Source organism: Hoplias malabaricus, chromosome 11 (genome assembly GCF_029633855.1).
Source record: "Hoplias malabaricus isolate fHopMal1 chromosome 11, fHopMal1.hap1, whole genome shotgun sequence".
Classification (NCBI taxonomy): Eukaryota; Metazoa; Chordata; class Actinopteri; order Characiformes; family Erythrinidae; genus Hoplias; species Hoplias malabaricus.
Window position 1 is genome coordinate 16,883,253 of NC_089810.1, and position 72,089 is coordinate 16,955,341.

General features: G+C 38.2%; 3 protein-coding genes across 3 annotated transcripts; 2 read left to right on the forward strand and 1 right to left on the reverse strand.

Moving 5' to 3' along the window:
• The first annotated feature begins 4,940 nt into the window (after positions 1-4,940).
• taldo1 (transaldolase 1) lies at positions 4,941-11,519 on the forward strand. The gene is made up of 8 exons (XM_066685205.1): positions 4,941-5,136; positions 8,860-8,983; positions 9,079-9,186; positions 9,286-9,417; positions 9,512-9,687; positions 10,301-10,498; positions 10,585-10,730; positions 10,972-11,519. Exons 1-8 carry the CDS (start codon positions 5,040-5,042, stop codon positions 11,002-11,004), a joined length of 1,014 nt encoding a protein of 337 aa, XP_066541302.1. The 5' UTR covers positions 4,941-5,039; the 3' UTR covers positions 11,005-11,519.
• Positions 11,520-13,071: 1,552 nt separating this feature from the next.
• LOC136709214 (schlafen family member 13-like) lies at positions 13,072-18,080 on the reverse strand. The gene is made up of 5 exons (XM_066684299.1): positions 17,956-18,080; positions 16,643-17,685; positions 16,419-16,535; positions 15,605-16,313; positions 13,072-15,526 (listed from the first exon to the last, which is right to left on the reverse strand). The coding sequence occupies exons 2-5, from the start codon at positions 17,664-17,666 to the stop codon at positions 14,731-14,733; spliced, it is 2,646 nt and encodes an 881-aa protein (XP_066540396.1). The 5' UTR covers positions 17,667-17,685; positions 17,956-18,080; the 3' UTR covers positions 13,072-14,730.
• A 2,365-nt stretch (positions 18,081-20,445) lies between these two features.
• On the forward strand, positions 20,446-33,382 carry cd151l (CD151 antigen, like). The gene is made up of 8 exons (XM_066684976.1): positions 20,446-20,604; positions 23,833-23,917; positions 24,395-24,586; positions 28,017-28,091; positions 28,380-28,484; positions 28,579-28,737; positions 30,017-30,103; positions 30,410-33,382. Exons 2-8 carry the CDS (start codon positions 23,834-23,836, stop codon positions 30,467-30,469), a joined length of 762 nt encoding a protein of 253 aa, XP_066541073.1. The 5' UTR covers positions 20,446-20,604; position 23,833; the 3' UTR covers positions 30,470-33,382.
• The last annotated feature ends 38,707 nt before the right edge of the window (positions 33,383-72,089 follow it).

Sequence of the window (72,089 nt, forward strand, 5' to 3'; positions counted from 1 at the left end):
CACACCCTGGGCAGGGTGCCAGTCCATCACAGGGCATCACACATTCACACACATCTATGCACATTTCTGCAAAGCTAATCCACCTACCAACACTTGTTTTTGGACTGTGGGAGGAAACTGGAGCAGGAAACCAATGCAGATTTAGGAGAACACACAAAGCACCTCACAGGGACCTGAGGCAGGTTTGAATCCACAACCCCTGGACCTTAGGGCTGACAGCAACACCACCTGTTTGTCCACTGTGCTGCCCGCACCACGGCTAATAAACTACAACAACAATTACACTATATCAGTGTTCTGTTTATTACACTGCCTCATTTGCACTTGACAACAGCAATAGTAGCTTACAACTAACAATGGACACATTTTAGTCTTAAATAAACAAACCTTACTCACTGATGCCCCCTACACACAAACAGCACCTGTAACAGTGTTGATTATGTTGTTTGTTTGTTTTAACATGCATTGGCTAACAGTGAAATACTCATCCAGTTTTCACTCTGTTGTTGTGTTGTAAAGATACTGTGGAAGGTAAGTGAAGTGGGAAATAATTGGGGTGGGCTTAAAAAAATAAGCATAGAATTTCTGTCACATGATTACACAATAGTTGTGACAGGCCTTAAACAAAAACCTAAGGCAAAAATGTTGCAAAGTACCCAGAGGATCAGCAAGAAGAAGACTACAGCTTTTATGTTCTAAACCTTCAGGACAAGTACTTATAGTGTGCAGCACTTTTATTCCACTCTCTTTAATCATAGATTACAGCGAGCATGCAACAAACATGACTCAAGGATGTGAAAATATGACTCTACATCACATACTCAGTTCACAACATATCATGCCCAATTACATGAGGAATATAATTAGAGGAATGAAAGCCATGTTCCAGGCCAGTGAGTGGGACCAAATTGCTTTTATCTGCTTTTAAGTAAGCATAATTTTCCATAGTAGTCTTGCTAGTTTTAGCTTAGCCCGTTTAATTTAGTTTTTTTTTTCCTAGTGCAGAAAAGCTGAAGTTCACACCTGCTTAAATGAGAGTGAAGCATGCCTTCGCATTTAGCCATAGACTACTGACTAAACAGCTTTATTGGTGTCTTAACATGCTGAACACTCATCTCTGCCACATGATCACACAGTCTAGACACATCCAGCTCCACATTAGCTGCTGCAGCCTCCATTAACTTTCCGCACAATATTAGCACCTGTGCCAAATCACCACATGGAAAATGGAATCATGTGAAAGGGAGTGTGCTTCTGCAAAAGTGTTCCCATTGTAAATAGAAATTTTGTTTGTCAAGATTTTAATTAGAAGTGTCATTATCTTGACATTGCATATGTTCCTATCCTGAGATATTAGAATATTTGAAGATTTTCCAATGTGTGAATTTGCTTTCAACAAGTCAGAACCATAATCAATATTTGTTTGTACATTTGTACCTATTTTTGACATGTGAGGCTTTGTATATGCATTTGCCATGTACATGCAAATTCAAGAAGAATAGTTGCATGTGTATATATATATATATAAATGGATCGCATGCAAGCTATCACCGAGTTTTGTAATCTGTATTAATTTACACGGGTAATGTCAATAGACAGAATCATCAAACCATAAGTTAATAATGAATAACATAAACCATAGAACTGATTTCTTTATGTTTACTTTGACAAACTGCAAATGTTTTTACTCAAATAAAACTAAAACCAAGACAGTGTGCTGGCAGTAAAATCAACAAGACCATGCAGGTGCTTTTTTGTTTGTTTGTTCGTTTATGAGGGTGCAGCAGGTAGTGTCAGAATCACACAGCACCAGGGTCTCAGGGTGACTGTCTGTGAGTTTGGTGTGTTCTCCCTGTGTCTGCGTGGGTTTCCTCCAGGTGCTCCGTTTTCCTCCCGCAGTCCAAAAACACACATTGGTAGGTTGATCAAAGTTGTCCATATTTGTGAATGTGTAAGTGTGTCACCCTGTGAAGGACTGGCCCCGCCTCCAGGGTGTATTCCTGCCTTGCACCCGGTGATTCCGGGTAGGCTTCGGACCCACCGTGACCTTGAACTGGATAAGCGGTTACAGACAACGAATGAATGACTGAATTATGGTTTGTTTGTTTATGCTAAAGAACAGAAAGCACATTCTGCTCATGTTTAATATATCGAAAAGCTGTGAACACATACACACAGATTTCTGATGCTCTTATATCTCAAGAGAATTATTTAGTTATCTAAGGAAAAGATTGTTTGTAAGGTTGTGATAATAAAAACAAACCAACATCTTGAGAAAACAATATATGTAAATGCCTTTTAAGTCCTAGGTATATTTCTGATGTTTCATTTTCTTCAAAGAGCTATTGTAACACAATGAGGCAGAACTTCTTCTGTCACACCTGCTGTGAGCATCTAATCCAGACAACACTGAAGAAGTCCTGACAGCTGGGACTTGGAGAGAAAACCCCTGAAGAAAAGAACATGAAGGAGCTTCTAGCAGCTGGACTTGATGTGCTACCTAAACTCAAAACTCTCATCAAATATGAAGGCCCAGCTGTCAGTGGAGACACAAAAGGCTTTTATCCATTTTAAAAACATACTGACATTTCTGTCTTCCACAGCCTTCATCAGAGACAGGTTCTGGCATCAGAAGGCGGAAGCATCAGCATAATTTTAAGAAAAAAAAGTTGAAAAGTTTGGAATGAGTCAGGCATCATCCTGTGTTTGGAGAGGTTGTGATGGACACACCTAGACATTAGTAGAACTAGCCTTTGATGGACTGGGGTTTCACCAGGCAACCAGTGCCCAAATATAACTGTGTAGTGTTTTTCTATCCTACGCACATTTATTTTGGCCAGCTAGCCACTCGTCACTCTGTGGCTTAAACTCAGGGAGGGACTGCCAATAGGAATCTCTGGAATGTTGAAATGGTATTCTCCTTTGAGAGTTTATTTACATATTCCATCAGGACGTAGAAGAAGTGTTCTATTTCACTCACGGCACCGTATAACTCTGTATCTCTATTTCTCAGAAGGTCAAGTATAGAGTCAAGCACACTTGTCAGGGAAGAGAGGAGAAACAGTCGGCTCTCATTTAGAGCCAATTTCAGGACGTACATTATATAACATGTACAATCATAATAATCATGTAATAATCATATAATAATCTATTCTTTCTTGAGCCATTACACACCACACCAACCAGTAACTGCCTACATTGATGAGCCTAATGCCATGCCATAAATAATGTCAATTGCAGACTTGAGGAGTGTAAAGCCCCACCAGCACTGGGCTGAGGAGCAGTAATGTTGTATTCTCTAGATTAATAGAACTTCATTCAGTACTTCTGGAATTGGTTACAGTGACATTTGGGATCTAGAACTAATCCTCCAACATCAGTACCTGACCTCGGTGATTCTTTCATGGCTAAATGCCATCACATCCATACAGAAATGTTCACTTTTTCTCACTGTGAGTCTTACACCACCAGCTGTGAGCTGAGACAATCTCTCTCTCTCTCTCTCTCTCTCTCTCTCTAACACGTGCGCGCGTACATACACCAGTAAATCACGGTTCATTTTTGTATTAAATTTCCACATGTTCCACTCAGAAGCTAGAGGCAATATAAGTATTTACAGTAAATAAAAAACGCAAGAAATATGCACTTACCTACACTCTGCTCTTTAGCAAAACACTGTGCCCTGTGTTATTCTACCAACTCCTCCAAATGTGCTTTAAAAGAGGCGGAGAGCGAAAAACTTGTAAAAACTCTCTCTATCGCTCTCTGTGTCTCGCTTGCCCTCTCTCCTTTCCTCTCACAGTTTATATCATTTCACTCTTTTTAGAAAAAAACAGACTTCAGTGTTAGGGGTATGAAATCAGACGCAACACTCCCCTCTAGTGCTGAAATGGAAGAAAATCATATCATGATATCTCAACATTATTAAATCTATAAACGCTTACAAATATAAAGATCTTATTTATGACATTTTTAGATATCTTAAAGATCAGAATATTACACGGTCATACGTTTTTACATTTTATTCACGTATTCACATTGTTATAAAAGTCAAAAGCACATTACCACAAAAACGTATGCTCCCTACATTAATTCAGCTAAAATACATAGTAAAACATATTGATATAGAACTAAATTAACCTGGCAAACGAAACAACCTATTGAGTAAAGCGATGAATAATCCATTCAAACTTGAGGAGAATGGAGTTACTGTCTGGACAAGTCCCTCCTTCTCGGTTCTATTGGTGTGACTGCGGAGCGGGAGCGGAGGGTGTGATCCAGACTCGATTCTCCATTGGTCAAAACGACAACATCCTTCAGCTCGACAGACTTCAGCGGGGTTCGATTCTCTTTACCGAACCGATTCTTTCGAGTTTCTAGTCAATGACTCGTTGTTTAATGAATCAAGTAAACTATCCTCCGTAAAGAAGAGGACTCGGTTTAGCGTATGATTCGGTGTCGCTTCTTTGACACAGTCCAATCATATGTCTATTGAGGAATAAAAACGCAAGCAAATTTAAATATGTTTATATGTTTTATTAAGATTAATATGTGACTGCGACACTACCTGCTGCGCCACCGTACCGCCCAATTAATTTACATATTCTTGCTTAAAATATAATACTGGGATCATGGGTGGAGTCAAGGAAAAATTACAAAAACGTTTACATTTAAAATATTACTTGAATTATAACCTATAATACTGCGTATAGGAAATTACGTTATATCTAAATAAATGTATTAAACGCATTAATTTCAAGTAGTTCATGCTGGAAATTTATTTTAAACGTTTTATGGGGAGCCTTCGCTCTTCCGCTATGGTCCATGCGCGCTGTTTGCTATTAACATACTGCGCATACACCAGAGTTCGCTTCAGTTTGGATTGTTGAGAATCGGTTCTTCTGATTCATACAATTGAATCAGTTCAAAAGAACGGTTCATTGACGACTCGTTCGTCGCCACGAGCCAAACTCGCTCTCTCTCCCCGAGCTCACGCGCTTCGGTGGCGGTATAAAAGCCTCATTGTCCCCCGCACCGCTATGTCTGCGTCACCGGACAAACGGAGGAAGATGGAGTCTGCGTTGGAGCAGCTCAAAAAATACACCGTGGTAGTTGCAGATACCGGAGACTTCAACGGTAACTTCAGCCTCTTTTCCGTGTCCCAGTTTGATGTCGTTAACCTTAGCTATTGTAATTAACGTAAACCTTATAAACATGGCATGTTATTTTATAGAGTGATTATTTTATTCTAAATTGTTTCAGCTCGCTTACTTCTAATGGCCCAAACTAAAGCCAGACAAACTTAGTCTCTGTTCCACCTTAAACTACCTCAAATGAATTAGACGAGGCTCAAGCTGAATTCGTGTTCGCCAACTTCATATTGGAATCCTTAAATTATCTAGTAAAAAGTGGGTGATGGTCTTATTAAAATCAATGTTACTGTTCCACATTAAATCGGTTTAGTTATATTTAAGGTGGAACTGGAAATTCGCATGAGAAGCTTCGCCTTTTAAGCTAACTTGGCTAATAGAGTTTCTAACTACTTCATAATACAAGTATTTGAAATATAGCCCGTTTTAAACGGAATAGTTTGATGGTGTCTTGTGAACGTATCGTTAAGGTATTGATAAATGTATCTGCGTTAATCACCCAGCTCAGCAGCCTTGTTCCAGAGGGGTTTGGTCAGGGCTGAAGGTTCGTTAGCACTCAGCATGTTTCAGACGAGTGCGGATTGTGAGGGAGTCTACTCGTGGGTTCAGACGTGCGGTCCAACCCCAAACTGAACTTTCACGTGAACTCAATGCACAAGTAGAGCCGCAAATGCAAAAGGCACTTTTTGAGGAATGTTTATTCCTGAGAATTGACTGTCTGTTATTATCCACCAAATAGTAGTCAGTTTTCCACGGCCTTTACATTTCCCTTTCGGTTTCAGTGACCTGTTTGGACACGTTTAATTGTGCACCTCGCTTGAAAATGAATTGGGACGCTCTGGAGCTGCTGTCACAAACAGGGCTAAGTGTGAACTATCGGGGCATAGATCACCCCCAGCTTAGGCCTGAGGAGGAGTAGAACAGTGATGGAGCGCCATCCAGTGTGTTTGGTATTGGTTGGAGTAGATGGTGGTCCACAACTCCCTGTCATTACCCATGCTCTTAATCCTAGCTGAGATGTTCCAACATTTTGCCAGTTTGCCTTGCACAAGGGCACTTTAGCCATGAATCCTTTTTTTTTTTCTTGTTGATCCCGGGAATTGAACTCCTGCCTCATATTCGTTCTCAAACCTCAAGGCCATGGCTGCTCCTTTCTAGTTCTAAAACTCCAAAGGGAATAGAGGCGATTTCTTCAGCAAGAAGAAGCATGGCTACCACCTACTTAATCCCCTTATATGCAGAGGAACTGTTAGCAGAACTGATGTCCACAGATGTATAATAACCATAATAGTGATATGATCGTTTTCAGCTTAGGCAGACACACACAACCTCAGTAGGGTATTTTAGGGAATCATGTCGCATTAAAACATTGTATGCTCTACCTTTTGTAGAGGCCACTTTTTAAAAAAAAAAAAAAATTAACAACTGTGTATTAGAATTTGCAGTTGTGTTCTCAGCAGAGGATATTTATTTTGTCACCAAGGGGAGTCGTTTGTTAGGTTTTGGGAAACCATAGTTATTTATTTGAATGTGTTGTAGCTTATGTTCCTAGTATATGGGTGGATTTAACTGAAGCGTGACAGTGTTTATTTAGTACAGCAAAACAGTTTTGATTTCTTTTCACAAAGAAAGTAAAATCTGGTTTTCAATGCTTTGGGTGCTTTAAGGCAGGCTGCTTGTTCTGTGGCTAAATGGATTAAGACAGAAGCTGGGTGTGTGCTCACAGCAAACAAAATTATCAGTGATTGATGACATTGCAATCCAGAACAGGCAGCATAGCTACATTGATTTAAAAAACAAACAACAAAAAAAGCATAAATATAATCTCTTTCTATAAGTAGCTTACTAACAAGTCCTATATTAATGTTTTATTTAAAATGTAAAGCATTTATATAATAATAATCTGTTATTCCAGTGTTAGTTTCTTACTCTCTATACCTCTTCTTTATAGTAATTTGGTAATTGTCAAAGTGTGGTAATTTGCTGTGGGGTTCTCATAATATTTTAGGATTTATTAAAGTAACACTAAAGCCATGTGTTGGGTAATGACTTTGACAACATCTGCCCCACGTCTTTATTATTTAACAAGGAAATAACAAGGCAACGATTTGTTCACTCTCTGTCGCAAGGCAAACATTTCCTCATGCTTGCGAAGTCACTATGACAAAACAGAAAAGAGCCAGACTGTAGGTGGAGAAGAGTGTGAATCCAATTGTGTTAAAGCGTCTCAGGTCACATCTGACTACGATCCCTCAAGATCAAGTGACCTGTTCTTTTACCTCAGCCCAAACATCGGAGTACATACATTTTTGTACAGATTAGAAGTTAATGATTAATCTTTTGCTATCTACATTTAAAATTCTTACTATATTCTAATGTTTTCATTCTTAAATACTCTAACAGTCAAGTCTTTACTCTGAATCCTCTGCAAACCTGTTCCTCCTTTATAGAAATTTCAACAGTTTGACTTCTCTGTGGCGTTTTTTTTTTTTTTTTTTTTTTTTTTTTTTTTTTGAAGTTCCCAAAATTATTATTTTTTTCTTTGTTGTCGTTGTCAACAAAACAGTCCTGGGATTAAAATGGATTAAACACAAAATATACAAAATGATGATAGTTTCTTTTAAATGAGTATTAATTATTTGTAATTTTATTTATTTATAAGCTTGTAAAACCATGATTTCCATGAATCACTAGCCATTCCTTTTGATCGTACCTTTTATGTAGAAATGGTTTGTTTAAACTTCTGATCTTCGTAGTGTTATGTGAACTGAGGGCAGCATTGATTTATGCAAACTGACTAGTAGGCAGTGCGTGTTTGCACATTCATTTAATTTTGTGAGTATATTTTAAGTGTAATGAGTTTTTGAATGTCTGCAGTGTAATGCTTACAAAACTGAGCCGGAAGACTGGAATAGTTTAATGTAAGAGATTATGTAAACGCGAGGTCATCAGTAACATTTGCAAACAGCAGATGTAGGATGACTTTTCAAAATGAAATCATTGTTTAAGATATATAAAAAAAGTATAGCTCATGCTTTGCTTCGTCATGTTTATGCATGACTTCATATTTCAATGCTGTGGTAACTAATTCCAATTTTTTTTTTTTTTTTTTTTACACATTGTATTGTTTTACAAAACAGGGTGACCTCTTGAGAAAAAATTAAAAGCTTAATCTGTATGAAATCCTTTGATGTAATCATGGGGTGGGATGGTGGTCACACAGCTCCAGGGACCTGGAGGTTGTGGGTTCAAGTCCTGCTCCAGGTCACTGTGCTCACCCCGTGTCCGGGTGGGTTTCCTCCGGGTGCTCCGGTTTCCTCCCACAGTCCAAAAATACATGTTTGTAGGTGGATTGGCGACTCGTGTGTCCCTAGGTGTGAGTGAATGTTGCCCTGTGAAGGACTGGGGCCCCTCCAGGGTGTATTCCCGCCTTGCGCCCAATGATTCCAGGAGGGCTCTGGACCCACCGCGACCCTGAACTGGATAAGCGGTTACAGATAATGAATGAATGATGTAATCATAGCTCAGTGTAATGAGTGACTATGATAAGGGTATTTAATCGATCTTGTTACTCAGACATAAACTCGCATGAAATAGTATGGCGACTAACGCATTGTATTACCAGGTCTTAATATGAATATTAAATATGGCATTCACACCACACAATACAATACAATTAAATGTAACTTGGTTTGCTTAATGTCCACAGCCATTGAAGAATACAAGCCCCAGGATGCTACAACAAACCCATCCCTTATACTGGCAGCAGCTAAAATGCCAGCCTATCAGCAGCTGGTGGACCAGGCAATTAAATTTGGTATCGCCAATGGCGGGTAAGGGATCTACCATGTACAGATGGAATCCATCTCAGTTGAACATCAGTGTTTGTTTCTATCTTGTCAATTTTTAATAACGTTTACATTTATAGGACTGAAGATGAACAAGTGACCAACACAATGGATAAGTTATTTGTGAACTTTGGGCTGGAGATTCTGAAGAAGATTCCTGGTAGGGTATCCACAGAGGTTGATGCAAGGTAAAGCATGATACTCGTGTTTCATCTGACCCTGAATATTATTAACATTTACATTTCAGTTTACATAAATTGTACATGTCTACTCCCTCTTTCCTTTAGGCTGTCGTTTGATAAAGATGCCATGGTGTCTCGTGCCCGAAGGCTCATCTCCCTGTATGAAGAGGCTGGCGTGAGTAAGGATCGTGTGCTTATCAAGCTTTCCTCAACATGGGAGGGGATTCAGGCTGGCAGGTACAATTTAAATATTTCAACTGAATCATAACCATGTTGCTCTTTATGTAGTGACCGATCATCAGCTTTGTTCATGTATTTATGCCTACCACAGGGAGCTGGAGGAGAAGTATGGGATCCACTGCAACATGACCCTGCTGTTCTCTTTTGCTCAGGCAGTGGCTTGTGCTGAGGCAAAGGTCACACTCATCTCACCCTTCGTAGGGCGTATCCTGGACTGGTACAAAGAGAACACTGATCGGAAGAGTTATGAGCCGCATGAAGACCCAGGTATTTGGATAGATTCTGGAGATGCCCCAATATTGAAATTCCCACTGATGTTCATTTTTCTGAGAAAATGGAAATTCATTGGAATAGAATATTTTGTTATACATTTATTTGTCATGTGTTTATTCTGTAGGATGCACTGCCATGCCAGAAGCAATGGGATTGCATTAAATGTATTGTAAAGTAGCTTTATATCATGGGATGGCTTGATGAAATCATTAAGCACTAATGGGTGGCTACTGCCCTCCCCACTGTGGGTGGTAATGCCAATGCCTTCTATGACTTACACTCCCTGTACATGCACGAATAAGGAATTTTGAATGCCCACACAACTTCAGAAATAGAATGTCCTATCTGTCTGGCACCCACGGTCAGGTTAGAACTCTGATAATTCACATCCCTTAGCTATGAGCATGCTGTAAAAAGATGAACCTTACTCACAAGACAACACATTGCAACAAGGTGGGCATTTTGAAAGACATCCTCAGCACCACTTCATAAACAATTAACTGCTGTGACTTGTGGCATGTCAAGGTACATTGTAAGTGCAGTTGCATGACCAATTCTAGATATTGCAGTGTGTCTGTTAAATTTTCACCTTTTTCCCCCTATACAGGTGTGCTGAGTGTGACAAAAATCTACAACTACTATAAGAAGTTTGGATACAGCACGGTGGTGATGGGTGCATCCTTCAGGAATATTGGAGAGGTGAAGGCTCTGGCTGGTTGTGATCTGCTCACAATCTCTCCAGGGCTACTGGGAGAGCTCAGCCAGGATCACAGTTCAGTGGCCTGCACTCTCACTCCACAGGGAGGTTGGTACCAGCACATCCACATCAGGTTTCTCACGTTACATTATATTAGGCCATATTTTGTGAAACTCTGTCTTTGTTCTGTAAAGCAAAGGATTGTGATCTGGAGAAGCTGCACCTGGATGAAAAGGCATTCCGCTGGCTTCACAACGAGGACCGCATGGCTGTGGAGAAGCTCTCTGATGGAATCCGTAAATTTGCTGCAGATGCTGTAAAACTTGAGGCCATGATCAAGGTGCAAATTATGTAGACAAATGCATACACTACATCAATACATTTGTTCTTTGCTCATTTTCCTTGGATATCTCTAGTCAATATGTAAATTGATTAAATAGGATTACTTTTATAGATTTGTTCAAAGTTAATTCAGTTTATATATTGTGCTGGTGAAAACCTCATGTAGTATTGTATATAAATGTCTTCATTTGACTACTAGTGTCTTATTAAATAGTTTACTGTGTCTTTCTTTTCCTCAGGAGAAAATGTTTAACGAGAAGAATGGACAATAGTTGTGAAGAAACGAGGGTCCTGGTGTTCTAGCAGAAGGATCAGACTCCTGATACCCTGCTCCTGATTGGCCCATTGAGCTGCACTGTGCCATTTCTGGCAGAAGTTGTGACTGACTGCTGATTGATTGTGATGTTGAACATTCCCTAGTCTTACATTTGTGACCAAAACCGAATACTCTGCACTAAATATGAACTTTGGTAGCTTTTCATCGATAAAGTGGCCCATTAATTTTCTATGATCATGAATAGCTCTTAAAAGCCATAATGTTTTAATAGAAAGATCTTAGGTCATCCATTACAGGTACCTGCTTCTCTTGTCCAAGATGTGGTTGGTAAGAGGGTAGGCTTGGCTAGCTGTGCAGCTAGACTGTGGACCAGAGGCCTTCAAAAGGTTGAGGATAATGACCTTTATAAGTCAGCTCTCCATTATATATTTCCAATAAGCCCTTAGAGGGAACCACCCAAATGTTTCAAAAAGATAACATAACGAGGTAAAATCCAATTAAAGATGTTTTTCCTCAGCACTGTTTGTCTTTGATTTTATTTAAAAATCTTACACAATATTTTACTGTTACAAATATCTTCTAAATTAACCATGTTCGATGCTATCCTAACTCCAGTGAGACTGTGATGCACCTTTCCCAAATAAGATGAGGCTCTCAAGTTAAAACCTAAGTATGGAAAATTAATGCTGAATATTTAGTTATCTGGTTTTAATAAATGGTAGATCAAATTGATGTAAAACCTATAACAGCTGTAAAGTCTGAACTGTAGTGTTATATCTCTTTCTCATATACAGTGGAACCTCTACTTACGAACGCCTATACTAACAAACTTTCCAAGATACGAACCGGGCATTTGAATATTTTTTGCCTCCACCAACAAACCATGACTCTAGAAACGAACCTGAGCCTCCGCCGAGCTGGCGGCTGGAAATGACCACTGACCCCAATCGGCCAAGTCTCCCAGCGCGCCCAGACTTGAGTCATTGACCCATTTTCTCTCGTTCGCTCGAGCTTTTAAGATTTGCAGATTGTAGTTTTAGCAATTTAGCATTAGTGTAAGTAGACAGACATCGAAATTTGTGCTAAGTTAAGCCGTATCTACGCTTTGTCTCCCCACATTCACCCGCCTACTTGCCGTTATTCCACCCACCCCCGTCATACAGCCAGTGCCAGTGTTACTCCTCCAGCCGTCGTCATGTCTTCAAGGTAGCGATATGTAACCACTTAAAACTCACAGCACGGATCAAGTTCGTAAGTAGAGGTATGAAATCACTGGGTGCAAGGCAGGAACATACTTTGCAAAGGAATCTAGGGAAACACATTCACACCTATGGACGCTTGAATAACCAATCCCCATTTCAGCATGTGGGAAGACACCTAAGACACACAAACTCAGAACACACCAAACTTCTCAGTGACTGGAGGTTGACTCCACAGCCACAAGACCCAAGAGATGTGTAACAGCAACACTAATTGTGACACCATGTGGCGCAGTGTCATGTGAACAAGCTTAAAAACCTGATTTTCACTGGAGGGGATTTTAAACGTTCTATCAATACAGATTCATAATATAATATACTATCATTGGATAAAGGGGCGTTCTTTCAGGTTTTCTGATAGTCAGTTTTTATCTTGAGTGGAGATTTGTCATTAGTTCCCTTGGCATTTTGGTTTTATATTACCATCCAAAGGGCAAAATGGCCAGGCTTAGGTGTGGGTCTAGTCATCACTCCAGTCATCCTTCAAACAGTTAAATATAGGAACATATTTTGAAGTCATACAATCTCTGTTGCTTGTTGATCCAGGAACATGGAGAGTGAGTTTTTATTGCTTAAGGCGTGATCTGTACTTTTATATTTGGTAACGTTTGTGATAGCACACTGACACCTTGTGGTTGAACGCTAACACTGATTTAGTGTTTTTTTTTTTTAATGGGTCATTATCAGAATACTGTACCTTTGGGCTCTCATTACTTTCAAAAACAGTTCAACAGTTCAAAGTGTTTTATTCTTTTGACAATCATCATATTTATAACATAATTATAATTAGAATTACACAGAAAACATGCTGGTCAAGCTTAATCACTTTTGACTTTACAACGACAACCCAAAATTATCTCTGTCATGGACAAACACATTATAAGCAAATGTGTCTAAGGCACTGTAGAAACTATAACATCGTTTTTAGAGAGAGATACTGTGTCCCCTTTTTATGACCTGTCTACATTTTTGTGTGTATTTTGTAAAATTAATGCATTTTGTTTTCACCATATTTCCCCCCTCAAATAGTAAAATGTATCTGACCCATTGTTAGATACAAAATCAATATAAAATAACATTAATATATAAACCTCCATATCTTATTTACTTTTGCACATTTTATTCTGTTCATGTAATTTGTGATGTTGGAGTATTCAATCTGCACATCTCATTGCACTGATAAAATATTTGTATAATCAAAAAAGATGGCTTCTTCCAGTTTCTGTACCCAATTCATTAGATCGCTGTGGCCCTACCCAAATCAACTGGCATAAGGCAGGTACAGGCCTTGGACAGAGCCAGTGTCCATTGGAGGGCAAAACACATTCATTTGTAAATTAAATTAACAGATGTCTAAACAACTGAATTGAATTTTAATTTTGAGGTCAAACGTACGTGAATAGAACATTTAAGTTCATTAATGTGAATTTAAGTCCACATTTCCATATCGCATTAAATTTTCATTTCAATTTTGGTACCGATGCTGAATCCATTAAAATAAAACTTACACTACATAACATTAAACCAAATTCTATTCCTGCTCTTTCTCTTTCATCACATCTGTTTACACCGTATGAAAATTCTATAATGAAGAGACCGACAGAAATGACTCAAAATTGACTACACCAAATGATTTCAGAGACAGAAATCTAAAAAGAAATCTCAACATTATGACCATTGTTATTGATATATTGAGAATTTTTAAAAGCCATACAGTACATCATAAAATATTTTAGATATATTTGTATTTGATCAAGGATGTTGAAGTAATCATCTTTTAATTTCATAAAGGCAGTTATTACCATACATATTAAGTGTTCATTCATTATCTGTAACTGCTTATCCACCTTTCAGTATTGGATTTTTTTATTTTTTTTATATTTATTATTTTTTTTATTGCAACTGATCATCTCAGAAAATCCACAATTTTTTTTTATACCCGGAACCACTGGACGCAAGGCGGGAACACACTTCGGAGAGGGTGCCAGTCCTTCACAGGGCAACACAAACACTCACTCCTATGGATACTTTTTTGAGTCGCCAATCCACCTACCAATATGTGTTTTTGGACCGCGGGAGGAAACCCACGCAGACACAGGGAGAACACACTACACTCCTCACAGACTTGAACCCACAACCTCCAGGTCACTGGAGCTGTGTGACTGCAACACTACCTGCTGCACCACTGTTTTAAGACCCTTTGATCACAAAAAAAAAGTGTACGTGTAATTTTTTACCAGAATTCTGCTGAACTACAGCGGGTTTTTCAGCAGAACTGATGAGCTTTCTCAGGCCTCACAGAGCACACAGGCCAACTCAGAGAGAATCAGCTTCACAATTTCATCATTAGTATATTATTTTGCGCATTTCCAAATCTAATAATTAAGTCAATATTTTAGCCATTTTCCAATATCACAACAAACAAGTAATTACAAGAAACAATTTATGCCTCTTGTAACAGATTATCTGAACATATTTCGAACTGATGAATGGGTCTCAGTCTTTAACACATATAATCTGATCCTTGCTCTAGAGAAAGCAGAGAGAAGAACGTTGTCTTGAATCTTACTCTGAAATGGATGGACAACGGGGTCAACCACAATTACAATGTTCCTCTCTAGACCAGAGAATCTGCGGATGGTGTCTAGCACAACCTTGTCCTGATCTACTTCCTCTACCCTGCCAAACATGAAAGTGAGACTTTCTTTTTGAAGACTTGGCAGTCTTTCCTGAAGTTGTTCTGTTGTTGAATAAAGAACAGCAATGTCCCCGGCAGAGTGCCCTGTTCGCAGAAGTGTGTTAACAAGTTTAACAACCCTTGGCTCTACTGGTGTGATGTAATCCTTAATTTCAAGTTTTCCCTCAATAGAGTGGCTCAGCTTCATGTTTTTTCTCATATATTGGAGATGCGTTGCTTCTTTAAATTTTGAATTGTCTGCAATTTTGTCAATGTACTGTGACATGAAACGAAACACATTTTTGGAATTTCTAACAACCTCAGAAAGGTAAGCCTTTTCTTGAGATTCAAGACATGGCAGACCACACTCAACTGTGTGAGTTCTCTGTAAATAGTCTGCAAAGATCCAGAAAACACCATGCTTTCCCTGCATTATGTGTGTGGCCTTCTTGTACCAGTCACCATCCTCCACTCGAAAGTTCTGCCCTTCATCCACAATTATGTGTTTAATGCTGTCATTACTGTCTGCAGTCGTCTTCATGAAGCTGGCTCTTGTCTCACACAGGCAAATTCTTTGCTTCCTGTGAAAATAAAACTTGTATTAAAATTTAGTCAGCATTTGTCAAAATGAGTGGTAACTAATTTCCATCACAATGTACCTCATAGTCTCTCTCAATCCAGCATTTTCACAAAGATAGAGGATCTCTCTAGGCTCACAGCAATAAGTATTTTTGATCCTCTGAATTTTTTCCATGGCAATCAGGGTCTTTCCTGAACCAGGAGGCCCATGGATGAACAGATGTTTGATGCCTGTATACCCATTTAGGATGGAATGCTGCTTCTCTGTTAACAAATTGAAAAATTCACAGCCAAGAGTGTCACTCAGAGGTGAGGTGAAACTCAGAGCAACTATGGTTAAAGACTGCAGTAAGGCCTTTACATCCTCCACATGATCTAAAATGTAGCTGTCTGGATATGGAGGAGCATCAGCATCATTCAGTATAAGATTTCCTGTCTGGCAGTCCACCAAAGAGGGGATCACACAGAGTGCTCCTCTATATCCTCCAAGATTCACCAACTTTTGTTTGAGATTAAATGCAGTTTTGCTAACACTTTGCCAAACTTCAGGACTTCCTCTTTCAACCCATGCGTACAGAGTTGGGTAACAGCCAATTGTTATCAACAGGGCTTCACAGATGACATCCTTGCTTCGTGGCAAATTAATATCAACTGCCCAGCTTGTAGACATGACCATAACTCCAGGGCCTTCTTGTGACCGAACAAAATGAAGGTTTAACAAGTTTGAGTGCTCCACCAGTAGCTCCTGTGGTATGGAGTCACTGATTATGTTTATATTTTCCCCAGGAACTAAATAAAAAAAATATGCAAAAAATGTATTAATTAATTTATGTAAATAGAAAAATTCATCTATCAAGCGTAGACATAAAATGCATGTCATATAAAATGACTTACCAGAGAATATTCTCTCCTGGAGTTTTGCGATGTTCTGAGTGCTATAGACAGGTCTGCATTGTGGGGGTGAGTCTTTTAGGCTTAAAACCTTCTTAAAACGTTCAATAAACTCATGATCTGTAAAAGACCAATAAGATTAAAACTATATAACCAAGTAATACAGCTACTATAACAATGTAGGAAATATACAACTGCATCATAACTGTTACTGAAAAATAAATTACCTGGATCAGAAAACTGCATTTTCTCCAACCAAACGCTTGCTTTTAGTCGTGCAACTCTGTCACCATCAACATGCCAACATTTTGGATCATCCTCAAACACAGCACAGCAGAAGGGTTGAATTTTGAATGCAAGAACATATCTAGGCCTCTCACTACTGCTGTCCTTAACGTTGAAATATTTTGGTTCCACCAACAAGTTCATTTTTTTAGTACAGTTTAAGAGATGAACAGCCTGAGTCTTTGCTCTTTTACAGAGGTCCTGCATCATCTGTTCTATCATGGGGGCACTCATCCCCTCACCACATCCAACAACTTTCTTGGTTTTGTCGTCAACTCCAATGAACAATATTCCTCCTTTAGTGTTTGCAAAAGCTGAAATATATTTGGGAAGGGTCTCTTTCAGCCTCTTTTCCAGATTATTTTGACTCTCAAAGCTCTTGAACTCCACATTTACATTTTCACCAAAATCTAAACTTTGATTAAGGCAGGCCTCCCCTTCGTCAAAAAACATTTGAGCACTGTCTATTCTTTTAGATCTCTTTGCAAGAGGCTGCCTTAAAGGAAATTGGTGTTTTTTCTTGATGAAGTCTAGAACGGCATTAGGGTTAACGTAGGGAGTGCATGATCCTGATCTCTCCCTAAGACCACTGTCTATGCTACATAGTCTTGGTCCTCCATCTTTTTGGCACCATGACTTTACAAAAACGTGCAATGTGTTTCCATCTTGTACAAACTCAATGAAATCTTCAATACGAAAAACATCTAATAATTTGGTCAAGGACTCTTCTAAATCTGCACCGAGACCCGATATAGTGTAGATGTAGTCCGTATTTTCAATCTCTGCAGAAATAACTCCTCCTCCAGAGTTCAACAGAGCGCACACACAATGCAAAATCTCATCTCTCTGTTGCTCCTTCTTAATTTTGTCCATGACTTTTCTGGGCAGCTCACCAAACTTGCATTTCCGAATGCTAAAGTGTTGATCATGTATCAGGCCTCCTGTCGATGATTTTGATAGAGCCATTGCCTTGACTGTTGCTGACCTTTGGAACAAAAAATTAAACGTTGCAAATTTTTATATATATTTTATACTTCAACTACATTGAGTTTTAATTGATAAAATACACTGTAAAACACAGGCTGTATTATAAAGTGTACTCAAGAAATTTCTCTACAATAAATAATTTAATATGAAATCACACTGAATGTTTTGGAATACTGCATCCAAATAAAGTGCTAAAAGTCTAATGTTTGTTGGGCACAGACGAACAGAAGAGAGTTTAAACGAACGAGAAGCATAAAAAACGTCTTACCAGTGTTTATTCGGCAGCGTTGTGGCAGATAACTATGGATTTGTCGGGATTTTTACTGTAAACTAAGCAGCAAGCAACAGTTTCAGAGCAATAGTGTTTTCATATTTCCCGCCAGGTTTTCCCCTCTGCTTCTTCTTCTGCCTCTTTATGAATCTTCAACACACACAGCGCTCTCTAGCGCCTCGGTGGAAAATGTACAGCGGTTTGTTATTATTAAAATTGAGACACAGACATACTGCAAAATAAGTGACATGTATTAAGTGCCCTAACAAGAGTATTAATGCAGAAAAGTAGCAGGTGAACCGTGTAGTAGCTTGGTGTATCTTCAGACTGTCAAAGCCCATCCATCATCACACAATCCGCCCTGATGTTGGAAACACACAGCAATCTCAACTCATCCAATCAATGCAAATAAACCTCTAAACAATCCCCAAAACAGTGAACAGGAGGAGAGAGCAAACTGACAGCTTTCCACGATGGGTCCCCAGCCCTGCCAGTCGTGCCACAGTTCACCTCAATAGTTTAACATCCTCCTTAGCACCAAATCCTCTCAGTCCCTCTGTCTGTTTGCAGATTGAGAAGTGTGCTGTGGCAGTGGCCCTGAGTGACACAGAACTGGAGGACCCAGTGGAGTTTAGCTGAGGGCTCAGGACACCCATGGAGCTGATCTTCAGGCCCAAGCCTGACAGAGTTCATCCCCGGAGCAGAGCTTATTGAATTGCTTTGCTAGCAGCCCCACACTGGGCAACAACCTATCAAATGGAACTAGCAGGATGCCTGCGCACATCAGCAGTGAGCCTGGGACATACGCAGCCACTGGGAGAAGCTGCAATTGATGTGGTTCTACAACACCCCTAAGAAAAACGGACGCTGTATAAATATCCATAATTAGATAAATAGTCATAATTAGAGGGCCACCATGAGATGCTGGAGGGGATTGGATAGGTCATGTAATGAGTGTGGAGGGGGCAACAGACCCACTTGCTTCATAGCAGCCCCAGGCACCGGGGGAACGGTTCTCACCAGACTGTTCCTCACTGAAATTTGCTTCCTGTGGGGGAGAGGCCAAGTTTACCTGTTGCATCCAGACCTCAGTGTGACCTGGCTCACAGGGGAGTTCCCAGCATGTACAGCATGATCCCTCTAGTTGTTGCTTGAGGTTTAATGTTGTTATTGTGGGTTGTTTGGGTGGGGGATCTTTGTTCATTGTTCATTTGTTGTTTGTGTATGTCATTATGCTTGTTGTGTAGCAAAATGTGTGTTTTGGGGGGCTCACTGGCAGGCGTGTGGTTCCCCTGATTGTCACTACATAGCAAGCCCAAATACTGCCTGCTCACTTGTGCCCCTTTAAGTGTAGTGTTGCTATCTGGCAGTATGGCTGTGTCTCAATACCCACTTCTGTGCATTCTGTGCACTACTATATGCATTTCGAGCTGAATTATGCATTTTCCTATTAGTAATTATGCATTTAAATTATGGATGCAGAGCTGGATTCTGGAGCTGAATCCTGTCAAGAACCCTGTACAAGAATCCTAAACCCTGTGCTGAATGGTCCTAGAGCTCACTCACCATTCAGCAGCTCTACAGCTCAGACCACCAATGCTGATCAAATTCCACTTCCACAAACTATCAAACAAATCTCGTATCTGATTAATTAAAACAGATTAATTTGCTACCACGCTATAAGAGGACACACTCACCCTGTATCTTTTCTCTGTCAGAGATACTCAGCAGATGCACACACACTTACCAAGTACAGACTGTTTGACCACAGCCTACAGCCCACAGTGAGGCCGGGGGAAGTAGAGACGGTAATGTACTTTCTCCTTCACTGTGAAAAGTACTGACATATTTAAAAGAAATACTTTCCCAAATTCAGAGGTGAGTTATCAGAGTTCACGGAATTCCCTGACCCAGAGAAACTGAGAGTAGTGTTGGGAAGGGATGCCAGGGCAGGGAGATATGTTCAGAAGTGCCACAGTCTGAGGGAGAGTGGTTAGCACAGCAAACATGCAAAAAAATAACACAGTAGTGACACACTCACCACAAACAAACACACACACACACACAGTGTAAATACAATGTGCATAGCTGATCAAATAATCACATTACAGCATTTATTTGATGTTTAAAAGTACCTTAGTGAACTGAGTGTTTGTGTGCTTGTTGTTATATACGATTGTTATAATAATATTATAACATTGTAATTTACATTGACAATGCGGGGAGTGTGTGAGAGAGAGAGAGAGAGAGAGAGAGAGAGAGAGAGAGAGAGCGAGCGCTTTTAGGTTATACATTGATAATAATTATAATAAGACATGTTTTAGGTTTACTAGGATCACTTCACTCGCCTAGATGAAAGGCGAAAGCTATGATGTGTTTGTTTTTTGTTTGACCCTTGCCTCCTGGGTGTGGCTGAGCTCTGCCTGACCACCTGGAGTTACGAGAGCGTGAGAGAGAGAGAGAGAGAGAGAGAGAGAGAGAGAGAGACAGAGAGAGAGTGAGAGAGAGAGAGAGAGAGAGAGTCCCGACAACTGATTTTACATCCTCGGTCTGTTCTGGGTTTTTCGAGGAGACGAAAGTACGAAGAATATCTATAAGAAGAGATATAAGCGAGAATTTCTTACAAGCTCCAGCTGCGGCGACCAGGTAAAGTTGAGGTGTACGACGAGAGTGGGATACTTGCTAAGCTAAAAATAGTTATTGAATTGAAAGTGGTAATGTTACCAGTTTTGCGGTCTTAATAACGTCTTGGACTAGAGAACATACAACTCATAGTTTGCTGTCACCTAGTGAGGTGCTGTTGGTGTTAATTTAATAGCATTAGTTTGTTGAGGAACTGAGGTGATTTAACGCGTTGCGTTAGCTGTTGACTAGCACTAGCTGAATAAGTTAGTAACAATAGTAGGATATAGCTACACAACGGACAGTTCCTCGGAGACACGGTTCTCACATTTAATAGGTTATCATTCTTCGAAGAAAACGACATGTAAATATGAAATAGCTGATTAAACGGATTTTTTATGTGTCTAGGAGTGCAGTACTCAGGCTCCAAACTCCACATATAGTGTACATTACAAGTCATACAAAATAATAACCTAAATGTGAGACATGGAGTCACACTGTTTAGGCTGATATAAAAGTGACCTTCTGTCCAGCCCATAATGCTCAATTTGGGCGCAGAAGCCGTTACTTCGTGACCTAGGTAGGTACAAGGTGCACTAGGTAGGGAGTATGGAGTCGATTGAGACAGACTTTGTTTCATTGTCTTGTATGAATTTCAGGTCCTGGCAGCAGTTTTTTAAGGAGCTAAAAATATTCATCCCCTTGTGTATTTCATGTGTTTATTTATTTATTTATTTACAGCCAGCTCCTAGTATTACTTATCTTTATTTGCTGAGAGAGGAGTTTTCCTAACCCAGAGCGTGCATGAGTAGAGACAAGTCAGAGATTACTCATATTACACTTTCTGCTCTCTCAGGCAGGGATGTTATTCATGTCTGTGAATGTCTACCAATATCTAATATCTTTCTCTAGCAAAACTAGTCAGTACTGATGGATTGTAGTTTTACATTTGACACAATACGACTTTAAATGTAACACATTTTCTTTCAATATACAAAGATAGATGCTAAGTTAAATAATTAAACGTAAATTATAAAGGTTTAGTGATCTTAAACAAAACACTAATATGACAAACTTTTTTTTTAAATACAGGCTTTTGAGAGAGATTGCAGCAATGCAATTTTGTTGCATTCGATAGAAATATTACTTTTGTGGATTATTCCTCCATCTGTCTCTATCAAACAAACAAATAAACCAAGCAGGATCCCTAGCACATGATCTAGACGAATAGATTACCTGAACATTCCCCTATGGTGATTAAACGCTGCCCATCCCTGTTGCTTAACCACAGTCAGGGGTGTCTGCTTGTTTTGTTGGTGGTTTCTGTGAAGGACTCCTGAGTTATTAAATGAACAAAGACCCTTTTCTCCCACTTTATTCCATAATAAGATATAGTGCAGCCTGAACTTTGATGACTGTTCATACTATAGTGACCATATCACAAATATTTTGAAAAACTAATTATTGGGACTCCTGGATTCAGTCTTTCTTGTGTCTGTAAATGTTTGTTTAGGAGACAAAATTACCTAATTTCACAGATTAAATACTAAAACTGTTGTGATTTACCTCTACTGAGATCTTTGTGTATGATCTTGAACTGCAGTAGTTTAAAGATGTGTGAAGAACTTTGTTTAATTTGACAGGCACACTAAAAGGGCTTGTCTTTACTCTGACACGCAGGTGATGATACGCAAACATGGAGAGGTTCTTACATTAACACTGTCTAATTAATCATTGTGCTTTGCAAATTCACCATATATTTGCCAGATAGAAAATCATATCATTAGTACATTGTTTTAATGTTCTTCTTATAGCCTGCTTATATACTGCTGAGCTGTACATGATATTTCAGATCAAATCCTAATAATATCTTGGTATAAGTGCATTTCCATGCTTTCAAAACTTGACATAACTAATGACATTTAATACCATGTGCTATATTTTGATGGTTATAACCTGGATTATGTGCTCAGTTAGAATTTTGTTCACTTCTTTTGTTTTGTGGAATGAAAATTAGTTACACAGAAGGAACTGCCCCAAAACATTGATGATAAGCTCTTTTATAGACTGTAAGGGGTGGGAAACAACGGATGAGGTTAAGAGGATTTGAAAAGGGCATACTCTGTCTATAGCGTGTCTGGACTTGTGTTGGTGGGAAAGGTGTACGTGGACCAGGCGTCAAAGTTTTAAGATTTTGAAAATTCTACTGATGATTTTTTTTGTGTGTGCCTACCTATTTATGTTTTGTTGGCCAAATAAATGAAATAAAAAGGGTTAAAAAAGTATTATTTGCTCTCATAGCACTTTCATATAATTGCTTCCTGTGATGTACAGATGTTTGGTTCCTACCACCACTGCAATGAATTGACTCGGTAAATCAGTCTCTATTTAAGCTTTCTATATCACATCGCTCTGAATGACTTTATTTAAACCTAAAGAATGAACTATGCCAACATTGAATTTTCTCTTGATATTCTGCACTCTTTATTCTGGTACTTGAAACAGAGGCCATGAGAGCTGACTTCTGCAGTGATCCTCTCTTGGTGCTTGAGGTCTGATGGTGGTCTCTTTGTAGAGGAAGGGCTGGTTAACAAACGCTTCTGCTAAACTTTATAATTGAGCTTTAATTTACTCACGCCTACATTTTGTGTAAGAACTTTATTCTGTTGAGGCCTGTGGTGAGTCTGAAACTTTCCCTGAATCATTTGGCACAAAGCAGGAACACACCTTTTACCGGGCATTACACACTCACACATTCACTTTCGCACACTAACACCTGTGGACACTTTCTGGACAAAGGGAGGGTAACTGGAGCACCCAGAGGAATGAAGTAACATCTTTTTCCAAAGACGTCTATGGAACTTAATAAATATGACTTATTCATAGCCCTCATTGATGAAGAATTAATATTTCTTTAGTGAAGTCACCACGTGACGTAGTTTTGGGAGCTAGACCATGCCCCAATTACCTCTCCACAGCTCTATTTATACCCCTTCACTCTCACTCCATCCCCGTGTCAAACAACATCGCACCCACCACCACCCCATCTCCCCCCTTTTTCATTCTGACCACTTTAAGCCCTGGGGGGGGCACGGCTTTTACGCACACGCCTCCGAGCCACCTCGAACTCCAGCCAAAACCCTCTGAGTTTGCCCCCCTCTCTGATGCTTCTCTGGGCGTGGTCTATGCTAGTAAATAAGTAATTTGCCTAGTATTCAGTAATTGTAATCTAACACATTCCTTCTGTTTCAGGATGGGGGCAAATGATGAGAAGAAAAAGACTTGTGGGACTGTTTGCCTGAAGTACCTTCTGTTCACTTTTAACTTCCTGTTCTGGGTAAGTCTATTTAACTTGATTCTAGCCCTGGGTGTGCTACTTTATATTGAGGCTATTTAAATGAACATAAAATCGGTTTAGTGTTTTTAAAAGTATGATAATTTAGAGAATATATTAATATAAATGTGATCCTGATAACGATGTCTAGTCTTCAATGGCTAGTGTCTTGGAAAATAAAATGTGTATTTATATATACTTACTTTACCACATCACCTGTCTCTCCACTCTGAAGTTATAAGGAGTAGTTCAGCATTGGAGGTGGCTTTTGGAGGTGAATGAGACACAATAATTTTTACATAGTAGTTTTTTCTCAGTTACTCAAAGCACAGTGTCACAGATGTGCTATTTAAGTCCAAGAGACCAAAAGGGTCATGAAAATATGACTAAATAACGCATGTGGATTTAAATGACAAAAATGCAACCCACATGCACAATGTGCGCTCTTTTACACGTATTACATTTTTTCAATGTTCTCAGCTGGCAGGGGGTGCTGTGATGGCTGTAGGAGTATGGACAATAGCAGCGAAAAGTGACTACATCAGCCTGCTGTCCTCCAGGATCTATGCTGTTTCTGCCTATATCCTGATTCTGGCAGGTGCCATTGTCATGGTGACTGGAGTTCTAGGTTGCTGTGCCACCGTCAAAGAGCAGAGACGATTGCTAAGAGTGGTGAGATGAAGAAATACATATGTTCTTGTACATACAATTGACCATCAGTGCACTTACATGTGATTTAAAAGGAAGATGTGTATCAGTGTTTTTTAAGGCGACATTCATGATTTGAACCAAAATACACTTTTTATAAAAACCTTAGAATCTTCCCCTTTGCTAGCTCTCGGGTTGTTTTGCATGCTTGAAACCAGCTAATGTCTTTACAAAATTCCAGTGTCTGTAAATGGCTAGAGGAAAAAACAAGGGTCTCATTATGCTTGGCTTTCTCTCTCTGCTCACGGCAGAAAACTGGCATTTGGAGGTTTTTAGACAGTGAAGAGACCTCCAAACTTTGTAAGACATGAATCAAAATGCGGATATCCTGCTCCGTAGATGGGTAATATTTACCTATTTTTGATGTAGTTATAATCCAATTTCAGGAAAGTGGAAACTGCATGAAAGTAAACATAAACTGAAAATGCTACAAACCTTAACAACTTGAGTAACATGAGTTTGTGTGGTAATTCTAACAGTGAATAAAAACTTACTTAAAGTTAAACTTCAGCCACATAGTTGTTTTTTTGTCCTTGTTCCACCTTAAGTAGCACTAGCTAGAACGTAAACAAAAGAGAGAAAGGCATTTACCCATAATCGTAGACGTTGCCTTTAAAGTAGAGTGGTAGCATGTGTGAGAGTGTGAGAGCTTACAGTGAAAAGACAAAATGCTGTTTGAGGTGTAATGATATTATTAAGTTGGTACCTCAGAATGAGGCATTGCAAAATACATTTTGAACTTGGAAATAATATTCGAAAACCCAGAGGGTTATATATTTTTTCCCTGGCTGAGATCTTTTGAAAGGACATCTCTCGCCTACCTGCATGAGGTCCCATATAAAACCCCCTAATTTACAATCCTGCTCTGCTAACAAAAGGTAGAAAGCAGGTATGCGTTCACTGCTGGTTAACAGTGAAATGAATCCAGACCACATCACAAAGGTTCTTTGTTTTTGTGCAGACACTGCAGCATATTTGTATGTCATGGTGAAATATTAGACTTGAAGAGGGTAGATATTGGGAGAAATGGGAGAAGAATGAGAGAGTACGTGGAGGTCATATCCTGAGTGAAATATTGTATGTAGCTTTTGTTTTTACCTGTACATTTACAAACCCATATTTCCAAAAAAAGTTATCAAAATTTTAAATGCTGCATCTGGGAAATATTTTTTGGTTTTTGAAATATATTTGCCTGTTATGGATTTGACGCAAGCAGCAGATTCCAGAAATTTGGCACGGGAGCAGTGATTACCCCTGTGTTGCATTACATTATAAGAACATCTTGTTAAAGTTTGGGAACTGAGAAAAACAATTGCTTAAGTTTTGAAAGTGAAATATTTTCCCATTCATTTTTGTAGGATTTCAGGTTCTCAACAGAACCTTTTCTTTTGTGAGAGACTTAATTCACTTTTACACACAGTACAGATCAGATACAATCTCATCTCTGTGTGTTCACACTTTATAAATATTTAGGCCTTAAAAGTGTTGACGAAATATATATCGTGTTTTGCATGTCCTTTTCTGCAAGTAAGAAGACAGCACAGATGTGAGTATATAGGTGTACCTTCCTCCAGCATTTAAGCAGGGCAAGATGTGGAGGAGAGCATGTCCAGGCAGGTTCAAATATGCACTGCTTTATCCCTGCAGAGAGGACTCACTTTGCTCTGACATACCTGCTCGCTGTTCAGACAGAGAGCGGGAAAGACATCTGTGCACTTCATTATCTTATGGTTTAGAGCGGTGAAGAAATTAAATAGCTTTTATTAAACAGAAAGTTTTATTCCAGTGCTCAGTAAGATGTTAGCTTTGTTGATGTTAGCAATACTGAAAACATTTAGTATATTTAGTATACATTTAGTATATAGTCACAGCCTGGAAAAACATACCCATTTTTAGTTTACTGCATCATTTGAACACAGCAGCTATCCATCACATTGTGTAAAATGTTCATGATGAATGGACCAATAGAAATGTGGCAGAATTACTTGGAATAAAATTGTATTCATTGATAGATAAGACTACTTTTTTGAAAAATGAATTAATATACTTTTAGGGTGATAGAAATATTTCTGTGCTGGTAGAAACCTGGTAAATACATTAAGTTCCCTTTGTGGGAAAAGAAACTCAACCGTCTAATTAAAAAATAGGCTTAAATTCTGAATTAAATTGTAAAATAATTCAAAAATTATTTTCAAATCCCTAATATTCTAAGAAAATTTTCACCGTTTTCACAACTTGGTATTGTACATTTAGCATGCCCCTGTTTTCAAGCACACACAAGAAATGGTCAGTTTACTTTTCACAGTTTGAGGAAGTTATTTGCTTTACTGTTTGTGCATGTGTGTAGCAGCAAATTAAAGCCAACCAAAGAAAGAGAAAAGAGAAATACGTATATAAATAAAATAGCTATATACATTAAAACATAAGATTAATCTGTGTTAATTTTGTTCTTTTATTATTTTTTAAACACATTAATCATTTTACCAAATTTGACTGCCAGTTCCTCTCATAAATTAACTCTTTCACAGAGCCTAGTGACATATCAGCAGTTTTACTTAACGATGTAAACACATACTGATTTGTTCAGAATGTAGATTACATTTTTTTAATGCCGAAATGTTTATTTAACCTCATAGCTAACTCTCACTCACTTACCCTTCCCTGTCCTCCTTGTTTTCTCACTCTCTCTCTCACACACACACACACACACACACGTGTGTGGGAGTTGCTGCTCCTGTGGAGAGGTTTGGCACATTTTCTCTCCAACCTCGCTTATTCAATCTGTTTTCTCTTAAAAAATTGTCAAAGCTGGAATATAGAGGAGTTTTATTGTTTGAGCCACCAGCTGCACTGCAGTTGTGTTACGTTCTCCATTAAATCTTCTGTGTCTGAGCTTCGTTGTGTTCAATGCTAAAGCTCTCCATGAAACTTTTACTAAGCAAAGTAAATTATTCTAATTTAAAAATAATCAAAACAAAAAATAAATAAATATATAGTTTCCTCTAGCCAGTTTTTTATTCATAACACACTACTCATTTATCTCAAAAGGAAGTACTAGTGTTTTACCTTGTGATGTTACATTAAATATCCATTATTAAAAGCTTCAAACCTAACAAGGGAAAAATGGAGGTAATCAAGAATCACAGCAATGGTATGATTTATTGATCAACAGCCTTTACATTTATATAATGGTCTAGAACATGCATCAAGTCTAAACCACAAAAGTTGTAACTATAAAAACTAAATGATGAGAAAGATCTATACATTTATGGTTGTTCTGCTTATTTTTTTAATGAGGCCCGACATAAATCTCAGTAACCCTTGAAAACTATCATTTGTTTTGGTGTTTTTTTTTCTGCCTCTTTAACTCTGTATTGTTTTTGAATTCTTTCAGTATTTTGTTTTACTGCTGTGCATTTTCCTTCTGGAGATCCTGGCTGGGATATTGGCCTATATCTATTATCAACAGGTAAAATCTTCTCTACCTGAAGCAACATGTTCTTGCTTTTATTCCTGTGAATTATTTATGTATGTCATTAATTAATTAATTAATTATGTGCTCTAAGATCTTTATTTTAACCTTATATTTGCTGATAAAATGAAAATAAACTGCTTTTTCCCCCCTGAAATGTATTAAGCATACTGAATAATGTCCAAAGCTGTTAATTAATTTTTTAATTAATTTATATTGGTTACCTACTTGTTAAGTCTCCTGTAGCTTCTGCCTAATAGTAAACAATATAATAATCTGTCCTAGCTGAATGATGAGCTGAAGACTAATCTGAAAGAAATTATGGTGCAGAAGTATCATCAGGCTGACCAGGATCATGTCACCCAGGCCGTAGATAAACTACAGCAAGAGGTAAACATTTATTTTTGTAGCATGTTATTTGTGAGAGTGCATCCTACAATGCGAGTTCTATTGAGATTTGTCCCAATTTATTTCTCGCTCATAGTTTAAGTGCTGTGGCAGTACAAACTCGTCAGACTGGGCAGAAAACGCTTGGATTAATTCCACTGGATCCAATAAAAGGAAGGTTCCAGACAGCTGCTGTAAGAGTCCATCCGATTTCTGTGGTAAGAGGGACCACGCCTCAAACATTTACAAAGTAGAGGTGAGCTCCTTTCATTGTCTGCATGACATTTTGTTGAAGGCCTTATCATTGTGTTGTGAAGCAGTAGTGTGATGAAGAGTAGATTCCATTGACATCATCCCATATTTGTGTTTGTAGTGTATGGTGTATATACACCGTGAGTGTGTATGTATGTGAGAGAGTTGCCTTTCTAAAATGTGTAAACTTAAGAACTATTTATGAACCTGTATTAAAAAAGGTTTATTGCCAAAGTTATCACACATTGTTTGCAGTATTTTTTTTCTAGTTTGTCCAGCAGGGGTCAGCAGCAGACCTCACCTCATTTCAGGAACTCTCAAGCTTCAATGTCTTCAGCCAATTGAACCAGCTTGTCCTGGGTGATCCCAAGGCATTCCAAGCTGGCTGGGGATATAATCCCAGTGGCTCCTGTGTCTATCTCAGGGCTTTGAAGTAGTGTTGAGACAATCCTCTTGTCTACCAGGACAAACTTTGAATGTGTGATCACCTGCAGGGCATTTCCTGAGTAGGAAAGTGACCTACCACTATAGAGTTTGGTATCAGAGCCCACACTGTAGCAGTGTGCCCAACTAGACCTAGTTGGTATCTCTCAACCTCCTGCACCAGCTTTGGCTAGTAACACCTCCATTCCCAGATTATATTCCACCTGCCACCCAATGTCATAGGACCTTGCCTTTAGCCTGAAACCTGTGGGCGTTGCTCTGGATTGATACCAGTCGAGTAAATACATTTTTTTTTCAAAATGTTTGGCCCTTATCCGCGAGCCATAAGTAACATTTCGTAGGTGGATGTTCATTGGAGAATGAAAATGTGCTTATTTGATGTTTTTGTAATTCAGTAGTCTGTATGTCTGCTTACAGATTGAATCTTGGGTGGCATAAGATGTTGCTTACGGGTGTTGCTGACAAACAGCTCAAGGGTTTTTGTTGTTCTGGGTTCAAACCCTGCCTTATGTCACTCTCTGTGAAGAGTTTGGGGTGTTTCCCCTGGGTGCTCCCTGCGTTTCCCCCGAATGCTCGGGTTTCCTTCCACTGCGCAAATACACATATAGGTAGGAGAATTGGCTGTTCAAAATTGTCCATTGTTCTGAATGTCTGAGTGAGTGCGCCCTGTGATTGACTGGGCTCAGCACCCACCTTCACTCTGAACAGGATAAAGTGTTTACAGAAATTAATGAATGAAGGAAGATTGCAACTCTCTTGGGAGTCTTTTTTTAATTGTATATGTTTGTTGATTGTGCTGTTTGAAATTCCCATTTTGTTACTTTCTTTTGCATTATTAGGGTGGCTGCATCACTAAGCTGGAGAACTTCATTCAGGACCATCTTAAAATCATTGGTGCTGTGGGTGTGGGCATTGCCTCAGTGCAGGTGAGAATTTTTCTGTCTTAGGACACTAACGTTAATACTCTGAAATGAATAATTTAATAATAAGAAAAATGGATCACTTTGCATTTATTTAATTTTCACACCAATTGACAAACCAGCCATATGAAATTACAGGAGAAAAATGTACACAAAGATCTGATGCCACCTATTTATTTCTTACTTAAATATTATACGTACAATTGTGATTAGTTAAGAAACATTAATGAAAGCAGGTCTCAAATAGAATGGAGGCTGTAATACAGGTTAATGATGAACACTAAATACTGATACATTTCATTCTCTTTTCAGATCATTGGTATGATTTTTACATGCTGCCTGTACAGGAGTTTGAAATCAGAACCATACTGAATTATCAGCGGTCAGTTGGAGTATTACAGGACACGAAACAAACATTTACTTCAAGTACATACAAGAAGGGTACTCTTAGGAGATTATGGTGAGGTTCAAGGCTGGTATTAATGATGATAAGTGTCTGTGTTGTTATACGTGTTGAATTGCGTTGGAACATATGTGCCTATTATGAAGTGATTTGCTACAAACTATGAACCTTTTGGTGTAGAGCATCAATGCACTTGAAATTGTTTTTAAATAGCAGCCTCAGTGGTTCTTTTACTGACCAGTCATGTTTAATCCAGAATGTAATATGCATAGTGTAGCTTTAATTTCTTTAAACTGATCTTTTTTTAATTAAGCCATTTCTTTTAAAACTTCTTAAACTCAGAACTGGGGGGTTATGACTGATTTTTATATTTATATATGATACCATCCTTTTGTTGTTTTCTATATTTTTAAGTACTGTTTTTGCTTACATTTCTAGACAGATTTTATATAATCCTCCTTTAGTGTTAATGTCAGTGTAGTGTAATGTATTCCAAGATCAAACTTATATAGTGTTAAGACCCCCCCGTAAACTTAGTATTAAAATGTAGAAACCTTAAAATAATATTCAATTAGCCTCAAATCAAACTGACTGCACTGTTTTATTGTAACTGTTTGAAAATTTACATTCACAGTAACAGTAATATACAGAAATGCAAAGTAATTTTTTGTATTAAAAGTCAGTATTTTTAAACCATAACTTGTTTTTTTAAAACACACATTGCTGCTCTCATATGACATACATTTCATTTCTATAACTTTAACATGGCAGCTACTGAAGTACAAAGTACCTAAAACTTAAAGACCCTTCAACCGTAAGAACCACTTTTAAAATATGTGTATGTTTGTGTGCGTTTGTTGGAGGGAGAAGGAACGAGAGAGTGACTACAGTGAACTTGTTAGTTATTGAACTACAAGGTACATGGTGGATGATGACGAAAAAAACTACCCAATAGTTTTTATATACACACATTATATACATATTTATTAAAAATATATAAATATATATTTGTTGTAACAGTGCTTCTTGGCAACTTTTAAATGATGCCACATTTGTAAGGAACATGCATTTGTGCTAATATATGTTTTCTTCAAACTTCAATGATCCAGTCCGCCAAACACTAGAGTAAATGGCAAAATATGCTGTTTGGCATTGGCAGAGACTAGTAAATCAATATTATAATCTCATGGAGGTCTGGATTTGGAATCATATTCAAAATAAAAGTGGAAAATCAAATTACAGGCTGATTCAAGTTCAGTTGAATGTCCTCAAGACAAGTTAAAATGAGGATCAGTAGTGTGTGTGGCCTCCACGTGCCGTATGACCTCCCTACAACAGCTGGGCATGCTCCTGATGAGGTGGCGGATGTTCTCCTGAGGGATCTCCTCACAGACCTGGATTAAAGCATCAGTCAACTCCTGGACAGTCTGTGGTGCAACGTGCCTTTGGTGGATGGAATGGGACATGATGTCCCAGATGTGCTCGATTGGATTCAGGATTCAGGGGCAGGCTAGTCCATAGCATGAACTGCTCACACACTTCAGCCACATGAGGCCTAGCATTGTCATGCATCAAAAGGAACCCAGGGTCCACTGCACCAGCATATGGTCTCACAATGGGTCTGAGAATCTCATCCCGGTACCTAATGACAGTCAGGGTACATGGCTTTTGCATGGAAGAGCTGTGCAGCCCTCCAAAGTAATGCCTCCCCACACCATTACTGACCCACTGCCAAACCAGGGTTGTAGACACCACCTCATGCTACCTCTAGGGGTGAGAGTGCTGACAAAAAGCAAGTGACTAAAACATCAGCCAGAAAGGATGAGAACAGAGAAATGGTCTGTGATCACCACCTGCAGTACCACTGCTTTATAGGGGTTGTCTTGCTAATTGCCTCTCATTTCTACCTGTTGTCTGTTCCATTTGCACACAGCAAGTGAAATTGATTCACAGTCAGTGTTGCTTCCACCTGGACAGGTTGATTTCACAGAAGCGTGATTGACCTGGAGTTACATTGTGTTGTTTAAGTGTTCTCACTGATGCTGACCTAGGTGAGGATGAGTGCTTTCCAGTTAAAACATTTTCTGCACTGCTGTTAATGAGGGCATGGTTAAAAATATCCTAAAATTGGCTCAAACTTTAAAATAAGAAAGATATTGCTTTTAAGTCTCATGATTAAGTCAATATAATCTGTCAAATATAATTTTATTTTTTAAAATATACAAACTCTATGCATGCTTTCATATGTCTTGCACTGAGGAGAGGCTTCTGTCAAGCTTCAGTGATAGTTGACTTTGTTGAACTTTCTCCCATCTCTGTATGGTTGTATGGGTTTATATGTTTGTGTGTATGTACGTTTTTAAGTCTTTTCTCCATTGTTTTATTGTGTTATTGTTTTTTCCCACTTCTTGTCCAATGCTTAAGATTGTGTGCTGCTGTAACAAGTAAATTTCCCCGATGTGGGATAAATAAAGTCAAGTCAAGTCATCTCCCTACTGAATCTCTGGACCTCAGTCACAGTGATCTTTGGATTTCTCTTTACCTTTCTCACCAAGACTCTTCTCCCACAATTGCTCAGTTTTGCTGGACAGCCAGGTCTAGGAAGAGTTCTGGTCATCCCAAATTTCCTCCATTTAAGGATTATGGAGGCCACTGTGCTCTTAGGAACCTTGAATGCTGCAAAAATTATTTTGTAACCATGGCCAAATCTGTGCCTTGCCACAATTCTGAGCTCCTTGGGCAGTTCCTTTGACCTCATGGTGCTCATTTGTTCTGACATGAACTGTAAGGTCTCATATAGACAGGTGTGTGCCTTTCCTAATCAAGTCCAATCAGTTTAATTAAACACAGCTGAACTCCAATGAAGGAGTAGAACCATCTCAAGGAGGATCAGAAGAAATGGACAGCATGTGGGTTAAATGAGTGTCACAGCAAAGGGTCTGAATACTTATGATCATGTGAAATTTCAGTTTTTCTTTTTTAATAAATTTGCAAAACATTCTACATTTCTGTTTTTTTCCTGTCAAGATGGGGTGATTATTTTTTATTTTAGCAAATGCCTGCAATGAAACAGAGTCAAATATTTAAAGGGGTATTTGAATACTTATATATATATATATATATATATATATATATATATATATATATATATATATATATATATAAGAGAGAGAGAGAGAGAGAGAGAGAGAGAGAGAGAGAATACCAGTCAAATGTTTACGTTATAGCAATGTAAAAGTACTAAAATGCTGATATTAACAAGCAGTCTTTTGTATAACTGTAAAATTGCTTTTAAAGTCCCACAGCTCCTGCAGATCATTTCTTTGCCATTGCTTTAACATGCATTTATTTCCACCCTTGTTTTTGCATGTGTTTTAAATGAGTTCACATTGAGCCGGACCATAAATGCTGTGAGCAGACTTGCAAGGAGACCTAAGTAAATATTTGCAGGGCTTAGGCACATCACTGCAAAGATGAAGACATCTCTTATTATTTTTCCTCTAGTCATCCTTTTTGGGATTACAGCTGCTGTTGTAAGAGAACATGTTTTCTTAAACGTAAAAATGAACTGGTTCGATGCACAAAATTATTGCAGAAAAAACTACAGAGATCTTTCAACTATCACCAGTGACGGAGAGAATGCGATGGTAATAAACACTGCAGGACAAAACTTCCAGAACGGCTGGATTGGACTGTACCGAAGTGCTACAGACCCAAACTGGATGTGGTCTGATGAAGAACACAATACATTCTTAAAATTTGGTCATGGAGAACCTAATGGTAATGCACAGCAATGTGTCAACTTAAGGCCGGAAGGGTGGACTGATGACTTATGTTTGATACCAAGTCCTTTCTTTTGTGAGAGGAACTTGGTTTTGGTGAAGCAGAATATGTCATGGGGGGAAGCCCTTGAGTACTGCAGGGCTCAGTACACAGACCTGGGCTACCTGGCCTCTGATACTCAGCTGGATCTGATTAAAATAGAGACCATTAATGCTCAAACAGACAGTGTGTGGACTGGCCTGCGTTTTTTGGCTGGAGAGTGGTTCTGGGTGAGCAGGGATCCACTGGGGAGCCTGGCCTCACTGCCCTCTTGCCCAGCTGAAAAGTACCGCTGTGGAGCCCATAATGTAAAGATGAATGTCTGGGAGAACAGAGATTGTGAGGAGAAGCTTAATTTCCTCTGCAACTAAAGGTGAGTGATACACATATAGAATTACATACCAGTTCTCCAGAGATCTATTAATAAAATTGTTTACATATATGAAAATAAATGAGTTAAAATTGTAAAGAGGAAGATTAGAATAGTAGGATTTTTATTATTTTTGATTAATAATTCATTAAATATATCTTGGTTATACACCTCTGTCAAAATTGTCTTTAATGAACAGCAAAACGTTAAAGAAATAATTGGGTTGGTATAGTGGCATACAAACTTTTCTTCTCTTATGAACAGATGTGGTTCCAAAAGCACGAACATCTCCAGTCAATGACAGCAGAAGAGATGAAGCTTGGAGGTTTTTGGTTTGTAGATTTCATAGTATAATAGATATAGAAATTAGGTATATTTTACTTTCATGATAAATACTGCAAGTATATTTTGATTTATTCTTTGTAACATCAGTGCTGTATCATTGTTAATGATCATTGTCTAACTCATAAAATGTATCATTTTCTAACTCCAGGCAAGTGTTTTATGACACTGTGTAGAAATATGTACAAAACATTGTGAACACCTGCTGATCCATTTAGTTGGAAATACGTGGTATTAATCATATTTTTCTGTGAAGATATAACTCTTTTATAACATCTAGTGTAATTAAAAAACTTTCTCCTCCAGACTCTCCCACTGCCACCTGCTTCCATAAACAATATATTATTCAATGTGCAAATTATGTACAATGTGCCGTGTATGAATTTAAAAATCGGGTCTAATTTATCTATTATAAGCTGGCTAAATTAAATAAAGAATAAGACATGACAAGACTGTGTCGTCTTTTCTGCACACAGAATCGTAACACACAAACCTGCTCTGAGGCACTTACTGTCCTCATCTAGGGGTCCATAATCAATCTAAATTCCAAAGTCGCTCAATTTCTCACAATAGATACAATTTTGACTATTGTTTTTAAAAAAAAATAAAATCAACATTACTATATCTGTTAAAAAAATTGTCTGAATATAAAGTTGGAATTCTTTTTTCAGTCTCATTTCACTTGCACCCCACATGCAATTCTTGCAAGCGACTGGCTGCTTTCGGCCTGAGGTTGAGTACAGATGTTGGACGATTAGTTCAAGATCACAAACGTAACCCTAGTTTGACCCAGAGTTGCTAAATAATGTTGTTATTCAAGATATTTCACTGTGTTGCAGTGCTCCACAGCTCAATGCTGTGGTGCTTTATGCCCTTTTATATGTGATTTGGCATTGGGTATGGAAACTTCATTCATATCATTGTTGGCTCTTTTGACTTTTCAGTTTGAGTTCTTTTGCAAACAAAGACTAAGACTGATATTTGGAGTAGTGGACAAGAGCCTTCATGTTTTTGACACTGAAATCAAGTGCCTTATAAAGAGTGGAAGCCGTGGTTGTTCTTATATTTAATTGTTGAAAGGGGCAACTGACTTAAGCTCATTGTATCTGTGAAACCTTAAATGCCACATTAAACTTAGTGCTACCCAGTCCCACCATGTAAATCCCTTTTAGTTATTTTACATTGTTGTACTTGTTTTTCTTTGTTTTGCATGTGTTTTAAATTCACATTCGGACTGGACTGCAAAAGCGGAGAGCTGACTTTGTGGGAGACCTGTGTGAAGATTCACAAGCTCAGGCATAGCAGTGGCAAAAATGAAAGCTCTTCTTTGTATTGCTGTCTTTGTTTTCCTTTGTGGATGTGCTGTAGGGTTGGTGAGGGAATATATTTTTGTGAACAAACCAATGAACTGGACAGATGCTCAGCAGCACTGCAGACAATGCTGCAAAGATCTTTGCACGATTACTACTGACCAAGAGAACAACATGGTAATAAAAGCTGCAGGAAGCAGCACCCCTGACAGCTGGATTGGACTGTACAGAGACTCAATAAATGCACCAAATTATAAATGGTCTGATGGAGAAGAAAGTCTTTACCGGAAATGGCATGATCACGAGCCTCAATATGACTGTGCACAGATAAAAGATGATGACTGGCATAGCGATAACTGTGGCAAGAACAAGCCATTTTATTGTGAGAGGATCTGGGTTTTGGTGAAGCAGAATAAGACATGGGAGGAAGCTCTTGAGTACTGCAGGGCTCAGTACACAGACCTGGCCTTCCTGGCTGCTTCTACTCAGCTGTGTGCAGCTAAAACAGAGACCGCTGATGCTCAGACAGACAGAGTGTGGACGGGCCTGCGTTTCCTGGCTGGAGAGTGGCTCTGGGTGAGTGGGGATCCATTGGGGAGCTTGGTCTCACTGCCCTCATGTCCAGCCCCGCAATACCGCTGTGGAACTCTCAACTTGAAAATGAATGTCTTGGAGAACAGAGACTGTGAGGAGAATCTTAATTTTCTTTGCAACTGAAGGTGAGTGATAGATATTCAGGAAACTCCCATAAGTTGATTTTTATTACTGTCATTTTAGGTACAAATTTCACTGCACCATGTTGCCAAATGATATTTTCTTTTAGAACTTCAGAATATAAGTATCATTTTAAAAGTATTACTGATTGATAAATGTTAATGTAACAGGATATTTGATGAATACTTTACTGATCTGATTTAACATAGTCACTTTAATTGTGAAATGGGTGAATGTTCAGACAGCATTCAAGATGCAAATTCTTAGAACATCAGTCCAGTTGTTACGAGTCTAGAATATGTAATACATTATCACACTCTCCAGCCATGGGCTCCTGTAAGTGTTTACCTCAGGATCTGAACATAAGGGTAACTTATGTATAACGAAGCACGGAAATTCTAGGTTAAAAAAATAAATAAATAATTGCCTCCAACTTGTAATTTTCACTGTAGAAATAGAATTAAAAATAGATGGGAACCTATGGAGCACTTAACTGCTTGAGTCCTGGAGTTATGTACTACTTCATGTTATTCCAAAATTCTGGAGGGGTGAGCTTTTGTAGGAGCTAACTATCCAGCCATAGGGAAAATGGTCAGTATACTGAAGTGAAGAAATAATTATATATTAACAAAAATGCCTCATAGAAATTCTTTCTTTCTGAATAGATGCTGTGTGACAAAATGAAGCCTCTCCTGGAAGAATATTGACAGTGTGTTTTGTAATATCCTTAAGAATACAGTGCAAATAGGATAACAATGAAGTAAATTTCTAAAGCTGATGGATTTTAAAAGTGATGATCACATCTTAAAACCAATAAGAAACATTGTTGTTGCATATATGTCCAATTATTAAATACAGTAGCCATGATTTTTGTCTTGTGTCATTTTCTTATTTATTAAAAACATACAGAACATATATAATTCAGTCAATGTGTCTTATAGCTTGAACTACATATGAAGTTAAAGTCAAACCAAAAGGCGGCACGGTGGCACAGCAGGGACCTGGAGGTTGTGGGTTCGATTCCCGCTCTGGGCGACTGTCTGTGAGGAGTTAGTGTGTTCTCCATGTGTCCACGTGTGTTTCCTCCAGGTGCTCCGATTTCCTCCCACAGTCCAAAAAAAAAAACCACGTTGGTAGGTGGATTGGTGACTCAAAAGTGTCCATAGGTGTGAGTGTGTGAGTGAATGTGTGAGTGTGTGTGTTGCCCTGTGAAGGACTGGCGCCCCCTCCAGGGTGTACTCCCACCACGACCCTGAACTAGATAAGCGCTTACAGATAATGAATGAATGAAAGTGAAACCATCATGGAAGCTGATATTAATGGGTTAACGCTGCACTGGAAAACAAAGAATCTGGTGTAAGTTATTTATTAAGCAATTTTCTCCAACAATTTTAATATGAACATTGGTAAACTTGACTAGGGAAATTTTAAACCCACTACAGTACAAACTTTGCACAAACTGAGTGCTTTATTGCTCATAGGCTCAGCTTTAAAAACTGAAATTACAAAAGCAACATGTCTCTAAGCTCAGCTGAATTCAGATGGACTCACTTGGTGAAAAAATGTTCAGTGATTGATTGTGGAAACAGTAGAATCATCAAATGTATGCATTTGTAAAGTTCTAAAAGGCTATTAATTTAGACACACACTAAAAAAAATATTCTGTAGGTAACACTTTAAAATTACAGCCCGCTAATTACTGGGTAAGTACAGAATTTGCACCTGTTAAGTAAGTCGTAAGAAAAAATAATGTGTAAGTAAAATGGCATGATACTAGAAATGTGGTTATTACTGGGTATCTTACAATTCATTTCCTCAGTCAGCTATGTACATATACTGCCTCAGTACATATAGGCTAAACAGTGCAAAATATCTCTGAAGTATGTGATGATTATTTTGGTAAATCCTGAACCTAATGAGTACAAAGTGGTGCCTGTAATCAAACTAGCTGACCATGTCTTTCACTATAGGTGCATTGTAAACAATTTGAAAGGATCTATAATTACATTCAGAACTGGACTCAATTCAAAATAATAGCTGCATTCCTTATTTATAAAAGAAATTACAGTAAATGTCACTTGCATAAACTGTCCTACTTTTAATTCAATTGTTATCTATAATTATGCTGAGAAATACAATGGATTCAGAACATAGCCTTATTTGTAAAGTGTTTGTAAGATATACCAAGTAATAACCACATATTTCTAGCATCATACCCTTTACTTACTCAGTACTTTTTTTTAATCTTACAGCTTACTTAACAGGTACATACTTTGTATTTATCCAGTAATTAGCGGAATGTAATTTAAAGTGTTACCATTCTGTAATATTTGAGACTATATATTTCCATACCACCAGACGTTGGCTTCGCATAATCCACTCGATTCAAATCAAATCATGTTACTAAAGATAGATTGCTTCAAGAAAAAAATTCGTTAGTGTTATGATTTGCCTATTATCAGATATGTCAGTAGTCATTAGTTTCAGTTCTTCAGCTTTCTCCCCAACACAAACTGAATTTGGAGTGTAATTTATAAATCTTCTATACACTTCCCATAGGGTGACCAGACGTCCTTTTACCCGGACATGTCCTCGTTTTTAGACTCAAAAAAATGTCCAGGCGGAATTTCACAAACGTCCGGGATTTTGTTTTTCTAGAGCTTACATAGAACTTCAAGAAGCGTTTCGTTCACAAACTAGTCCCGCCCTCCCCTACTCCGATTGGTTCCCTTGAGTGAGAAGGGGGCGTGGTGAAGCCTAAAATCTTCTGATTGGACGGTCTGACTGTAGAGCTACCGTTATTGGTCGATAACCTTCTCTGTAAACATTTAATTGGTCAGTCTGCACGTCAGTAGTCCTTGTTTACGTCAGGCAAAGCTCATGTACCTACCCTCATCTCGAGCAGCTATGCTGAAACGTAAATGTAAGTTCTCGGATGAATTAAAAAAGAAATTCCCATGTTTTGTGTAGCAAATAAAGGTGTAAAAGACCACATAGGTTCAGATAAGTATACAACGGCAGCGAGGGGCGAGAGCTCATCACTCCACCCCCCCGCACCCCGAAGACGTCCTCTTTTTTACCATCTCAGATCTGGTCACTCTAACTTCCCATTCTCTCAGCTCCACTGTCCACCAGAGCATTTTATAATTCTACAGTTCACCACCACAGATTTGGTTGATGGTTCATTCTTAGCATCGTAGTGACACTGACGTTATGGTGGTGTGCTAGTTTGTGTTGCGCTGATCAGAGTGGATCAGACACAGAAGTGCTTGAAGAATCTTTTAAAACCCCTCAGTGTCACTGATGGACTTTTTCTTCTGTGTATATTTGCATATTATCAACCATTAATTGCAGTTGGTGAGAGTGTTACGTCAGCATAGTTGGATAAATTCCTTACAACACACCAGCTGAAACCTTTTCATAAACTCATGAAGTTAAATGTAGTTTATGTACAACACAACTATGTGCATGAAATATGTTTTAGAATTTCATCATCATAAAAGCTATGAATCAAATTTTGCTGCATACTCGCCACTTCACGTTTTTGGAATCTGTTTATTTTCACCTCTCTAAGTCTTCTATACCCTTTGTGAATGTGACAGAACTGGCATAACTAAAAAAAATAATAATAAAAAAATAGGATTTTAAAAAGTATCACAAAATCATCAAAATGCCAGCAGACTATGCACAAATATCACTGGAGAGTTCTAAACTAGCAAAAGAAAGTGATTCAAATAATTCACAATAAAATAATATCTGTATTTGAGGGACTATGATGTGTATTCCAAAATACCAAACCGCAAGTTAAAAATTCTCAAGTACAAGAAGAATCCTGGACAAGGTCTTGGTCTACTGTTGAGTAGACTGAGTGTACAATGTACAATATTAACTAAATAAATACACATGCTTATCAGCGTCTTTTGTCTACAACATTTGCCTAATCTGTCTCCTGCTTCTCCTTGTTTGTGTCCTTGGAACGAGAACTTTCTGTTTCAGTCCTATTTTGGCATTTTCTCAGTCAACTGGATCTGATTTCTTGGACACAATGCTGGTCACATATAATGACCTATTACATTTGAATTATTCATGCATTCATTGTCTGTAACTGCTGATCCAGTTCAGGGTCTGAGACTACCCGAAATCACTGGGCAAAAGGCAGGAACACACCCTGAAGGGGGCACCAGTCCTTCACAGGGCAACACATACACACCTATAGACACTTGAGTTGCCAATCCACCCACCAACCTGTGTTTTTGGACCATGGGAGGTAACCAGAGCACCCAGAGAAAACCCACACAGAGAGAACACACCAAACTCCTCACAGCACCTGGAATGGAGCTTGAATTCACAACCCCAGGATCCTGGAGCTGTGTGATTGCGACATTAACTGTTGCCTCAGGCAACAGTGTGCCCTTACAATTCAATTATAAAACAAATATTATTATTCAAATATGTGGGATGTAGGAGGACAACTCTCTGTTCTAGACCTAAGTGTGGAGTATATTTGTTATATGGTTCAACAGATTATAGTATTCTTAAGGGGACTCAATTGGAGCCACTAAGGCTCTGCTCTACTGTACAAAATATGGGAGGGCCTGGTGGGGTTCAACGGCCTTTCAGTCCCATTGAAAACCAGGATATTGTCATCATAGAAGACATTTTCCTAAATGGCTGCACCAAACCGATCATCAGGTTGGCTAACAAAATCACCCTAGACCCCACACATATCCTAAAGGAATACCAACTTCTGCCCTCTGAGGGATGTTAAAGAACATTGTCCATCTGTCGAATTGTTTCTCGTGGTCTGCAGATGTCATTGTTGTTATTTGTGTGTGCTTCATGTGTGCTCTGTTATGTATGTGCTGAATATTATATACTTGATGAAAATAAAAGACCAATATATTGACTGATGCTGGAGCTGTAAAAATACTTGACTGAGGTTTGGAAATACCTAAGAACAATCACAACAATAAAGTCAATACGTATTGTGTTAATGTTATTAATAAATTCATTTGTTTTCTGCAACTGATTCATCCTGATAAGGGTCACAGTGGGGCTGCAAGGCAGGCCATCACACACCCCAAAATTAAATTCACACGTGTGCTTAAACTTGTAATATGTATTGTGGTAGTGTCTTTATCTGGCCACTTTGGGGCAGTGCTGCATTTTTTTTAATCTGAATTGAATGAGAGTAGAGTGCCGTGTAGAAGAATAAACTCAAATTTGTTGTGTGAGTTACTGAAAATGTAATGATTGATTGTGTATTCATAATTCATTCTTTAAACCAAAATATTTATATTTCTTAGGTTTAAGTTAACGTAAGGGCTTTTTTGAAGCTTAAAATCTTGCAAATGTCAATCTTAATTTCCCTCAAAATAAAAGTGTTTTTAAAAAATGTAACTAAAGCATCACCCCCAAATATAAAAAAACCCAACCAACCAAGGAACCTACCAACAATTATCACTGAGGAACTATTAAACAATGGCTTTATCATTGAGGAACTATGCCTTTTGTGTTCCTTATTGACTTATCCCCACTTTCTGTTGACCTGAACCCAATTGACCCATAATTTAGTTTCCAGTTCTGGTGTTTGTGTTCACTGACTAGAACATTTGTTAATGTAACTAGAGTTTTTGATAAAATCATTGTAACAAATATAGAATGAATGAGACATTACAAAAATCCCTTCATGTTATATGTTCACTGTGCTTCAATATGAAATATCCCCAATTTAAACAAAATTACCAATTTACCATTTAACCCTGTTATGGCCATGATGTCATAAATATGCCTTTTTTTGTCACTACTAGTGTATTTTGTTTTTCTTTCAGGGTGTTGGTGTTTTGTCTTGTTTTTGCATGTGTTTTAAATGAGTTCACAGTTGCTGAAGTGTGAAGACTGTGTGTGGCTTGGCTTGAGACTTATGTAAAGACTCACAGTGGTCAGGCACATCATGGTGAAGAGGAAAATGTTTTTTTTTATTTTAATCTTTGTTGTTTCTTGCCTGTTTACAGAAGGTGTGTTAAGGGAACATATTTTCTTAAGCAGTGAAATGAACTGGACAAATGCTCAGCAGTACTGCCGACAACACTACAGAGATCTTTCCACCATTGCTAGCCAAATGGACAGACAGATAATCAGAAAAACCACAGTAGAAAACCAGGCTGACAGCTGGATTGGACTGTACAGAAATTTGCAAAACTCTAATACCTGGACATGGTCTGATGGCGAGCCGAATATGATTTTAGACTGGAAGACGGACCAGCCAAACAATTATAACAAAAGTCAGAATTGTGTTAAGGTACAGAAAGAAGGGTGGAATGATTATTACTGTTGGGAAAGGCAGTCTTTTTTCTGTGAGAGGATCTTGGTCTTGGTGAAGGAGAATAAAACATGGGAGGAAGCTCTTAAGTACTGCAGAGATCACTACAAAGACCTGGCCTTGCTGGCCTCTGATACTCAGCTGGATTTGGCCAAAATAGAGACAAATGAAAGCCAAACAAGCAGTGTGTGGACAGGTCTGCGTTTCCTGGCTGGACAGTGGCTCTGGGTGAGTGGGGATTTGCTGGGAAGCCTGGTCTCACTGCCGTCTTGCCCAGCCGAACGATATCGCTGTGGATCTCGCAACTTCAAGGTGGGCATCTGGGAGAACAGAAACTGTGAGGAAAAGCTTAATTTCCTCTGCAACTGAAGGTGAGTAATAGAGTTTTGTAATAAAATGTTAGCATTCTGAAAGCTGCAGTGATTTTATAAAAAAGGTACATTATGCGGCCAGAAGAGCTTGAACACCTTTTTACCCAGTGTTCCTTCTGATTTATTCATCCATTCATTGTCTGTAAACGCTTATCCAGTTCAATGCCTACCTGGAATCATTTGGCGCAAGGCAGGAACACACCCTGCAGAGGGTCCCAGTGCTTCTGAGGGCAACACACACACAGGTCACCAATCCACCTAACAAGGTGTTTTTTGGAACGTGGGCAGAAAATGCTTTTATGTGGATATTGTAAATGTGGGTTTAACTACAGAAAGTTAGATTCCTATACACCACCTCCTGATTTTAATGATCTTTTCCACCTAAAATAATGCTGGAGTTCTAATGCCTTACAACTATTATGCAAATGTACATCCCTTTTTAATAATACACAAACCCAACAGTTGTCTTTCAAATGGTGTGAAAGTTTCATGACGAATGAACCAGTAGGAAAGCTCCAAAATGACTTGGAATTTACAGACTTCCATTGAAAATTAAGGTTTTTTCCCCTTCTTCTGTAAAAGTTTGGGAGATACATGTTTTTCATTGGGTAGTGACAATATACAATAATTTATCTTGAGCTCTCTCTCACTGAACAGGACCCTGAATCTATGCTGAAGCAGAAGAGTCTCCCTAAAGAAGAAATAAGCAGAGGTTACTTGCTTATGCAGATGTGCTTTTTCCCCCCCATAATCACACATGTCGGATGTAGCTGCAGATAGGTTGAAATGTTTAATATTAGATGTGTATTAGAAGACAGTCACTTCATACTAAGGACACTCAAGCAAGCAGGTGACTTTGCATTTGCACCCTCATTTTAATATGGAAACGGGTTTGCAAAATTACTTTTCAAATGTGATAAAATTTGACTAGTGTGCTTTGAATGACACCAGGTTTTTGATTTCCAAATGTTTTGTATTCTAAATTGCATGTGGGACTGATAATAAATACCTGTAATAACTAGGATTTAACTATTTTATGTTGACTTTTGTTATTTGCTATATGAAACCCTCCAAGCTGACCACTGGGAGGCAGTGTGAAGCTTTAAATCAGTTTAACAACTTTATATTTGTAAGGTGCACTAAGTGGTGCATATTGATTACATCCAAAACAGTAGAAGTAAGTCAGATACTTCAAAATGTAAAGATTGAATTACCTCATTATAATGTTACATAGGCCAATACATACACCATACTGTGCAATTCCAGTACATAACTAGAACCCAAGTAGGTTAAATAGTGAACTGAATATCCCAAATCAGTAAGTCTATCCTCGTATATCATCATCTCTATTAGAAAGTATTCCAGTTCAGCGGGATGGTTTTCTAAGGAAAATGCAAGTAATAAAATGGGACAAACAAATGCAGAATATCACCACAAACAAATATCACACTTATCTAAAAAATTCAAGCAGCACTGCTGTGTTTGAGCCACCAACACCAGCACACTTGTATCAATGTCACTGCAGTGCTGAGAATTATCCACCACTCACATTACATAGTATCATTAAATAATGCCTGCTCTGGTGGTGATCCTGCAGGGGTTCTGACCATAGAAGAAAAACATAATAGGAAGCAATGAGTGTAGAACCAGTGGCTGATATAGCATGTGTTTTCCTGGGTGTATATCCATATATTAGATCTGAGATATGAATATTCTATAAATCCACATTCAGATTTTACCAATATATGATCACATGAAAAATGTCCTAATCATTGACGTATTAAACAACCCCCTCCCCCCCAGCACAAATGTTTTGAGGCCGTAAAGCCTTGGTTTGAAAAGAAGTTAATGATACATACAGCTTTTATTAATAAATTAAAACTATTCATGTTCAAGTGCTCACTGTTTCTTCTGACTCTCTTGCACCAGAAGCAGTGACTGCATTGACCTGCGAACATTTTGAAAGCAGAGAGTAAGACGTAGGAGGGAATATTGAGGATGCTGCTTGCTTTTGTGAAAGATTAAGGGTCAAAGCAGAAAGTGATGGAACAGAACATCTCCCAGCTATTTTTATAGTAAAATGTTCACTGTAAATTTGGGTCTGACCATGATGTGCACGTTATTATACATAGTTTATGGAAAGTAAACAATTCTGTTAAATTGACAATGATTTTTCAAAGCTTTCTTGTACTTGTATGCTTGTGTACACCAGTAGCAGGATTGATACTCATGCAATGCTGTCTGATGCCTTGAAGGTCACACATCCACAGCTGTAGACAATTAACAGACCGTTATCCTAAATTTTCCAGAAACAGAATTAGCTGTATATAACCTATAGGTCACAAGGTGGGGCCTCCATGGTTCTGGCTTCTACCTAATAATGAATGTTTATGTAGTCGATACATGCTGTACATTCACATGAAAGCCACCCTCTCTCATCACAAGTTGGCTCTTGTCAAATTGGCTCAGGTGTTTACTCTGGATCAAGAACTGACTGTTCATCTGCTGCTTTAATATATCCCACCCCTTAAAAAATAGTGTGCTGACACTTAGATTGTTTGTCTTTTGTTCTGTTCATTTCTGTCCACAATAATATGTATCACAACACATGAAGCATTTGATTAATTAATTTCAAGAAGTTATGCATCTACCAGGACAATAGCAAAAGCAGCTGCTGTAATAAGCCAAAATGGGTGATGAAAACAATTTTTCTACTTAGCTGGCTGAACATTTCATGGCCGGTGTCAAAAACTAATAATTTCAAAGCAGCTCTTTGACCAAAACATGAGTAGAACCTGGCAAAAGATGACCCAGCTGATTTGGTCTTTCCAGGTGTTTATGCAACAGCCAAAAGGAAGTTTGTTAGCTGCCAGCCAGATCATTAATATTTATTGTAACGGCTGGAGAGGCAGAGTTTCTGGCTCATATGAATAGATGCCAAGCAAATCCAGAGAGGATTCACAAATGCATTCTTAGTTACCAAAATAAATGAGTGTACCTAGGATAGAGATAAACAAGGAGGAATAGCAAGCCAAAATAGAAGAAAATTCATGACCGCTAAATTGTTTCCAGTACCTTGAGCATACACTCTCCCTGCTGACTGTCCTCTGTACTGGAAAAGATGGCCCCCAGGTGGGTCCATGGGACCCGCTCCACATAATCCCACTGGATTTTAGTCTCACCCTGTTACCATTAGTAGAGGGCATGGGATGTTGGTTTCTATCGCTATTTTAGTGAGTGCGCTAAAGCTTCTAGCATCCCGATGTCATTATATAAATCTCTCATGTTCTGTATATGGGTCAAATAAGAATGATCAGAAATAAATATAGAGGTAAACAGTCTGAGATATCACAAACCTAGTAGAAGCCTAAAGACGACAACATTCTGTCCATATGGCTAGAGTAATTGCATTTCTCATTTTACTTAATTTTGCTCTATTATTTACTGACTTCTATGTTTTGTCACTCATTTCTTCTCTGCTCGATTTTCATTTCTGGCGGCAACTACTGCTGTGTGCTATGAACTCTTAAAAATTGGGGTCCTGGGGTGACGGCTCGAGGTGGGCAGAGGGGTAATTACAATGAGGTCTATGGCCCAGATATTTGCACAGTTTTACAATGCTTCAGAAAAAAGGTCCAAGATTCTTAATGTTGTACTTCACCAGCTAGCTTCTGTCAACACAACACAACACATTACCAAATAATGAATTCGAGGGAGCTGCATTGGAGGACATGGACCAGTACTACAACACCTGTATAGACACTGAAGATGGAAACAAACATGGAAAAACAAGGATTGTTTTTTGGAAGATCTGTGAGATCAGAAATAAATTTCAACCTTGAGTTGATATGCTAAAATATGTAAAATATCAGGTCATAACTGAGCAAACACTAATCAAAATGAGATGGAAAAATATGCAGAGAAACAATGTTAACAAAGACATGTGTTTTTCACTACTACACAAGAAACTTCAGGTCTAAAAGATGAATTCAGACCCTGAGATCACCTCTAATAAGCAAAGCCACAAGAACCAATGACATCGCAATAGAAATATTCCAAGATTCTGAAGGAGATTCCATTAAAGTGCAAACTTAATGGTGACAAAACCCCCACAATGGCTGATAGATTGGAAGTAGAAAATTTATGTCCTTGTACCAATGAAAGGAGTCAAGAGGGAGTGTGCAAACTACCAAAACAAACTACCACATGCCAGTAAAGTTATACTGAAGATCATTCAGTGTATTGTAGAGCCTTACATTGAAAGAAAGCTTCCAGATGTGCAAGCAGGACTCAGGAAGGCAGATGAAAAATCACAGATGTACTTTGGATTAAGGGAAAGGCCAAATAACTCAAGATAGAAGTCAACATGTGCTTCACAGACTACAGCAAAACCTTTGAATATGTTGAGAGATCAGAACCGTCCAAACTATAGTCTTTTCTGAAATTGCTTCTAAAAAGTAAGTAAATAGCAAGGGAACACTTCAAACACTTCCAAATAAATAAATAAAAAAAAAATCTCTGTTTAGCAACAATAATCAGCAGAATATCACTCATGGAAACGCAATAAAATTACTTGGGATAGAATTGATAGTTCATTCCCCAGAAGGAGTCAAACTTACACAAAAACTGAAAACGTTGCATAGGGAAGTGTTAAAATAAATAAAATAAATATAAATACACCCCTTCACAAAATTTGGTTTCAGCTGCCCTGACATCTGAGACTGGTTTGAAGTCAGGCAATTGGAATAAAATCCTAGGAAGTGTTTTTACTTTTGAGATCTATAACAGGGCAGCTATACAGAAAGAGTAACCCTGGATAGCAGCACTGTGGATTCTTTTTTCCTGGTAACACTAACAAGTCAGTGGGATATGAGCTCAGGCCACAGAAATGAAAGGGACGTGTATACCAGTGTACTACACTGGAAGTAGTAGTGTTTGTGATTGAAGGGGTACTTCCCCCAAAGAAAAAAATCCCCAAAAATTCCAAAAACAGAATCAGGAACTGACCAACCTGCGCCACCAGGGAACCACAGCTCACATCATAGGGGTAAATAAACGAGAGCTCAAAAAGGCAGGAAAATAAACTATAAAGTAGTAGGAGAAAATGAAATGTTTGTTTTTTTGGAAAAGAGAAAAAGGAGAAGTTAAGTCAGTGGGACAAAAAATCCCAACAGAGAAATACTCTCCAGATAAAGTTTAAATCGCAACAGAAGGCCAGAATAGATCTTTTGAGAAGAATACCAAAGTACCAGCAGAGTCTGGTTCTGGGAAGGTAGAAGCAGAGTCTTTATAAAGGGTCAGCACCAGCTGTTTTCACTTAGGCTGATTACTAGGTGACCTGGAGCATGGTCGCCCCCGGTGGTCGGATGACCACAGTGCATACGGTCCCTTAGAAGATCTCTGTGTAGTTCATGTACAGCATCTGTATTGTAACTGTTATTGCACCAGACAATGCATTTAATTCTATTTTGTGAAACTGAAGGTAATTGGTGGAAATGTACTTGATATGGCTTGCAGTGTTGTTTATAGTGCTTGCACTGAATAGTTTATGCTTGTTTAATAACTTGGATCACTCATTTATTTCTTTAGGGACAATCCATTTATATTTGATAAGCTTAGTTTATGGGAAGAGCATGTTTGTAGGCTGGGAAGCCAGCAGTGTGGGCTAGTGTGCTTTGAGTGGAACAGTGTGGGCCAAAAGACTATGTTTGCAATTAAGGGTTGTTCATAATGCATATTGGCTCGGAGTGGGGACTGGGCACTTGCTGCTGAGGGAAAATCATTAAGGCCATGGTTACAGACAGGGCGCCATAAACTGCAGCACACTTCCGCTATCACTCTATCCTCATCTCTTCTCCAAATGGATGTGCTGAGATTTGTCCCCATCTAAGGCAAACATATGAATTTTTCATTTGAAATGAATTTGCACAAATGAGTCTGACACGCAGTTTTGCATAAGTTATATTTGGACTGAAGGCTTTTTGTCCTTGGCAAACTCCATATGAATCTGACAGGCCTAATCTATCTGATGGTCATGAGAAAACACAATAGGTCATCGCTTTTAAGGCGACATGATACTGACCTTTCATGACATAAACCTACATGAACATGAAACCCTATGAAAGTTTGCTCCAGCAAGTGTCAGTAGCTTCAATTTACTGGGGAATGTGCAATCATTTTACCAAATTTGGCCATGACATCTTCCTATAATTCACTCATATTACAGAACATTAGCAGCTTTATTAGGCAGTGTAAACACAAAGACGCTGTGGAAGTTATAATACATTATTTTTATGCTGAAATATGGATTAAATCTCATAACTTTCTCTCTCTCTCTGATCACTTTTATTCATATCTGGCTTAATCAACACATTTATCTCTTACATATAAAATTTGAGGGTTTTTCTTTCTTTTTTTTTGTGTGTGTCTGAGTTGTGAAGCTATACCTGAAACTATAACTCACCAAATTATAATATTCTAACTTAAATATCATGAAAACTACTCTGAAATGTTTCCTTTAACCATATTTTCATGCACAGCACCCTACACATTTATTTTATCTGCCTTCAAAAAACCTCCAAAACAAATAATTAATAATGATTAATCACAGAATGTCCATGTGATTAACTTGAGTATATTTTTTTAATCGATTGACAACACTATTTTATTCATGATTGATGAGCAGAACTACAGAATGCTCCGGGAGACTGTCTGTGAGAAGTTTGGTGTGTTCTCCTTTTCCTCCAGATGCACTGGTTTCCTCCCACTGGCTAAAAAACGCACATTGGTAGGTGTATTGGAAACTCAAAAGTGTTCATAGGTGTGAATGTGTTGCCCTGTGAAGGACTGGTGCCCCCTCCAGGGTGTATTCCTGCATTGTGCCCAATGATTCCAGGTAGGCTCCAGATCCACCGTGACCCTGAACTGGATAAGTGGTTACAGATAATGAATGAATGAACAGGACATGCTAGAAAATTTTACTATAGGCACTACATTTCCCATAATGCCCCAGCCTATCTTTCCAATAGTTTCAGCAGCTGAATTTTTCTCTAGGGGCAGGTTTAGTTCGTTTTTTTTTTGCACAGAGTAATGGACAAATGCAAATATTAAATATAAAGTCAACTGCACAACAGATGAGGTAATTATTGCTGATAGCGATATAATTTGGTAAAATAATCAAACAAAAATATATACACAACCAAATTAAACCGTCAGATATTCCCTGCCCCAGAACATAAATGTAAGAGCATGTGACATCCCCAACAAAAACTCCTCATGAGCATACTAAGGACGGCCATTCATGAACTGATCATTTATACGCAATGTGCAAAACTGAGCAGATTTATGTATTAATTTTTTAGGGTTAAATTGCTTAACCATGGCAGAGTGACGCCAACTTTAGTGTTAAATCACTCTAGGCACATTTGTGTGAGCAGAGGTGTGCATCTGTGCTCCTCTAAATTCTGTGTTTGCCCCAGTGCAATGATTAATCTAGAAACAGATCAGTTATCAGAACAACTGAGAGACTGACTAAAATGCTTTATGTCAACAAACACTGGTTGCAAGATCTTGTCTTTAACTGCTTACCCAGTTCAGGGTCGCAGTGGGTCTGGGGCCTACCTGGAATAACTGGTAGGCCTCACACCCTGGAGGGGGCAGGAATCATGTACTCTTAACCAAATAACAATACTTTAATTCAGCATGGATATAAGCATTTCTATCAAACTGTGCCAGACTTGGCCATCTTGAATATTTAGTCTTTTAATCTAATTAAACTGGTTTATTTATTTTACTTTAGTAGGCTTATTATTTCACAGTTACAGTTTTAAAATAATCTACTGTATATCAACTCTATTTGTGTACAGAATCTGAAGGGAGAGCATCTTCTTTTTATCAGCAGTGGTTTAGGGTTTACTGAGGTGTGCTGAATGAGGTGTGATTGATAAGGGGAGTCATGTGGTGGGACAGAGGAGTGTGTCTCTTCCCAGTGACATGCTCCATCTCTAATGGCCGCAGCAGGTTCCCACAAGAGGAAAATATCACTGAGCACGCATCCACACACATACACACACACACATTCTCATCACCGTCCCCAGGAGGACCCCGCTTAGCACACTGTGAAATTAGCAAACAGAAATTACACAGCACACACCACAACACAATCGATATTGTGCAATGTAATATTAGTTTGCTTGTGTGATATAGTTTTGTATATAAAAAAAAGGACAAAACAAGAAACAATTACATCTGAGCCTAAGGTGGATGAATGAGTTTTCATATGCTGCATGGCTAGTTTTAATTTAAAATGCAGAAGGATATTGTCTGGCCTCCTACATATTCAAATAGCATTTTGTCTAACAAAAAGCAAATCCAATAAATTAAATATTTATCCATTTAATAAACTGACTAACCCAGGCAGAAAGGGGTTTGACAGTAGAGTGAATTTATTATTAGAAAGTAGATGGAAGCTAGAATAATGAAAACTCAGGGCACAGTAAACCTAAAGAGATAAAATTGTGAGGGATTCTGTTCTGAGAACAAGGCGCATGTAAACATATATTATAATGAATTAGAAAACAGGTTTTCCCAATGGTACGATGGCATCAGATTGGTTGAGTAATGAGCCCCTTGCAATGGAGAACTATATGTAAGCCATTTCAATTTTTAGCAGCACTGCTTGCTTGTGCAGTCTTTGCAGTGTAGGTAGCCAGTTTTTTTTAGTGTTAGCATGTGTTTTACTAGAACAAATGCAGGCTAATATAGAAAGTTTTAGTGTCTGATTTATTTTAAATAGAGAGGATCAAACAATGTCATTCCAGGCTAAAGAGGTGTTTCAAAAACATTGCACATAATAAGAATTATAATAAAAAGTTTCTAATTTAGATTCTACTTGTCATCAGCACATACAGTTCACAGCTGTTTTGAGGGTGGACTGAACAGTTTCATATAAATAAAATGGGGGAGCAAGTTTCTCTGGATGTTTACTACTTGCCAGACAAGGAATATGAAAGAAAACATTTTAATGCTTTAAATAATATTCCATGAATGAAGAAAGATTCATATTTATATATCAAAATGAAAAATAATATTAATAAAAAAGATTAAACACATTTTTGGGCCTCTGTTTTCACTAACGTTTTCATTGCTATATAAAATATTCACAAGGTTACTTCTATTGTTAAATGCAAGTGTTTATCGATTTGTTTAGTCAAAACAACAATAAACCGTGACTCAAAAATGAATCCCATTACATTTTCTTGACTGAATGTAGTGGAACAAACATAATAAAAGCCCATGTTTATTATCTAGTGAAGTGTAATATACCAAGAGATGTGTTCAGAGTCAATAGATTTTTTTTTCTTTGTTTGAGGAATATATTCACATTTACATTTGTGGTCATTGGCCTTATGTTAGACCCTGAAAAAATGTTAAGGTAAGTCATACTCCACAGCACAAGCCTCACAGACCCATATATGAATGTTAGACATGCTGATGTGAAACTGAGAGAACAGGGAAGGTGTTAAAATACCAGACATAAATGATAGTGGAATAAAGATTAAATCACTGAAAGAAAATGAATGATTTAATTACATTTGTGAAAATTCTGCTGATACTGTGAATATTGACGCAGACCTCTGGAACTGAGAGTGACAGGTGACACATGAACACTCTCTGTGTGTCTTTTTTTGGCTGAAAGAAAAATGTTTAAACTTAGAAATAAAAGAAAGTCTTGAAACAACTAAAAATAGTTTAGTGGGCCCCATGTGGCTTTTGCACTTTTCCGCTGACAGTTAAATATCGACGCAGAATAATTTCTCCTCTAATTATTTCAGCTGAATTAATAAGGATCCTAATTAGCTCTCTATTTCTTTGGCCAAGGAGTTTTTGATCTCTACCATATGCCTGCTTCACAGGAGGAGCTCCACTTCGGAATTGTGCGAATGAAAACCGTAAGCTCAGTCATTTCAACACTCTGCTGCTCCCTCACCTATGCATCTCACCTCTCTCTCTCACCTCTCTCTCTCTCTCTCTCTCTCTCTCTCTCTCTCTGTCTGTCTCTTTCTCTCTCTGTCTCTTTTTCTCTCTCTCTCTCTCTCTCTCTCTCTCTCACACACACACACACACACCTTATTTTAAAGAGATTTTCTGGCTATACATTTAAAAGGTAACATTTGCTATATATCTACTGTAAATGTACATAATATACAGTGGTAAAATAAACTTCTGAGGACAGAAGGTAGGAGGAAACTTGATATCTGCCCATTTAACTACTTTACTTTTCTTCTACTCTGTATATATAAATTCTGTGTACCTGCTTTTGATCTGTATATATCCTTGTTTCTACACTCACCGTCCATTCTCTCAGCTGCACTGACCTCACAGTTTGTAGTTGTACAAATACAGACTGTTGTCCATCCATTGTTCTGCATATTTTGTTTGCCTACTTTGACTCTGTTTTTTAATGTTTAGGAACCCCACAGGACCACCACAGAGCAGGAATAATTTTGGTGGCGGCTCATTCTCAGCACTGCAGTGACACTGACGTGTTAGTGTGTGTTGCATTTGTACAAGTGGATCAGACACAGCAGTACTGCTTAGAACTTCAAACACTGTCATATTTAAAAATCTTATGCCTAATAGTTCAAGAATTGCATTTTAAAGTCATCAGGTAACAAGTACATTTCTTTCATAAAGATGGCGACATGCTTTCTTCCTTGTTTTTTTTTTTTTAGATATATGTGCTGCTGAGTTTTGTACTGTTTTTTAAGTTGGAGAAGAAAAAGAGCTTTCCCAGGAAGCCCAGGATATCATGGTAATCAATATTGTATGTAACAACTTTATGGATAAGTTCTCTGCATTGCTCTGGGAATACTTTACCATCATTTCTCAAATGATGACTGAGCTTGCACGAGGGACGAACGAGAACTAAAATTACATCCTGGTTTTGTATTTCAGTTATGGTGTAGGAAGCAAAGGCCTTGATTCTCACAAAAGGCTTTCTGTGAATATGCTGAAACATCCACACAGAAATGTCTCAGTAGTAGCTGGAAAGCCAGCAGAGATTTGATTGGCTATCTTTTTTCTTTTTTAAAACATTTTATCAAATTTCCATTAAAACAATGCCCCTGACAGCTCAACATGCTTTGAAGAGAAAATTAGAACTCTCCAATTCTGTTACGTTAGCTAAGAGACACCGCTGTCTGTTGAAAATGTGTAATTCTCAGCCCTGCAGTGACACTGATGTGGTGGTGCTGTGTTAGTATGTATTGTGCCTGTACAGGTGGATAAGGCACAGCAGTGCTGCTGTAATTTTAAACACTTTACTGTCCACTTACTGTCCACCCTCTTAGACATACCTACTTTGTTGGTCCACCTTGCTACACATGCTGGTCCATCTGTTTCGGCACTGTTTTGATCATGCTCTAGTCCTTCATCAGGAAGCTTCCCACAGAACACCGTTGGGTGGATATTTTAGTCCAGCTGGTGTCAAAAAACTCCAGCAACACTGCCGTGTCTGATCCACATGTACTAGCACAACTAACACTAACACACCATAACCATCTCAGTGTCACTGTTGTGCTAAGGATGATCCACCACCTAAATCATACCTACATTGTGAAGGTCCCATGGGGTCCATCACAAAGCAAGTTATGCAGAGCAACAGCCGAACTACAGTGTGTAACTACAGATCTATGAAGTGCCCTTGTATGGGCAGTGGAGCTGAGAGAATGGACAGAGAGTGTAGAAACAAAGGTGGTTGTAATGTTGTGGCTGATTGGTGTATATAATCACAGTTATACTAACAAAATTTATACTAAAAATTAATTTGTCTGAATTTTCTACAGACTGTTTACACAGACATCACTGAAGCATGGTTTCCAACCACACTCTGTTTTCAAAACACTAAAAAAAAAGTGAAAAATGACAGTGATGTTCTATTATTGTGACCCTGGCCATGTTTACATGGAGCTCAGCCCAAAACTCATCAGGTCACAGATTGAAAGTAATTAATTTATAGCAGTAAATATTACTGCAGTGTGTAGAAATGATCTCATCAGAGCGAATGAGAAGCCTGTTATAGGAATATTCCATATGTCCTTTTATGAGTGGGTGATAAAGTCTCAGGGAGCTGAATTTAGATTTGATTGATGCTCTCATCAAACAACAGTGTGGTGCTGTCACAGACTCAAACACGAACTCAGGGCAGCCCTTTGGAAAAGACTGATAAGATCAGCAATAACATGGGAGAATTTTTGTTTTTATTTTAGGCTGCTTGAGATTAGGATCTTTTTCTTTTTTTAGCTATAGTTTGGTAACACATTTTTCTTTTTTATGATGGTCAAATAAAGTTGAAATTATTGTATGTAAATTCCACCAAACAACTTTGTTTTTTATCAGTTTAATCTCTTTGTATGATCTTCTGGTGAAAGGGTGTGCAAATGTGAGCATAATGTTGTCAACAGCATTAAAGGTTTATACATGAGCCTATGGTCAGCAGGTCCAATGGCAAGTGTGGGTTGAGGAGAATGGAGCTCACCATGTGGAGCTGTGAAAAAGTAGAACTATATTCTCTGGGCTTGTGTGCAAACACGCTACTTATAATGGTTCTGGAAGCAGCACAGCCTTTGAGCCAGAACTAATGTTATTGGTTAGCAGTCAAGATTGGTTAGCACACATTATGTGGAGATTTTCTAATAGCATGCCAAAAACTGGTAAAGCCCTTCCTAGTCCTAGACCTCTGTGGTTTGTCTCTGGAAGAAAGAAAAGTGCAATAATATGTTTTTTTTTTTGTTGTTGTTTTTTGTTACTGTAGACTTAATTCTGTTTCATAATTTGTTTGAAGTGCTGCAAAAAATCTCAGTATTTTAGTATTTCTTAGTATTTCCTGCTCATTTGTGTTATAACTGCCGGCTGTGAAGGAGCTACAGATTGTTATACAATAATGCTTTGCTTCCTCAGAATCAGCAATCATGTGCTGTTCAACTTTGCCTTAGCCTCTGCCTCAGAGGAAGCAGAGTATTATTGTATAACAGCCTCTAACTCCTTCAGAGGCAGGAGTCATAACTCAAATGTGCAGAAAAGTACTTCCTCAGAATCTGCCTCAGAGGCAACAGAGCACTATAACATTCTTGAGCTTTCCCAGGGACAGTTACATTATCCTCCATTCAAGCTAAAAGTAAACAACAAGAGCAACTAGAAACAAGGCAAGCCTAGTTTAGCAGGAATGCCATTAACCATATAGCCATTGTCACAGAGTTTTAGGAATTTCAAAAACAGGAAAGCCCAAAATACATAACCTTGTCATTGGAAGGTCTGGAGAAGTTTTGGTGGTTCTTATCAGTGTCTTTATTACAATAATAAAAATAGTTTATCTTGTCAGTTGCTGACAGTGTCTATGATCATGGAAAGCCTGTTATTTTCTGTTCATACAAAGCTACAAAACTGAAGCACTTTGTTGAGATGACATTAAAGCAACTTGTTTACCAGAAAGCAATAAGATAACATTTACATTTTGGAACATTTCTAAAACCTAGCACCTTAACATTTTACCAACCAATTAATCTATACTTGAAAAGGGAACAGGGCATAGCTGGGAACTAGATATTTATGTAGCTACTGACTTCCATTTCTATATGGGTTCGTTTATTTACCTCACTCTGGTGTTCTGGTTTTAATAATCTGGAGATTTTGCCCGTTTTTGTGTAAAGTTAAACAAAAAGAAAGTCAGTAACGGTGAGATGTGTCTGTGCATTGGTGTTTTGTTTTGGGACAGACAAGATGGCTTTCTGTTTGTTAAATATACAGTAGAAGACAAAAGGCTGGGTTACAGAAACATTCTCCAAACATAAAGAAGAGATGATAAATATTACCTCAACAACGTTCAACACATTTCTGTTTGAGGCTCCAGTAAAACATGGTGGACCTACAGCGCTGAAGCTTATTTTTAACAATGAAGGTCCAAAGTCCTTAGACAAGCTTCACAGACAACTCTCTGCAGAGTTTTTGAATTTGGACTGAACATTTGACTTATTTTCTCAGTGGAACTCTCATTTCATTTCACTACTGGTGTCCACTTCATACCTAATAAAGGTGCTTTTTCCTTGCAGCATTTCTGTTTGTCTGGATATGTTAGTGATACAGCTTTCAAATTTCTAGTACTCCTCTATAAAACTGTAACTACATCACATTTGCAGAGAGCAGGCTTTTCAGAATGGGATTTTTAGCAATGCCTGGAATTAGGTTTTCCATTAATGAATTTAGGTGCCTGGGACAGTACTCAGAACCAAGAAAGATTTATAGCAATGTTAATTATTGAAAAAAATGCTGATCAATTTCTAACAAGTGCCTGGATTTAAGGAGAAAACAACACAATGTCCTACCAGCACTGAAAATAAAATCATTATTTTGATGATAATAATACAGAATTCTTTGTTTTCAGAAATAAAATTAAAACTTAAAATATTATTATTATTATTATTATTATTATTATTATTATTATTTAATATTTGTGTATTATAGATTTATTATGTTTTTAAATGAGCTCTGGTCCACTGGTGTGAGTCTTTTCCTAAATCTACACAAACTCTGTAATGAACCCAAAGAGAAACTACAAAAAGAGTGCTGTCAACTTTAGCCAAAGAACATTAGACAGGACATAGTGCTGACACTGGTATTGTAAAATGCTGATAAACCTGATAAACATCCATAACTGACAAACTATATTTCCCACATATTGTACAAATCGTGGTCTTTATTCAGACATGTATAAACTCACCTTGATTCCAGGCTACACACACACACACACACACACACACACACACACACAAACAAACTTATTCTGTCAATAAACATTTAAGCAGCTGTTCTTGTTACTATATGTGAAACAGCATGTGGGCCTAAGGCTTCAGAATAAATGAGGAATCATAATAAAATTGCTCCTCTACTACAGTAATAAAAAGTAATTCCATTCATTTTGATAATTAATAGCTGAAGTTTTGTGTATTTTTACACGTTTGACACAAACTTTTGGACACCTGCTTATTAAGTGAAGAAGACATACTTGTGTAATGTATTATAATTTCTATATGGGTTCAGATTTCAGACACAGTTATTTGTGCAGTAAAAAGTAGTATTGCATATTCGAGCTTGTTTGGACCTGAGCATGCTTCATCTAACAGTGGCAGAACACTATTGTAGCATCTACCACTTCTTTAAAATACCAGAAAATGCTTTGCCTCACAGAAAGCTTTTTATTATGACACAATACACAATTTCAGTTATTGATGCCCATGTTATTGTGTCCTATTTACTCTTTTGTAAGGCTGAACTAACAGTTATCAAGCTTCTCAAAATTATAAAAGACAAAATAAATGTAGTTTATATTAATGACTAAATGGATGCTTCTAAGAGAGTGAGTTATACATCTTTCAACATTTTTTCCACATTTTTATTATTTTATGATTTCAGGTTGTAATGAGTGAAACATGCTTGCAGAATACATGAGTAGAGTTTATTGTGGCTTTCATACACTTATGGTCAGAAAAGGCAGTGGTTAAAAAATCCAGTGCAACAGTGCTAACTAGGCTTGTTCATATGTAAAAAAATAAAGCAACTGTCTTCAACAGAATAACTGCAAGACAAGATCTAAGAGGCAAGACAAAACAATGTCACAACCTCAGTATAACTGAGGGGATGTAAGTATGAGTGACATAATTAGTCCATAATAAAGTACAAGTAGGTTAGGGCATGATTAATGAAATCATGTAGTTTTACGATGGACAAAACATCACACTGAGTCTTTGTTTAAAGAGCTTTGTGAAGTGTTGGCATAAATGTCCTTGGGCACACAAAGTTCACTTATGTGAAGGCTAGTATGTCTGGTCCTTTGCCACAGAAGAGCTCCTGCTGCACACACAGCTAAAAAAAGGTAATACTGGTTATAAAAGAAAGATTTCTGAACACACGATGCATTGAAGCTTGGTGCATATGAAGCTGCCCTTACTGAACCCTGTCCACTGCCAACACTAGGCATCTGCGTATCAGAACCCAAGCAATGGAGCAATGGAAGAAGTATCTTTTTTTAATTTATGTCATGTGGCTGGCAAAATCTGTCCATTTTCTGTTCTACAAAATGCTGCTTTTTTCATAATATCAATTTTAGCTAGTGCATATTCAAAAGCTGATAAATTTGATAAAACCTATGAATTTCTCATTGTTTCCTAGGCATCCTGCAGTGGGAAGTGCCAAGTTGTGCTGCATCTGCTTCACTATTCACAACTGCACACAGCAGAGAGACAGCCTGAAAGCCATTGAACGTCCCACAGATCTGCTGTTTGCTATTGATGCTTACTTTCAGAGTGAGTGCAGCACTTACCTGAAATTAAGTGGACAGGAATTAAAACATATTTGCAAAAGGCCATTGATTTTAACAGCTAGCACTGTATATTTTCTTTTTCAATTCACCTACTAACACATCAACAATTCATTCAAATAAATAAATATACAGTAGCACTGCACTTGGGATACAAATCTCCCATCATCAAAGAGGAAACATTCTTGATGTCCCCTTTCCAATTTGGTACCTTTGTGTGTGATTGGGGGAATGCTAGATAATGGGTGCAATTTGTGACACCAGTGTTGGGGAGATCAATGAGTAAATATACTTTAGAGCTCATATCTGTTAATTAATTTCAACAATTAGAATCTTCCAAAATTTGTACAACTGAATTTAACCCAACCAAGTACCCCCCTCCCCTCCCAACACACACACAGTGTGGGTTTGTCATACACTGTACAATGATGAATAATGATAATAATTTTTGGCTTGCAGATTCCAAAATAATTGATTTTAAGCCTTATAATTCATACAAAACTTATTTCTGTACAAAACAATATAATGTGACAAAGTGACAGGAATTACGCATCTGGCAATTTATCCCCCATACCCAAATAAATAATAATTTAAAAAATATATATTGGAAGCCACTGCATTTGGCCATGGCATAAAGTTATTGGTAATGTATTTCTTTGAGATCACACTGAAATTTAAGACATATCAACAGCCAAATAACAACCTTTATTATTATTCAGATATGGAGATATTTTACATCCAAGGCCTATTAAAGTTTTATGATGCTTGCGGTGCCACTGGGCTTGTGAAATTCAATTGCAGAGCTGTGTGCAATGTAGGCAATTCTATGATAAAACCAAATCCTAACTCTTTCTGGATGAAGCTGCAGTCAAAGTCTTGCCACACTGAGGCTAATAAGCTGCCAGCTTTTCCACAGAAAATTTGCTAGCTCGCTTAATCCGAAAAGGTCCAAATATCATGGTTTAATTGTAAGATTAAAAGTAAAGTCAGCATAATGGCTTTGTGATTATGCACTTGACAGAGATGACAAAGTGTGAAGCATGTCAAGTGCTCAAAAAAGTGTCTGTTAAAGGCTAATTTTAGATAATAGCTCCAACCCAGAAAATGTAGCCAGTGTATTTTGGCCAAATATATGAAGACACTTTCTCATCTGGTATTTATTTGGAAATGTAGTCTATTAACTGAAAGTTTGGTCTCTTTTGGTGCTTTAACAGGCTCTTCACTTTGGGGAGGACTTTATTCTAGATTTTAGAATATTTCTGATGGCATTCAGTCAACAAAAACAATAGTGACATCAGCTATGGATGTTGACTGTTTAGTTCTGAATCACAAACACCACAGCGGCCCATCTCAAAGGTACTGAATGATGCAGTCCCACTGCTACACAACACAACGTTTGCCACTGGACATGGCTACCTTACACTTATAAACATCTACCTCACAGTGCTTCATTCTATTGCCAGTGCTTTTCTGTGGAGATTAACTGTGGGCGTAGTCATTGGAGGAGGAGTCAACAAAGTTTTTGACATAGAGTATATGTTCCTTCTATCGACAAACAGATTCAAATTCTAAATGAATAAACTGGGTGTGAAATATTTAACAAGATTACTGCAGCCTGACTGCAGTGTGTCAAATCTCTTTGTGCTCATTTGAAAGAGACTTAATATACAGTTACCGTACATAACTAATAAAATCATGGTATAGTTTTGCACTCTCTGGGCTGACCTACATATGCAGCTTTATGAATTGCAAAGCAGTACTCAGGAGAAAAAGGTGTTTCTTTCTGGGCCCTGTGTTTAGTGCTCTGCGGTAAAACTTTTACTAATCCATCATTAATATCTGAACATCTGTAGTGTATGAATTAAACACCTCCCTGCTGGCAAGTGAGTAGTGATTAGAAGCTGCACAATCCTTCATGCCATGGCTAATGTGTGAAGTCAACCTGGCCGTGAACTGCAGACATTTTGCCTGTGACAAGCATGAGACCATTGCTAATGATTTTAATTAAAGGATATTCCATCCATTGAGACACAGAGGCTATGTTTATCTGAAATACTACACTTGGAGCCAGTCCTTTTTTACTTCTGAAGATAACGAGAGAGAATTCACAACATGTGCAATTAGTAGTAGCAGAGCGCACCACACTGTGAAAAATTGTGTGTGCATGAGTGTGTGTATGTGTGTGTGTGTGAGGGGTCTAGCTATATAATGCCATGAGAAACAGTTTGATGTTAGAGAAGTAATGTGATGTTAGAGAAGCAGATGTTGTTTTGAAGGATGTCCAGCTGCTCATACAGCTGTGACCATCCTGCTGCAGGCCCAGTGTAGATCCATCACATTTACCTGGACGCCAGTACATTATCACTAATGTGATCAAATTTGTGTGCCAGTGAGTCCTAGTAAAACTTTGGGTATGTGGGTGGGATGGAGGCTTTGTGGTGATGTGCAAGCTTGGCGGGATGTGCTTGGAGGGATAAGCTATAGAAGGAGCTATACGTTTTTACTGCAGCCAATACACTGTTTGCACATGTGTCTTTATACAACCCCCATTTCCAAAAATGTTGGGACACTCACAAAAATAAAAAACAAAACAAAAATGCAATGATGTGCACAAAATTAAAAGCCTACACATTAAATTGAAAACTCTGCAAAGACAACATTTTAAATGTTAAAACTGAGTCAGTTTATTGATTTTTGAAAGATATCTGCCCATTTTTTTTTTCATTTGATGCCTGAAACAGGTTCCAGAATAATTTGGGACAGGGGTATGTTTACCACTGTATTGCATCACCTTTCCTATTAACAATACTCAGTATGTGTTTTGGGAACTTAGGAGGTCTATTGCTGTATACTTGAAATACGAAATATTACAGGATTTCAGCTGCTCGACACACTTTTAGTGTTTTTTGTTTCATAATGTACCAATGGTTATTCAGTGGCTCAGAGGTCTGGAATAGTTTAGCATCTGGACTCTTTCCCTAAGGAGCCATGCTGTTGTAATCCATGCAGAATGTGGACTAGCCTTGTCTTATTGAAATAAGCAAGGCCTTCCCAGAAAAATAAAAGATGTTGTCTAAATGACATTATGTTGTTCCAACATATATTGTTAAATGTATGGTTTAAATGATTTGCACATTATTGCATTTTGCATCATTCAGCAGAGGCTGCCCATTAATGTTGCTACAATATACTCAGTGAATGTTGCTGTCTTGTTCTAATACAGCTTGTATATTATTTTTATTCTACAATCAGAATTAGAGACAAGGTTGGCAATCCCCTCTTTCAAAAGTCAGCAGGTATCTTTACAGGGCTCAGAACTATTTACAGATGTTCTGTGGCACAAAGACCAACTCATCAAATTACTCTCACACAGAGTCTCTGAGGAGAGACTGAGTCCTCGTTTTGGCTGCTGTTTGGAAGTGTTCACAAACAGTATCAATAAAGATAAACAGTCCCAGTCAGAATCTGGAGGTGGTGCATGTGAAATCAGCAATAATGTAAGCATTTAGACAAGGAAGGAAGGAAATGAAATGATCAGAACATTGTCTTAATGCTTCATAAGGACCTATTCCCTAGTCTATTCATCTAGACCTAGATGCAAAATTAATGCAAGCCCTTTAAGAACCTGTTGCTGAAAAGCAGAATTTCCTTGCTTGTGGTTTCTGCTTCATTCACCTGCACAGTCCACCTGCCAAATAAGAACCTCTTCCTTGAGTTATGAGTTCATTCATAGTCTGTAACCGCGTATCCAGTTTCAGGTTCATGGTGGATCCGGAGCCTACCCAGAATCACTGGGCACAAGGCAGGAACACACCCTGGAAGGGGCGCCAGTCCTTCACAGGGTGACACACACTCACACATTAACTCACACACTCATACCTAGGGAGAAAACCGGAGCAGTCGGAGGAAACACACACAGACACGAGGAGAACACACCAAACTCCTCACAGACAATCACCTGGAGCAGGACTTGAACCCACAACCTCCAGGTCCCTGGAGCTGTGTGAATGCGACACTACCTGCTGCCTGGGTTGATTTACATTAATTACATTAATTACCAACAACTACCTATTGCCCAAATCATCAGACTCCTTCCACCAACAGGATTTTAGTCGTGTGTTTATAATGTTTTGGCTCATCAGGTGTGCATAATGCACAATAAATATTAGCAAATAGAAAGGGTACATGGCTCTGATTATTGGCTGAATATCAATTTTTGAGTGTGTGTATGTGTGTGAGAAGGAGAGAGAGGGCAAAAAGAAAGAGCAAAGAGGCAAGGTGAAACTGATCCAGAAAGGTCAAAAAGTCTCATGGCTTATTATTAATAAAACACTGACATGTCCCCAGTGAATTATACTCCTGAAAACAGCAGTGAAGCATGTGTAGATGTAAAATCCTCTCCTTCCCTTGTGTCTCACTAACGGACAATGAGAAGATTTCACATGACTTCCTTCTACAGGGTTTATGATGCAGGCTTTAGGAAACATTGCTTAGAGGATTTCACTGTGTAGAAATGTCATTTGCCAACATGGGTCTTGAGAAAGAGGGGCCCTTCTCACCCCCTGAACCAGAATTAATCTGCTGTCGGTGAATAAGTGAACCAAGTCTTCATTAGTGGCTGGTCTCTCTAAAGTATGGATACACTAGGTATCTTATGCTAATGGAATTTTTATTGCGGCTTCAAAATCCCCTTGATGTAAATTCCCAATGATGTCGTTCTCCTTCACTTTTTACCCTTCAGCAAGAGGATATTTTTTAGAGAAAATCCCAGGGGAAACACTGACTTTTTCTATGTGAACTTGATTATGCTGAAGTATCAAGTATTTTCATGACTACCTCTTTGTTAATTGAATTGTGACTATGCTCCAGTTTATTAGAATATGTCCTCACAATGGTCGTCTAAGGTGCAATATGTCATGACATTTGCAGGGATTACGTGCATGGAAGCCTATGTTTATGAAAGATGTTACAATGGTCTGAGGCAACATACTGTACCTAAACAAATGTGGATAATTAATGCCTCATCACAACAGGAAACACAGAGGAACTCAGCTCCCCTCAGATGAACTCAGAAGCGCAATCCACCTGCCAAAAAGGGTCACATTTCCTGACAAATTGTACCTTGGTTATAATTGTGTAATTTTAATATACAGCTCATCATTAGGAGGTAATGAATATGAAGTCAAAGAGCTGAGGATGAATAACAGGCAGACACATCGGAAAGGTTGTGCAAGGACAAAGCATTTAATGATGAATGGATTTAGAGTTAGCTTCACTTGACAGAGAGGGATTTCATCATTAGATCATTACTTCCACTGCAACATCATTCTAAATGTAGTACACTGTAATTTGGACCAAAAGCACAGGTGGCCTGCTTTATGGATGCGTTCTGTTTAAATAAGGAGAAACATGGTTTTTAGTGCCACTGGAAAAAGCAAAGTGGACAAGTTCACTTGATTTATTTGACAAACACTGTTTGCATGTGAGATATTTCATGTTCGCCTTGCTTTGGCCAAAAATGGATGAGCGTGTCAGAGTGTCAGCGGTTCGTTTTAATGTTTGATGACACGCCGCTTATCTGAGCAGTCCATCCATCCAGATACAGATGCATGTATATTTCACGAAGCTTACATCAAACTTTCATGAACCCCTTTAAAAGGTCATTTATTTTTCCTGACTTCAAGAGGCCTTTATGTCTGCTTGGGCTAAGTTATATTATGCCGACATCTGCAGCTTGGATTAAAAATTCAGTAAAGGAGAATAATTTGCTGTATCATCTGGCCCAATCATTTTGAAGATACATCACAGTGCAGATACATCACAGAACCTCCCATTTCAAAACACAGATAAACTCTTTTGGTAGCCTGGGGGAATGGTAAAAAAGTCATGTGGTGTTAAGCCAATATTTGCGTAGACAGACAAGTGAAATTTATACAGGTTTACTAGTTTAGATTAGTCATTATCGTGGTTATTTGTTGACATAAGATGAATAAGGTTCAGACTATGGCTGAGAGACAAGTCAATCATTGCCAGATTTGATTTTAATAAAGCTCTGGTTACAAGTTTAAGGCCAGCTACAGAACATTAATGCCCAAAACACAGATAAAGTATGAAAACAACCAGCCATGTTTAGTAACTCAGCTAAATTATTAGAACATTATTAAATTCATAATCCAGTCAGTCCACTTGTTGAATCTTGGCTATGCCCTTGAACAAAACTAAAGTTATTTCCATTCTTACAACACCAAACTCCCATCTCCTAGAAACTATAAAAAAATCATATCTACACTGGTGGATTTTTTCAGCATGTGGCTTTATGGGCATGCCAATAAGCTCTTTTTACTTAATGGTTGAACTTTTATCATGAACAGGCACCATTTTATAGGAATTGTTCTGTCTCATGCACATTTACATTCACTCATTCCAGAGCCTAGTCTGAATCACTGGGCGCAAGACTGGAACACACCCTGGACACACACTCACATTCACTCACACCTATGGACATTTTTGAGGAGCCAATCCAGCTACCATTGTGTGTGTCTTGGACTTTACAACATCTCTGAAATTAAACATTCATGGACAGAGAGACAAAGACCATTTTGAATATTTAACTGCCCAACATTAGTAAGTATTACAGCCACCACAATACTACAGTAGGTAAAAGATATTTACCACACTAGGTTTAGATGTTTAGCACCAAAGTATAACAACAGTGATCTTTGTCTCATATTTCTGTACTGATTTGTTTTCTATGGAAATTATACAAGTGGGTGTGCAGTTGAACATCTGTTTTCACAATGGATGCACCTTAAAGTAAATGAATTCCATAATATAAGTGGTACCGACAAACATTAAAAAGTATAATGTATAAAGCACTGGTTAAAAATAATAATTAGTTAAATAACTGCCTACTACAAAAGTTTGGAACCTAGAGAAGTTGTTTCCTCCAGATGAAATCTGGGCTGCTTGCTTCTCAATTACATTAAGATTCCTCCCACTGAGGAACAGGTTGGTGAACAAGAGGCAGTCAGTTAATTGGGCAAGGGTAGATCTCCACCCACACTGGGGCTCTCGAATGAATAAATGATCCAGCAACACCAGAAATGTCGTCCTGTGTCTGCAGCCTGTCACAGGGCCAAATCTAGAAGGTCTCACACTAAGAAATGATCCTAATTAAGGAAGGGAGAATGGAGGGAATTGTTACAGAACTATATAGAAATGCATTCATTGTCAGAATGTAGGCAATATTGATGCACAAGGACTTATAAGCAGGAGTCTAAAATAACCTTTTGGCCCTATTTTAATTCCATTCAGCTTTCTGATTGGTACTGGTCAGTGTCAGGACCCAGGTTTGAGTCACTACTGAACTTGCCTGTAAAGGTAGGTCATAAATTAGACCAAACAAAACTTAGGATCTTTTGTTCCTGTCAGCTACATTGTTTACAAAGTGTCAGAGAGCCAGCACCATACCGTATAACTGTAAGTTCCAACATGACTAAGACGGACAGCAGGTGTCAAGTTAAATTAGGCAGAATAGACAGGAGACTGATGGAGAGTTAACCTCTCTCACTTTTCCACACTTCATCTCCTCCCTCTGATGAGATGGATGTCTGAGTGATGCCTTCTATCAGAGCTAATCTTCCCCAGTCACTAAAAATTCAGTTTATTACAAGTTGGGAGTGGTACACCATTGCCAGTATTTAATGGACTTTTAAATGTGGAAGGGACAGCTGCATAGGCAATCAGACTGGCAGGCATCAGGCTACTCAGGACATATTTATTTTTCCATTACCTGATATGTTTGGGGCATTCACCAACTGGAGATTTTGCTATACCTGGGTTTCAGTCTAATATTGGGTAATGTGGATTTTAATTTTCATTTAATTTAACCTATCAAACTAAAGCATATGAATCATATTAAATGGTAAATTGTAAACCCAGCAAATGGGAGCCCTTAGAGCCTTTTATTTTTCATTTTTATTTTTAGACAAGGCATCATGATTTCTGTGAAATAACTGAACAGAAAGATTTCAGTAATTTAAGTTCATTCATTAGTTTTTTTCAACATAATTACCGATTGGAAACATATCAGATAAATTCTTGAAATGCTGAATAAAAAATTATCCAGTGAGTGAGCTTTCCCATTGGAGCTGGACTGAATGTGTCAGATCAATCTAAAATCAAAACGGTTGAGCTGAATACCATACGGATGCAGACATGGCCCAATAGTTAGAGATCTCCTGCTTGATCCCCACCACTGCCAGGAAATTTGGGTGTGAGCAAGATGAAGGAACAGTTCTTTCTCAAGCCACATCTGCCCCCAGGTGCCAGGGATGGCTGCCAACTGCTCTAGGTGTGTGTTCACTCCCACAGTGCACTACAGCGTGTTCACTGTCAAGGATGGTTTAAATACGGAGACCCATTTCGTTCTATATTGTACAATGACAAATAATTGCAAATTTGCATTAAACGTGAGGTGAAGACATGATCATAGAGAATAAGGAGTGTTTTGACAGAATTTAAGCATTTATAGTCAAACCAGAAAGCCTAGAGCTCAGAGTCATGCTTCAACACTGCTATCAGATGACTGAAAATATTATAGCTCCAGCAGCTTCTAAATTAGATTTATAAAAATTATATTTCGGTACACTTCAGTGGCCATGAAATGGCCATGATTTATGAGTTCCGTGACAGATTTGGCTTCAAAGTTAAACAGCAGTGTGGCGGGAAACACTTCAACACGTCCTTTACTTGTGTGACAGCCACTTACTCTGGACATCTTCCAGGAGAGTGTGGTTGGAACTCAAGTTCTATCCACTGGAGCCCAAAATGAAGTGTCAGAGGACCAACCCAGCATGGAACAGTCTATTTCATGGACTAGCAACAGCAGCAGTGGGGTAAGAACTTCATTCAGTTCATGGGGCACACTAGAGCAGGTACATCATACCAAACTTCATCCTAGACTTTCCTTGGCCAAACCCTACTGGAATCTGTTAGAGAGAAGAATGCATTTGACAGAAAGTATTGGCCAATAAACCAAGCTCAGATAAAATAAGCCTATAGGCCGGTGTAATCAGTGAATAACCCATGATTCCTTGAATAGTAATCAATGTAACACAGAAAGAGTGAAAAGATGCCTTTAAGTTAACATCAGTCTCTGCTCAGAAGTGAGCTATTCTAGAGAAATATGAGCAAGTCCTGAAATTCTGGGATTTATTGTACACTATCACACTGCCTGCCCTCTGGCAAGATGTCAATTTTAGAGCATTTCTGCCTCTCTGTTCTTTGAATTAGTGAGATGTAGCTTTTTTTTACCTATGGAACTATACAACCTATGCACCATTTTTGCCTCCCAGAAAATAGGCTGCAAATCAAATATTTTAGTGTATTACTTGTACTCTTGCTGCCTATTGCTTTTCCAACATTTTTTAGTGAAACCATGTGTCCCCTTTAATGCAATATCATGTTCAGTCATTTCTGTGTGGATTTGATGGTATTAGTAAGATCAGATATTGATACTGGATAAGCTGCTCTTGATCTCAAACACTACCACTAATTATCTTCAGAGGACATTTCAATGCTAGGAGCCTTTATACCTCCCTAGTCAATGCTTGGCATTGCGCATAGTGACTTGGGCTCATTTGCATATGCTCAAGAGTGCCCCATTCCATTTAATATTTTTCTGAACAAGCTGCCACATAATCACGCCACTCAATAGATTTAATCTCAGCTTCATTAAACTGTCTCTCCACTCTGTACTCTCTTTGTCACTCACTCACTGTGGATTTTTCTGTGAGGATCACTGTGGCTTGCACTTGGAATTCTGTCCTTAGAATATACAGAGTTATTAGTCATAATGTACTATTTCATAAAATTATATACACTATTTGTGTCTGTGCAAAAACAACCCAGTCACAAGACATTTTATTTCTTTTCTAAGGGAAAATATGTGATGATGTCCTTTACATGGAACTACCTTAACCATGTAATTTCCTTGTAAAGTTTGATTGCATTTATTATTTTAATTTCTGTGTGTTAAGGAAAAATAAAATCAAAACGTGATGTGATCAATATAGAAGGTTCCATAACTATAGCTCAGGTCTTATTCTAAATAACTTAAATTTCATGAATGAACAATGAATATGCAGAAGTGTCTTCTCTGCTGAGAATAAAGAACGTCTTTTCTACATTTCTTTTCAATTAGATCATGAACATGTAACACTGCTGAGGTGCTTCTTCTTTTTTTCTGCATTCTGAGTGTGTTCCACACTGAAAATGAATAGCAAAGCAAAGATAGATTAAATATGTGCATATGTAACTGATTTGAACCTGGGCTAAAATGCAGTGTTTGTTTCAGGTGGTTGTGGTAAAAGCTCCGGTGTGTCTCTGGGCTGAGTGAGGATGCTAAATTGAATACTAAATGAGAAGTAATAGCTCTCTCGGGTTTTCTCAGAGGGCTTGGACTGGATTGGCTCTGTTTCACTATGTCCCTTGTGCACTTCTTCCAAACAGCAGCTGCAAGCCTTTTTTGAAGTTACAAGCCTGAATGCCACTTTCTAAACTCTTCCTTTGCTTCAGTTCAGCACTCACTGAGATGTTCTGCTTGAAAACAAAGGAGTAGAATAAAGCTATTATCTTATCAGTGTGCACCCATTTATTGTGCAAGGGGAGTGTTCTGAACAACTATAATAATCAAATCTCATAATAACAGATTGTACTATATACTGAATTCAGACAAAATATTCCAAGCCTCATAAATAATCATCAGTGGTGAAGCATTAAAAGAGTAGCAATACTTTCTCAGTTTTTGAACTTTTCCACTGTTTGTTTTTTTATGGCATCATCTCTTTAGTTCCTAACCTCTCCACAACTTTCAAGATGACTCATAGCACACATTCAAAAGACTTTTGCAAGTTCACCTCCCCACTCCTGGTCCATACTCTGCCTTAGGCATTCTGCCCACACATACAAAGAACTTCTGATATCAATTGTAAGCGTAGCTAGCCAAAACTATTGGTATTGAGTGAGTGGCATCTTTATTGGCTTTCCACATGTCCATGCACTTACCTGCAGCATGTTTTAATGAGTCCAATGCGAAGCACATTTCCCCTGAGATAATGCAAGCTTTGCTTTCATAGCTGTATTTTCAGAGCTAAAAGATTTTGTAAAGGTAGAGACAATGAACGTATTAAGTTATATGAATGAATGAATGAATTAATTAATTAATTAATGCATTGTCTCTGACTGCTTATCCAGTTCAAGGTTGTGGAGCCCACATGGAATAACTGGACGCAAGGCAAGAACACACGCGCTTAATATCATCTTAAATAGGGCAGCAAAAATGTTTTTGAAAAAATGTTATTCCAAATTAATCATCCAAAGCATCTGTACATTCCTATTAACAACATATTTATATAGTGCTTTGTTTCAGATGGACCTGCTTTTGCCGTTTTTTTTTTTTTTTTTTTTTTGCTGATATTGGCCTTGACCTAAAGATCACGTTAAAAGACTTCAACTGGTTATTGGCATGTCAATCAAAATACTCTCTTTCCTGTTATATTAGGTTTTAGGTAAGATATGAAACACATTCTCTGGTGACAGTCAGAAGTCTGGTGTGTTAGATTATTTCTTACTGCTTATTTTCTCCATATCTCTTCTTTTGTTTGCTTCAAGGATGCAGTCTCTGGCTATGCCAGCAGTCATTCTTCATTTCTTTGTATGACAGCTAAGAACAGAATGGCTCTAAAACCCAGATGCTAGGTCACTTAAAGAACAAATGCTTACTTTGCCAGTAAAAAAGAACCAATGTATTTAATTTGTCTAATAAGGATATTGATATAATCTGTGGTTGCATGAAACATGGCGTCCCTGATAATAGAAAAAATATATTTGTGTTGACTGTTTTATTTAAAATGGAAAAAGACAGGAGAATGCTATGTATTCTATTACACTTTTTTGCATACATT

Coding starts and splice junctions, on each gene's coding strand:
- taldo1 (XM_066685205.1), top strand. CDS start 5,040: ATGTCTGCGTCACCGGACAAACGGAGGAAGATGGAGTCTGCGTTGGAG. Junction 5,137..8,859: donor AGATACCGGAGACTTCAACG/GTAACTTCAGCC, acceptor TAATGTCCACAG/CCATTGAAGAATACAAGCCC. Junction 10,731..10,971: donor AACTTGAGGCCATGATCAAG/GTGCAAATTATG, acceptor TCTTTTCCTCAG/GAGAAAATGTTTAACGAGAA.
- LOC136709214 (XM_066684299.1), bottom strand. CDS start 17,666: ATGGCTCTATCAAAATCATCGACAGGAGGCCTGATACATGATCAACAC. Junction 16,536..16,642: donor AATGCAGTTTTCTGATCCAG/GTAATTTATTTT, acceptor GGTCTTTTACAG/ATCATGAGTTTATTGAACGT. Junction 16,314..16,418: donor CCAGGAGAGAATATTCTCTG/GTAAGTCATTTT, acceptor TTTTTTATTTAG/TTCCTGGGGAAAATATAAAC.
- cd151l (XM_066684976.1), top strand. CDS start 23,834: ATGGGGGCAAATGATGAGAAGAAAAAGACTTGTGGGACTGTTTGCCTG. Junction 24,587..28,016: donor AGAGACGATTGCTAAGAGTG/GTGAGATGAAGA, acceptor GAATTCTTTCAG/TATTTTGTTTTACTGCTGTG. Junction 28,738..30,016: donor CAAACATTTACAAAGTAGAG/GTGAGCTCCTTT, acceptor TTGCATTATTAG/GGTGGCTGCATCACTAAGCT.